The sequence below is a fragment of the Carex rostrata genome, chromosome 34 (genome assembly GCF_964058835.1).
Source record: "Carex rostrata chromosome 34, lpCarRost1.2, whole genome shotgun sequence".
NCBI lineage: Eukaryota > Viridiplantae > Streptophyta > Magnoliopsida > Poales > Cyperaceae > Carex > Carex rostrata.
In genome coordinates this window covers 2346531-2407478 of record NC_135951.1, presented here as the reverse complement: position 1 = coordinate 2407478, position 60948 = coordinate 2346531, and the positions used below count along the sequence as shown (strand labels likewise).

Genomic DNA, 60948 nt, shown 5'->3' with positions numbered 1-60948 from the left:
CGAATTCAATATCTCTAATTTTCATGATAGCAAATTCTCAGTAAAAGTAATTCCCTTAGCAAAATCTCTACTTATTGCAACTTCCTTCAATTATCCTAGTTCATTTCTGTATACGTACATGAATGAATAGTAGTGCCAGGCTAGTCGGCCAATGCATGTGACTCTCAAGTAACAGTGATTCTTTTGTGAATATGACAAGAACATAAGAGCCAAAAGGAAAGCACCAAAACATATAGACATAGTGACCCCGGCCACTCCACTCAAAGTAATCACTCTCGTGAAAAAGAAAAAAAAATAATAATACAAGTTAAATAAGCATTGTAAACATGCCAAATCTAAGAGCTTACCTTACCCCTCAGATCTCAACACACTCCTGCTGTTTACTCACTTCTCATTTTCACGACTACAGAGCTTTCGACAAGGTAATAACTATTGACCCCACTCCACCTAAAATATTCATATCAACTTTTGTTAAATAAAAAATAAAAGAAAAATAAATTGTGAAATAAACATTGACTACTGTACAAAGTCTTCTCCATACCACTTCCAAGAACTTACCTTATCTCCACAGATCTCAACATTCTTCTGTTCTTTACTTTTCACAAATTTCTCATATACACAACTCAGATCTAAGGTTCTTTCTTCCTAGCCTCTCCACCGAAATCTACTGAGCAAAATGGCAGGGTATTTGATAACCTCTCTGCTCTCACTAATCACCAATTTGCTACCCTCAATTACAGCCTCTGCGCAGGCTCCTTCTTCCTCTTCATCAAATTCTAATAACTCTGAAAGAGGGCGTGCTCGAGTGGCTGAGGAGGATCTAGAGAGGCTGATGCGAATTCTGGAGCAAATCAAGCACACATTGTATGATGCTCATGAGAGGGAGATTAGAGACCACTCCGTCAAGTATTGGCTCAAGGAGTTGAAAAAGGTCTCTTATGATGCCGAGGATGTGCTCAGCGAGTACCAGTATGAGGTCACCCGTGTCCAGCTAGAAGCAAGAAAGGCTTCTGCAGCTTCAGGTTCTCACAAGAGAGAAAAAATGGAGGTTAGTACCTCTTGCATATATATATTAAAAATTAACTTACTTGTGCAAGTGTTATTTTTCTTCTTGTTTGGAACTAAAACTTAATAGAGGATGCTTGAATTTTTTATTGTTTTTTAGATAGAAATTTATCCACCGGAGTGGTCAATTGTTATATTATCAGCTTTTCCAATCTAACATTAATACATTTCAAATCTATTTATCATTTTTCAGTTATCAAATTATTAAATTTGGCATACTTAAATAATACATTTCTTTTTGGACAGTACATTGTTCCAATTCTTGATGGCATGGTTGATCAGTTTAACAAAATAAGAAGTCAATTTTATGAAATTGCGAAGGATGGTGATGCTCTCCAATTAACGGAGAGTGATGGGGTTAGACGTCAGAACAATAAAATTTTACGACTCCCAACAAGTCACATTGTTGATGAGGCGAGTGTTTTTGGCAGAGATGCTGAAAAAAAGGAGGTAATCGATTTCTTACTATGTGAAAAAGAAAAGCCCTTTTCGGTCATTTCAATTATTGGAAAAGGTGGTCTCGGAAAAACCACCATTGCCCAACTGGTCTACAAAGATGAGAGGGTAACCCGGTACTTTGATTTAAATGGGTGGGTAGGTGACACTGAAGAATTTGATGTCAGGATACTCATCAAAAGAACCATTGAATCATTCTCCAACACCAATTGTGGTTTAAGTGAGTTGAGCCAATTACAAGAAAAGCTTGCAAAAACTGTGAAGGGAAAAACAATACTACTTGTTTTAGATGACGTGTGGAACGAGAATCATAATCTTTGGAAGTTGTTCCGAGTTCCTTTTAAAGTAGCAAGGGTGGTCAGAATTCTCGTGACAACAAGAAATAAAAAGGTAGCAAAGGTCATGCAAACAACAACCTTTTTTAACCCAAGTAAATTATCTGAATATTCATGCTGGCATTTATTTCAGCATTACGCATTTAGTGGTACAAGTTACACCATGCCAATACACTTGGTGGATATGGGAAGGGAGATTACAAGGAAGTGTGGTGGGTTGCCATTGGCTGTAAAGTCAATTGCAAGCCTCCTTAGGCATGAAACTGATGAAGAGTTTTGGAGGGAGATTCTGGAAAATGGTCTTTGGGAAATAAAAGAATCAAAAGAAGATATTTTCCCAGCACTTCAGATTAGCTATGCTCATCTACCTGCTCATCTTAAGCTGTGTTTTTTGTTTTGCTCAATGTACCCAAAAGATTACTTACTAGAAAAGATGCATTTGATAGCGTTATGGATCTCTCATGGCTACATCCCGGCAAAGGACATAAGAAGAAGCAGAGAAATTGGTGTTAAATACTATGAAGAGTTAAAAGACAGGTTATTACTTGATGATTTTTCATATGGATCTTCACAATACTGTAAGTTGCGCCACATAACCCATGACCTTGCTCGATTGAATTCTGAGAATGAACATTATTCAGTGGAGATTAAACAACCTCTTAATGATACAGATATTATTCAGAAAGAAACGTACCATTTATTTGTAAGAGGTTTTGTGGGACATGTAAATCAAATTCTTCGACAACATAGGATGGGTTTAAGAACTCTTTCCATGGATCTGATCGGGTGTAACAGAGGATTGGAGAACCGATATTGTATTAACGATACTGAGGCAATGGGTCTAAATTCGAAGCTGCCAGAATTTTATAAAGAATGGCGAGCAGACATAGCCATATGCAACCTCAGTAAATTTGAAGCACTTAGGGTATTGGAATTGAAAGGGGATTTCACAGAGATTCCTGACTTCATTCCCCAGTTGAAACATCTTGTTTATCTTCGTATTACTTCTTTTTATCTGAAAATGTTGCCAGTATCCATTGGTCTCCTTTACAACCTCCAGACTTTAATTCTCAACTGCTTTTCCCTTCAAGATCTACCTGAAAGTATTGGTGACCTTGCTAACTTACAGTTTCTAAATATCCAATCAAGCAAAGTTAAGAAGCTATCCAAATCACTTTGTTTACTTAGTAACTTACTGAGATTAGATATTAGAAGTGACCAATTAGAGGAAGTTCCTTTAGATCTCAGAAATCTTACTAACCTTCGTGAATTAACAATTCTTTCTAATCGGATTCAAGCATTGCCTAGTGCAATATGCCATCTCCACCGTTTAGAGGAGCTTAAATTGTTGCCCATCCGTGGTTCAGTCAAAAACAATTACAAGCTTAATTATGTCCCTCATGATCATGTTAATTTTTCGGCAATAAAAACAATGGCAGCATGGTTGAGAGTTAGAAGTATAGATTGGTTAAAGGATATGAATAACCTTGAAGGGAAACTCTCTATTGAAGGATTAGAGAAGATGAGGAATTTAGTAGATGCGTATGCCAACCTGGGAAATAAATGCAAACTTGAAACATTGGATTTATGCTGGGATTCTGTACTGGGAAATAAATGCAAACTTGAAACATTGGATTTATGCTGGGATTCTGGAAATTACGAATTTCCTTACGATGCAAAATCAGAGCTGATATTAAGCCTTAGAAAAGGTTATGATGGCCGGTCAGTTGGTGTAGATGAAGTAGATTTTTTCTTGTTAAAATGTCTCCAACCACATCCTAACCTAAAAAAACTTTTAGTAAGATGGTATCCTTCGGCCAGAATACCAGAATGGATGAGGCATCCATCTTCCTTGGATTCAATTCAAGAAGTATTGTTAGAATGTTGTGTCAATATTCAACTTCTTCCATTTGGCAAACTCCACACTCTCAAGCACCTCAAGATTCAGACATGTTCTAGTATCCGAGTTATACAGCTGGAGCAACTGTCGTCCCAGCTTGAAAAACTGCAGATTTTACAGTGTGGCCACCTGGAGTTGATTACCGGACTAGGGAATCTGGTTAAGTTGGCTACACTGAAAATTAGTTCATGTAAAAACTTGAAATCACTAACGATGGATGGACTGCAGTTGGTAGGATCTACTGAGCCCATTGGTGATTCCTCTCATGAAATGCCACAAATATGCCGTCAAAGCATTTCAGCACTTACGAGGTTGGAAATCGAAGACTGTGATTTGCTTCATGTTCTGCCAGATGGGTTGATTCCATCTGGCCCTTGTTATGTGCGTGTTCGTGGTTGCAGATGTCATGACATTTAAATTGGACATGTGCAATAATCAAATCAGGTTCGTAATTTTATAATTATTTGATTATTAAAATTTTAGTCCACTGAATTTCTTACATATATGTAACCATAAACATTGGTTGGATTTGTCGACGACTTAAATTGCTCCTAATTTGACAAATGAACATTTCATTTCCTATATTACTTGTTTGTTGCTGCTAAATCAGCTATTATCCAATTATTTTGCAGCTTTCTGTGATGATGTCTTCCTTTTGCCCACAAGGAACATCTAGGAGTCCCCTTGTAGACCCTTGATAGAAATGGATTTACTAATCAAATTAGAATAATATTCAGGCCCCCCAAGCCCCCAACTAGTTCAACCGATAATTTTCCAATGTGGGATCGCGAAATAATGGAAAGCCATGCTGATACCTTTCCAATTTAAATCGGGGATAATGGTGAGCCGACCTTGCGATCTCCCTCTCCCCTCACATACTCAAAGTACTAACCCTGCATCTCTGTCTACCTCTCTCGACGCGAAGGTTTTTCTACTCCGACCATCTTCATCCCTACGTCGACTACTGACTCCTCTCCATGGCACACCTCAACCAGCAACCACCCTCTATCCCTCTCTCTTGCTCTGACTCAAAAGAAAACCATCGGACAGTAATCTTAAATTCTAATCACACAGCTGATCAAGGTTCCTCCTGGAGAAACTGAATTTCGCCACTGATAAAGGTATCTCTGTCTGATCCTTTTAATCTTAAATTCTAACCACGCCGCTTTATCTCTCTACTAGGGTCATTTTGTCACTCTTAAGTGTTCTCTTTTATCTCTCACAGATAGTGCAAAGGATTTCCTGACAAACTTCACAGATGACGATGGAGAACCTAACATATCTCAATCTCCTCGTGAGCTCTCAATATTCTCATCTCCCTTTTTTTTACAATATAACCCCTATGTTTTTAAAATTTGCACTTATCCCTATAACATATACTGTGATGTTATTTTTCACTGTATACAGCAAGATGTGGGAAATCACAAGATTTTTGTGCAGTTCAGATCGAGTTGGACGACCTTTGCAGAATTGCAGTGTATAGTTCTATTATCTTTCATCCCCCACTTCATCATGTTTTAGAATTAGATGTCATAGCAACTTTTCATTCATAACCAATCAAATTTAGAAATTTCTCATGAAATAAATTATGTAGTTTTACAGTGCAAGGATTGGGGGGGGGGGGGGGGGGGGGGGGGGTTCAGGGAAAGAGTGATAGGAAACACAGAGGTACGTGTGAGTATTTGCAGAGGTAGTTGATGAAATAATGCCTGAGCCTACAGAGGCTGTTGCGGCTGACGAAGACCGAGACATCCTCGTGACTCAGCGTGTTGACGAGACGTTAGATAGTGCTGACCCCAATGCCAATCCAACTATGACTAATAAGTCACATTAATGTCAACTAATATAGTCTTATCACTTCTCGGTGATCAATTATATTACTGAGCCTTTCACATTTTCTTGGAAGTTTGTTCTTCCTGATTGGCTAATATCAAACATATATTAATGGCATAGTGAGGTGTATTATGGCGGTGACAAAGAATACCCCTATGGCAATTAGACAAGTGAAGGCATCAAATATTGGGAAGCTTGTGAAAATATCTGGAATCATTACATGCTGCTCTGACGTGAAGACTGCGGCTTTGAAATCTATCAGGTTTACATCCCTTAATTTAATACATCATGTCATTTATATTCCACATATAACCAATTAGTATGATTCGTGTATACAAATTTATGTAGAGTATGTGCAAACAGTATGTTTTTTCTTAGTATACTGTTAGGCCATGATCAGCACCGGTGAAGTGGTATGGTACCACTGTTAGTTCCTTTTCAAGATTCTGATTATTGATACAATAATCTGTTGTACTTATTAGTGCCTTGAGATGTAATGGGATAAATGATTCAATTGGTAAATTACTGATGTAAAAAATTAAAGATACAGGAAGTGGCAGCTAGGGTTTTCATGCCCCTGGTTGAGTGCCCCTCAAGCTGTTCAAAGTTAACAAGGTGAAAGGAAATCTCATTCTGCAACAGCGCACCTCTAAATTTCATAAATTCCAAGAGGTACTTTCTTCTGAAAATTCTCTCTAATTTCTCTAATTTATTATTCTTCAGGAAAACTATTGTAGTTCAACTGTGTTGTTTTTGTTTTTCATGCCAAATTACAGGAGCTAGCTGAGACTCTGACAAAGGGTCACATACCTCGTGCACTTACTGTTCATTTTCAAAGGGAACTCAATCGGAAGGTTGGTATAGTTCTGTATTTTTTATATTTTAATACTGATACAAAGGAAGATAAATTGCTACTGATACATGTTTATTCTCCTTAAAAATATTTCTACTGGTAAGAACTTTCGTATACTAAAAAATATTTCTACTGGTGAGAACTTTCTTCTCAGATAACAAGTCCTTGGTTGAATGGGTAATAGGTACTCAGCCGCGGGTACAAGCAAATTGGGAAGCCTACGAGGAATCTTTTAGTGTGTGGACGGATTTCGAAAAGAACCGAAACTCACCTGTCAGAATGTAGCTAGAGACAAAATCATGTGGCTGACAACCTTGTGAGGACAGGGAGAATTAGAGGAATTAATTACATAGGATTTACATTACTTACTTTCAAAAGTCTTTGTAATGTTTAATCTTATAGGAGGGAAAAGGAGGTACCTGATCTACGATACTGGTAATCCTGAATCTTTGTAAGGGTAGAAAACTAAGGACATGTAATATTACCCACGGGCTTTGAAATGCAAAAAATAAAAATAAAAAAAATAGAGAGTGATCACGAATCTCTTTTTTTTTCTCTTTTCTTTTTTTTTGCAGTCTTTCGAATCACCTCTCAAACCGCTCTAATGGGGTACAGTCTCATGGCCTTACATTTAATTAACCATATATTAAGAAACAAGTTAAATACCCACGCGTTTCCATGGGGATTGAAAGTATGATTTTTTTTTTTTTTTTTAATGGTCAGTGGTAAAGAACAGCGGACAAAAATTTTCAATAAAACTTATAATTACAAAGTTCCTAGTTAGCGTCTCAAAATAATATATACAAAAGGATCAAAAGCTAAAATCCTCCCTATAGTACGTCTCAACCACAATGCAACCTCCATCGTTGCCTCCACAATGAGGCGTTACACTGATTTTCGCTCACCTGAAAAAATTGTCTGTTTCTTTCCTTCCAAAGGGCCCATACCCCTGCCGCCCAAGCTGTAATACATTTCTTATTTTGTCGCAAGAATAGATTAGTATGACCCACAATCCATGTGACAACCCGGCATATATGTGCATCCTCTTGTTATGAGAATTTCTTGGGCTATATGATTTTGTTGTCGAATAGCAGCCACATGAAAACTTTGACCTATATGAGGATTTTGATTTTCCAAAGCTTTGTACCCATGGGAGATATGATACCTTGGTGATTCATCATCCTATAAGCCGTGAAGCTACCTGATGCACTCCATTCTAACCCTCCAATTCTTCATATCGAGGAATTATAGAAGTGAACCAGCTTTGCCAGATCCTTAATAAAAAATGAGGCACCCACATTATCCCATATAGGTCTCTCATTGCTGAAGCCCAGAAGCCTTCCGTGGATTTTTCAATCGTCCATATCCATTTGGTTAACAATGCATCATTTTGTAAACGTAAGTCAATAATCCCCGGTCCTCCATTAAGCTAATTGGAGGCACATACTATGTCCCAATTTACCAGACAATTTATCCCTTTGCACGTGTCATTCCCTTTCCAAACAAAGTTTCGTTGCATTTTGTCTAAGTGCTTAATGACTCCAACCGGAATTTTCAGCGCTTCCATGTAATCCAGGGGCATTGCTAAGAGAATTGCTTTGATTAGAGTGATCCTACTCCCATAAGACAGGAAATTTGACGTCCACTCTTCCATTCTATTCTGTACCACTTCGAGCATTGGTTGGAACATAATCTTTCTCGGTTTTTTTAACAGTAAGAGGCAAACCGAGATATTTAATCGGGAGCTGTGACACCAGTGCTCCTATAATATTTCGCACTGCCTCCTGCAAATCCAGAGGAATAGAAATCGATACAAACGTACTCTATGATTACTTGTTTCTTTTCCAAAGGTTTGTCATGATCACTTGTTTCTATTATGTTTTCAGATTAAGTTCTTATATATGTTATTCATATGTTTCTATTATGCTTTCAGATTAATTATTGAAATTCGGAGTTGTGACCTTTTAACCCAACTTTTAATTTTCAAAATTTGTCTCTAGACTGTCTTAAATAAGTTGGATAAATTTAATTTATGATTCTATAAATCGACAGTTAATTTGCAACTGTCTTAAATCTAACAAATAAAGAGCATTTTTCTCAAATTAACAGGATATAAATCAAAAAAATTGCTTAAAGTAACTTCTGTTACTTAAAGAACAAAGAATGGTCTCTCCAACGGGCTCTCAAACATTGTATCTTTTTTTATATTGAACTAAAATTGTACATCATAAAATATGAATAATTTCTTTTATGACTATATAAAATTAATAATTAATTTAAAAAAATCTTAATCAAATTAATCTATCAAAATTCTCAGTTATCTTCGCTTTCTGCAGTGACTCATGGAATGCAGATATAAATGAAACCAAGTATTCAGAGTGTTGAAAGAATGTGAGTTTCACTTCAGCAAGAAGAGTATGTATGGAGAACTATGCTATATTAATGCTTATAAACTGAAAATAACAAATAGAAAATTTCGGATATCTTACTTTAAAAAACAGTGAGATAATATTTATTTTCAAACTGCGAGAGTATGAAACCGTCCATTGATAATCACTCTATTACTGAATCATATTCGTAAATACGTGAAATTCAGATGACTGTTTTGCACTCCAAAATCCAAATACAATTATATCAAATTCAAGGAACATTACTTTATGCACTTAAGCTTTAACCTGAGTTCGACTACAGAAAAAGTACGGGCTAGAGATACAAGTGCAAGCAGTTGTGATTTGAGATCTGAGTTACGGTTTTTTGTGAATTTCTCTCCTGCTAGTACAAAGTGCGTAAATATATTTTTATCGTTAAGAAATTCATTGCTTATATACTACTTCACTAAAATAAAAAGAGCAAGTTCAAAATCAAGATGACCAATGTGTCCTAACATTCTACATCAATCAAATGTCAAGAGATGTTCTACTAAAATGAAGTATTCAGTTATTTCGATTAGAGAATACCTATACCATATTATTATTTTGTTCTTTTGTTTTTTGTTTTTTATTTTAAATGGCAGCAGCTGCCAATGAATATATTAAAGGAAAATGTAAAGGGCGGCATTACAAAGGCTCTTGGCCTAAAAATAAAACATCTACCTTTCTAACCCAAATCAGTAGCTAGGCCTACAAACACTGGACCAAACAAAAAAAGTAAAAAATAAATAAAAAAAAAAACAAACTGTACCAGCATATCAAAACTACATCCTGTACCAGTAAACCCATTACGGTACCATTTACCAGTACTATTCTTCCTACCATTCTTATGTACCAGCAAGCCTGATCTGGACTCCTCTAAACACCAAAGAAAAAAAAACTCACTACTCAGAAATACATCTATCATGAACCAGAATCTATACCATATTAGATATGATACATGCATGTACCATACTGACATGCCAGTAAACCAAACCAGGCATCAACAGTACCTAGGGGTCAAATTCAAAAGAGATGTGATTGAAAGTTGAAACCAAGTGTTTGATTACACCAATGATAAGTATTGGAAATCACATTGCTTCAGAAAATAATCATAATGCAAATATTTGTTACTTTATTACATCTAGCTCGGCCAACAAGTGGAATTCATTGACTATATTGCGGGAGCGTAATGCAAATTGCTCAACTTTTACACAATTTAATCTGATACACCGATGTGCAAGGTAAGGTAGAAGTAGACTCCTTGTCTTATTAGCAAGGGGCAAATGTAATATTTTCACTCTTTTCAAAAGGGTACATGGAAAATGTTTCCTATTTTAACCCACACTGACCATTAGACTACAATTACAGGTTCATTAATAAAGAGTTTAGACACCTACAAGAAATAAAAAGAAAGACAGCAGATACCTTTGATGATTCTTGGTTTCTCCCTTCTTACTGAGATGAGCAATAATATAGTTGTCTAAAAATTAACAGAAGATTAAATACAAAACAAGATTAGTTTTCCTAATTGTGGCACCATTCAATCATGTCTCGAATTGTATTGAATTACATACAGAATATGTGAAATATATGCATGACAAACAGTTGAAGAAACACCTAGCAATTTCAACTTATTTACCAAAATTTAGTGTTTTAGGTAAATCCAAAAGAAATAACCTTTGCAGCCTCAGATTGAGAACTCTCTATAACACCTAGCAAGCTCTAACAGCAAAGGAATGCCACCATCTGTATGACTATTAGTTATAATATCATAGTTTATTTTAAGGCCAGAAATTTATTTAAATTCAACTAAAACTTACATGAGTGCTTACATTTAAGAAAATTTTCAATAAATAAGAATAATTTAAGTTGATGATACCACTGCCATCTGACCAAAGCCAACTGCAGCTAAATCAGGCCGTAAAAAAAAAAAAAAAAAAAAAAAAAAAAAAAAACTCATTTGGCATTAGTATTCTGTAAATAAAACTTTTCTTATCAATACACCTGTTGGCATTTCGCCGCCAACCATCAAAAATTAAAATAACAAAAGATTCATCTTATTTGAAGTCATTTGATATTAGTAACCAAAATGTCCCCACATAATCTATCTATATGATCACCAAATTTCCCAACATGCAATATTTCATACTAATAATCCCAGTAAGCAATATTTCAAGATGTGATTTACGGTGAATACACTGTATTCCAAGCAATGTAAAAAGAAATAAAAGAAAAAAAATAAAAAGTAGCCGCTGTGCTCCAAAGTGAGTGCGATATATAGTTCTGATATAACATTTCATATATGTTTATAAAACAAAAATGTCCCCACATTTTAAATTTGGATGTTGTAATCTATTAATATATATTAGTAACCAAAATGTCCCCACATTTCTAAAATTTAATGTTCTAAGCTACTAATATATAAAAAAAGAGCAGTGCTGATTAAAAATTCACCCATTCTTTCTTCTTTCATTTATTATGAAGTGTTGACTTCCCAATAGATCATAAAACCATGTATACAATAATCTCGCACTATGGTATATGTTTTTTTCATTATGCTCAATTATGTGTTTTCGAGTAAAGCCAAACAAGAAAGGTCAGACATACTTTTAATCAGAGCTGCTCAAACTTAGGAATGTGATACGGGAAATGTATCCTACAAAATCCTACCAGTCCACCGAGCAATGGATATATAAATGGCATCTTACCTCACCTGGCACATTTTCACTGTTCCTGGTGAAGAACTGATTCAATCAAGGTGTTTGATTTGAAGAATTACAACTTTAATATCAGATCTTTGACAAGAATGTTCAAGAGATAAAAATTAGGTTTATTCCCGTTTCTTTCTTTCAGTAATGCATTTGATATACTTACTTTTCGCAGAGGTAAATTCATCCATACCTCCAACTTAATCACAACACAAATCTGTACCACTACTATTCCGGGACTGGTACGAACCTGGTACCACTTGCCAAAAGTCCTAAGTATCAATTTTGTATTCTATTGACTCTCATCAACAGAAATTTATATTTCCACAATAGGCCTGAATTGATAACAGCTAAATACGAAAAACACAAATTTATATCTCCCCAATAGGCCTGAATCGATAACACAAATTTATATCAAACCAACAATAACAGCTAAATACGAAAAACTCAGTAACTAAAAGAGATAGTAATAACCAAGATGAGATCAAATATTGCAGTATCTAAATCGAAGGTATTGGTTTTAGGGTTTTTCAGCGAACATCCCAGAGCAAGGAAAGCAAATCGCACAAAATCGTAAAGGAAAAAATAGGGTTAAATTATCTCCTGTTCCGCCGACCGCCGCCGTCGTGAATTCGAGTTTTATAGATAGAAAGTCGGGCAAATTCGTAAGAGAATGGAGATTACCTGTGGATTTGGAATCCACGATGGAGAGGAGATCGAAGGTGCATTTCGAATCCACGATGGAAGGAGTTGCGTCGGGAAGGAGAACAAGTTGGGTACCCCTAATTTCACCCGCGTAGGTACGAGAACGTTGGGTCCGACACCCACGGACTCAAAATAGTCAAATTGAGTTGTCTGATGCACTTTGAGATTCGTGTGAATATTGACATGCCCGGATTGAGTTCGATGGATTTTGTGTGTCTCATATACTTTGAGATTTGTGTGAATATTGATGCGTACGGAACTCAAAGTGGATCTGACGGACACGGAATGATCAAACCCAAATTGTTTCGCATACGTATAGCTTCAAATTGTTAATAGTATACTTGGGGAATGTTGCCAAGGTTTGGATTGAGGCTCAAATTGGGGAAACACTTTTTGGTTGGGTAAGCTAGGTTCCCTCTCCCTCCCAGTCTCCCACCCACCAGAAAGAAATCTCTTTAGCACAAGGAGTCACTTGTACCGGACAAAATGGCAGGGAATTTGACCTCTCTGCTTTCTCTGGGCACCAAATTGATCCTCTCAATTACAGCCTCTGCACAGGCTGCTGCTTCTTCATCAAAATCTAATAACTCAAAAAAGAGGCGTGCTTGTACTGTTGACGAAGATCTGGAGAGGCTGATGCGAACTTTTAATTGGATCAAGGACTTGCTGTACGATGCTGAGGAGAGGGAGATCAGAGACCGCTCCATCAAGCTCTGGCTCGAGGACCTCAAGAAGGTCACTTATGATGCTGAGGATACGCTCAACAAGCACCGATGCGAGGTCACACACAACCAAGTAAAGGCAAGAAAAGCTTCTGAGGCTTCCGGTTCTCACAAGAAAAAGCAGATGGAGGTTAGTGCCTTAGTGCATATACAAATTAAAAAGGATCTTACCTGTCCTATTTTTTTTGTCGTTGTGTGGCACTATGTGTGGTACTTGTCTCTTCTTGATTTGGGGTGACAAAATGGTTGAAAATCGATGATTTTGTATAGCGACATCAGTACCCCTCATGTTTCTCTCTGATTTTCCTCTTCTGGAGCAGGTGATCGAATTCGGTCAGATCCAGTCTCACTGCTTCTCCCTTCTCCTTCCTTTCGGTTAATGATTGTGTTCTGTAGCACACTCTAAAAGTAAATGGAGGATGCTTGAATTTTCATTATTATTGTTTTAGCTAGATTAGTATCTACTGAGTGGTCACTTGTTTCATTACCAGATTTCAAAATCTAACATCTGAGTGGTCACTTGTCGGCTATCGATCATTGCTGCTAGTTAGGGATTAGGGGGGCTTTCTGGTCACATGTCAGCTATCCAATAGGGAAAGCGACTGTAAATATTTAGAGAGGACCATTCTGCAAATAAACTTTGCTCGATTTTCTTATCAGTATATTTTGTAACATCTGAGTGGTCACTTGATCCCTTAATTATCATTTTCAGTTAACAAATTATGAAATTTGGCATACTAATGTAACACATTTTTTTTTGTACAGTACATTGTTCCAAATCCAGATGGCATTATAGATCGACTTAACAAAATAAGAAATCAATTTGATGAAATAGAAAAAGAACGTGAGGCTCTGCAATTAAGGGAGAGTGATGGGGTGGACCATCTGAACAACAAAATTTTACAACCCCAAGTGCATCAATGGGTGGACGAGGCAACCATTTTTGGCAGAGATACTGAAGTAAAGGAGATCATCGATTTCTTGCTATTTCAAAAAGAAAAATCATTTTCGGTCATTTCAATTGTTGGCAAAGGTGGGCTTGGAAAAACAACCATTGCCCAACTTGTCTACAAAGATCAAAGGGTTTCCATGTGCTTTGATTTATGTGGGTGGGTATGTGCCTCTGAAGAATTTGATGTCAATAGACTCATCAAAGCAACTATTGAATCAATCTCTGAATCGAATAATGGTGTGAGTGAGTTGAGCCGATTACAAGAAGAGTTTGCAAAAGTTGTGAATGGAAAAAAAATATTGCTTGTCTTGGATGATGTGTGGAATGAGAATCAAAGTTTTTGGGAGTTATTTCGAGTTTCTTTTAAAGAAGCAAAGATGGTTAGAATTCTTGTGACAACAAGAAATAAAAAGGTTGCAGATGTCATGCAAACAAAGGCCTATTGTAGGCTGACTGACTTGTCTGAAGATTCGTGTTGGCAGTTGTTTCAGCATTATGCATTTATTGGTACAAGTCGCATTGTGCCAACACACTTGGAAGTTATGGGAAGGGAGATTACGAGAAAGTGTGGTGGGTTGCCATCGATTGTGAAGTCGATTGCAAGTCTCCTTAGGCATGAAACACATGAAGAAAGTTGGAGAGATATTCTAGAAAGTGACATTTGGGGATCAAAATCGTTAACAGGTACGTATAGTTTTCATTTAACAGGTTTGTTTTGCTGAGGGTTCATTTTTCATCATCCATTGTTTCCTTGGTTTTTTAGTTTTTCAGTGTTACTGTGGCAGATTGTTCCGTATTAGTGCATTTGCAATTTTATTTTTTGCCTAATCAAATTTGAAAATTTTGTAAGTATTTTATGATGATTGAAGTTATTTTATGATGATTGAAGTTCTCAAATTATATTTTGAATTTTGAACATATAACACACATAATACACAATACCTTGGTCAACTGGTATTAAACGTGTTTTCCAATCAGATTAATTTGAAAGGTTAACAAAAAGGTCAACAAAAGGTTAACAAAAAAGAATTCAATGTCCCTAATTTAATATATCATTTACTCCTTATGAAATTAATATAGCGAATGAGAATGACAAATTTAAATCACCAAATATTAATTATGATTTATGAGCACGTGTTATGCCCATGAATAATCATGATTTCTCATGTTCATTTTATTGAACATCACAACACACAACACACAACACAATCATCTAAACCATTATACTTACATCATAATTATAAACGCAAATGGCAAGCATTTCAGATTGAATTTAATATTCTAGTAATATTATTTGGAATTAAAACTTGAGTTATATATTAGCGGTGAAAAAATATATTATGTACTAAAGATGATATGCAATTGTTTGTAACTTTGTACTATAAAAAAATATCATTTAGCTCGTACTAAAAGCAATTTTTTTTATGGTGGATTCATGGCTGGTTAATTGATTCAATTTCCTTTGTCTACCAACAATAAAATATTTTAGAAACAAATAAATAATAATCATTTCTCATTTTCAGAACCAAGATCCATGGAACCTTCCTCTCGCTCTCAACAGATATCTACAGTTTCGGGCAAAAAGGCAGGGTATTTGATAATCTCTCTGCTCTCTCTTGGCACTGAATTGCTCTCCTCAATTAGAGCCTCTGGGCAGGCTCCTTCTGCTGAGGAGGATCTCGAGATGCTGATGCAAACACTGAGGTTGATCAAGGCCACGCTGTACGATGCTGAAGAGAGGGAGAACATAGACCACTATGTCAAGCATTGGCTCAAGGAGCTCAAGGAGGTAGCTTATGATGCTGAGGATGTGCTCAGCGAGTATCGGTATGAGGTCACACGTCTCCAAGTAGAGGCAAGAAAGGCTTCTCAGCAGATGAAGGTTAGTGCCTTTTGCATATAGAAATTAACAGGATCTTACTTGTGCTATTTTGTGTGTGTGCCGTTGTGTGGCTCTAAAACCAAATGGAGGATAGTTGATTTTTATTTTGATTTTTTTTTTTCAGAAATAAAAATACATTTTTTTCTTTAATGGGAAGGTATCCAGCCGTGCGATTCCAACTTGGGCAGCTTGCCGATTCCACCAGTTTTCAACCCAGCCACACAAACCACACAAAGGGAGTAAATAATGAAAAAATTTGGCTGAAAATGGAGTTTGGGGAAGAAAAGAAGAAAATCTGGGTTTATATATAACCCTAATTTGCAAAAGAAAAAATGGTGGAACCGCACCATTGGTGGATGGGTTGAAAACTGATGGAACCGCACCAATGGTGTTGTCCCAGCAAGCTGCTCAAGTTGGAATGCGGTTCCATCTGTTTTTCAAAATGAGCTGGATCACTTCCCTTTCCAAAAGAAATTCATTTTTTATTTCTAAAAAATCCTTGAATTTCCTTTTTCTTTTTCTTTTTCTTTTTCTTTTTCTTTTCCTTTTAGCTGAAATGGCATCCACTGGAGTGGTCATTTGTTTTATTATAAGCTTTACAAGTCTAACATCAGAGTGGTTATTTCACACCTTAATTATCATTTTTAGATAACAAATAATGAAACTTGGCATACTTATGTAATACAGTTACTTTTTTGGACAGTCGGTTCTTCCAATTCCTGATGGCTTGGTATATCGGCTTCACAAAATAAGAAGTCAATTTGATGAAATAGAAAAGGATCGTAAGGTTCTTAAATTAAGGGAGTGTGATGGGGTGAGGCGTCCGAGAAAAAAAACTTTTCGAGAAACAAATCACATGGTGGATGAGGCAATTATTTTTGGCAGAGATGCTGAAATAACTGAGGTTATCAATTTCTTACTATCTGAAAAAGAAAAAGAGAAGTCATTTTCGGTTATTTCAATTGTTGGCAAAGGTGGACTCGGAAAAACCACTATTGCCCAACTTGTGTACAAAGATGAAACGGTTTCCTGGCAGTTTGATTTAATTGGGTGGGTATGCGTCTCTGAAAATTTTGATGTGAGGAGACTGATCAAACAAACCATTGAATCAATCTCCAATAAAATGAATACTGGTGTGAATGAGTTGAGCCAATTACAAGAAAAACTTGCGAAAACTGTGAAGGGAAAAAAAATACTGCTTGTCTTAGATGACGTGTGGAACGAGGATCAAAAACATTGGGAGTTGTTTCGAGTTCATTTAGAAGAAGCAAAGATGGTCAGAATTCTCGTGACAACACGAAATAGAAAGGTTGCAGAGATCATGCAAACAACAGACTATTGTAGGCCAAATAAGTTGTCAGAAGATTCGTGCTGGCAATTGTTTCAACATTATGCATTTATTGGTGCAACTCACATTGTACCAACCCACTTGAAAGATATAGGAAGGAAGATTATGAGAAAGTGTGATGGGTTGCCATTGGCTGTGAAGTTGATTGCAAGCCTCCTTAGCCATGAAACAGATAAAGAGGGTTGGTTGGAGGTTCTAGAATGTGATCTTTGGGAATTAAATCCATCAAATGATATATTTCCAGCACTTGAGATCAGCTACACTCACCTACCTGCTCACCTTAAGCCGTGTTTTTTGTTTTGTTCAATGTACCCAAAAGATTACTTGTTAGAAAAGATGAATTTGATAGAGTTATGGATCTCTCATGGCTATATCGAGTCCATGGACAGAAGAAGAATCAAAGAAGTTGGTATTGATTATTATGAGGAGTTAAAAGACAGGTCATTTCTTGATGATTTTTCAGGTCGATCTTCAGAATGTTGTAAGTTGCATGATATAATCCATGATCTTGCTCGACTTAATTCTGAGAATGAACATTATTCAGTGGAGGCCAATCAGCCTCTTAATACTCAACAGAGAGATGTTCCACGAGCATCATACCATTTGTATGCAAGAGGTTTTGTGGGCTATGTAAATGAACTTCTCTATCAAAATATGAAGGGTTTAAGAACTCTTTCTATGGATGTGAGCGGTTGTAGCAGAGATTTGGAGCACCAATATTGTATTGACAATACAAAGGCTGTGGACCAAAATTCGAAGTTGTCGGAATATTACAAAGAATGTTCAGGGGACCTATCCATATGTAACCTCACTAAATTTGAAGCACTCAGGATATTGGAATTGAAAGGGGGCATCAAAAAGATTCCTGACTTCATTCCCGAGTTGAAACATCTTGTTTATCTGGGTATTAGTTCTTTTGATCTTAAAATGTTGCCATTGTCCATTGGCCTCCTTTTTAACCTGCAAACTTTAATTCTTGATTGTTTTTCCCTGGAATATCTACCTGAAAGTATTGGTGATCTTGCTAAATTACAGTTTCTAAATATCCAATCTAGCAAAGCTAAGAAGCTACCTAAATCACTCTGTTTACTTGGTAACTTACTGAGATTAGTTATTAGAACTGATCAATTGGAGGAACTTCCTTTAGATCTCAGAAATCTTACTAACCTTCATGAATTAACAATCCTTTCTAATCGGATTCAAGCATTACCAAATACAATTGGCCAACTCAGCAGTTTAGAAGAGCTTAAATTGTTGCCTCTCCGTGGTTCAGTCAAAAACAATTACAAGCTCAATTATGACCCTCAGGGTTATGTTAATTTTCCGGCAATAAAAACAATGGCAGCATGGTTGAGAGTTAGAAGTATAGCTTGGTTAAAGGATATGAATGACCTTGAAGGAAAACTCTCTATTGAAGGATTAGAGAAGATGAGATTAGCAGATGCGCAGCGTGCTAACCTGAAAAACAAGTGCAACCTTGAAACTTTAGATTTATGCTGGGATTCTCGCAATTACAAATTTCCTTATGATGCAAAATCAGAGCTAATATTAAGCGTCAGGAAAAGCTATGATGGCAGGTCAGTTGGTCTAGATGATGTAGATTTTTCCTTGTTAGAATGTCTCCAACCACATCCTAACCTCAAAAAACTTTTACTAAGATGGTATCCTTCAGCCAGAATACCAGAATGGATGAGGGATCCATCTTCCTTCCATTCAATTCAAGAAGTATTGTTAGAATCTTGTGAAGATATTCAAGATCTTCCATTTGGCAATTTCCACACTCTCAAACACCTCAAGGTTCAGAAATGTTCTAGTATCGAAGTTGTGAATCTGAACCAGATGTCCTTCCGGCTTGAAAAATTGCAGTTTTTACAGTGTGACTACCTAGAGTTGATTACCGGATTAGGGGATCTGAATATGTTGGCTGCATTGAAAATTTATTCATGTAAATCCTTGAAATTACTAATGATGGATGGACTGCAGTTGGTGGAGCCTGCTGAGCCCTTTGTTGATTCCTCTCATGAAATGTCACATATCGACCGGCAGAGCATTTTCTCACTTAAAAGGTTGGAAATCGAAGATTGTGATTTGCTTTATGAGCTGCCGGATGGGTTGATTCCATCTGGTTGTGATGTGTGTGTTCGTGGTTGTGGCTGCCCTGACATTGATACAAATGAGGTTCGTAAATGTATTATTATTTGAATATTTTAGACAACTGAACTTCTTTATACTTTTATGTAATCATATATAAGACTTATTTTTTCCCTTTTTTTAACTTTCTAATAATGCCTTTTTCTCTTTTCTAGGTATAAAATGAAGGATTAAACAGCATTTCAATAATCTACATTCGCGATTGTTAACAGGTGGCAATATAACATCTTTCCTTGGGAAAAGGTGGCAATATATTTGTGCTGTGTATTGTATTTGGCAATATTAATTAAGACGAACCTTTTGAAGGAACAAAACCTATGAACATGATGCTTTTCAATGGGGAACAAATCTTAATTTGGATCCGTCTTTGTTATCGCACTCCAAAATTTGAGCATCTTATCTAGAAGTCTTTTTTTTTTTTTTTTTAAGCTCTTTGAGTGGTGTCTATTCCATTGCATTTTGGCTGTACTATTTCTACATTTTTGCAGAACAATCCCTGCCACCATAGATATTACACAATTTAGAGCAAGGTTTCATACCCTACAGTGCCAACATATATAGACCAATCACAACAATCAAATTTGAAAAGAAAGGGAAAAATCTTATCCTACATATGGGAAGGAGTCTCCTCAAATATCTTTCAGACTACCAATTAGTGCTAATCAAATGAGATTGTCTGTTTTGGCTAATTAAGGAAACCTGCAACTGCAACGCCTGTCTAATGCAGGGCAAAGTTTCAAATTTTTCTTTCTTATTCTATGAATTTTTCCTTCTTTTCCAAGATGTGCCCGATATTAGTGGTTATATATTCAGCTCTTAGGTGTTGCTGAGAATATGAATATATATATATATATATATATATATATATATATAGAGTACGGCTAACGCGCTTCCTCTATATATGAGTACGGCTAATCGCTGATCCAACGGTGGCTTACCAAACAGTAAAAATCAGAAGCTACCGTTGGATCAGCGATTTTCAAAATGGCTTAATAAATAGTAAAAAATTTTAGAAAAATGTAAAATTTGGTCTCCAAGTAGATATTAATATGGAGAAGAAGATGAACGGTTCAGATCGACTTTTTGGATTTTGAAATTTCAAATTTCCACCGGAAGCATTTCGGCCCATATGCTAGAGGAAGCGCGTTAGCCGTACTATATATATATATATATAGGGTCTGTCTAAATTGTTGCTGGCAGCATTTCGGCAGAGGTGCTGCCGGGGCTATATTTAGCCGTGTGATGTCCAAACAACAAATTCAAACCGTTAGATGTTTAATCTATATTATAATCTACTTGGAGACCAAATTTTACATTTTTTGGAATTTTTTTACTATATATTAAGCTGGTTTGAAAACCGCTGATTTCAGTAAATTTCTGCAGCATTGAAATCAGCGGTTTTCAAACCAGCTTAATATATAGTAAAAAAATTCAAAAAAATGTAAAATTTTGTCTCCAAGTAGATTATAATATAGATTAAACATCTAACGGTTTAGATTTGTCGTTTGAACATCAAAAAATAGAAAAAACAGTGGCAGCACCGCCGGCAGAAATGCTGCCGGCAGCAAATTAGCCACAGCCTATATATATATATATATATATATATATATATATTTTTTTTTTCTTTTTTAAATGCACAGTGGCTGTGGAGCACATAAAAAATATTTTACTTCCAAGAAAATCAAAAGGAATTGAAAGCGCAAATCTTATGTTCTTAACTATCAAACTCAAGATCAAGCAAAAAGAACAACCCAAAATATTACCATGTTCTCCTGTCATTAACAATAAGTAACATCTATTGAGGAAAATGGTAGTATAAAAAAAATAACAGTAGCATTGAAGAAACTTCCTTAGAAGAATAAACAGTATCAAAAATTGTACCACAAACCTGCGACTAAAGTTGGAACATGTACTTCTGTGAAGATACTAACCCGTTAAATCAGACAAACACCCACCAATTTAAAAAATTAAACTATACTCTTTTACGAACAACCACATGTTATTTCTTATGTTGAAAAAAATAACCTCGGAGATATTTTATTTATCTTCTCTTCCTATTATACGTGGATAATTTTACTTTGCATATAGACAATACATATATACACACACAAACACGCAACACAGAAAAAACTATTAAGACGTCCATAAGCATCAGATTTGTCAACAGATAGACTCAACGCAACGAGGTTAATGTTTAACATACAATATATATTTTCATTAGCATCACAATATACAGGGGCGGACCCAATATTTTTGTCGGTGGGTGCAAAAAAATATCAAATCAGGTTTAAAAAACTTATCGGATTTAAATCCATTAACTAATTGGGTACTTGATAAAAAAAATAATGTTTTGACTTATATTTTTCAATGCTCTGACTTATAATTTTTTATGCTTTAACTTATAATTCAAATTATCAATCATAATTCAAGAAATTTATTTTTTATTTTAACACTAAATTTAATCCGAATTACAAATCAAACATCCAGAGGGAAACAAAAAAAATTCCAGGGAGGGGCAAAGTCGATCGGTACCGATAAATCACCACTAAAAGTTGAACCCCCTGGTTCTATACTGGATCCGCCCCTGACAATATATCGACAGAACTGAACAACAAAGACAAGATTATTGTGATCTTGACTTGCTTCATATATAGTTGAAATTCTTAGAGGAATTTAGTCAAGCAAGTGCTGTGCACATGATATGTGCCAACAATCTTCTATACAAGGTAGAGTAATTAGAAAGAAAACATGATACACAATAAATCTGTTATAAGAAAAGTAAACATGTCTATAAGTTTTTTATTTTGAAATTTTGTTGGCATGATTTGAGAAATTGTTATCATAATAATTGTCAAGAAAATCTCACTTTTTTTAATATATATCCTTCATAAAACGTTGGACAATATTTAGAGCATGCATTTGAATTTTCAGAACTGAAATGGTCTTATATATACATACATATATAGTGTTCTATTAATTAATTTCTCATGTCCAATGTGGCCATGGGAGCTAGTTTTTTCTCTAATACAGAGTAAAACAATAATTGTTTTATTTATTTATATTAACATACCAAAAAAAAAATATACAAATTAAGAAACAAAATTGATCATGCTTGCTGCTCTATATCATGCCTTGTCATTTGATTTTTAATTCATGTGCACTCATTCCCATTGAAGGTCGGCCGGCGGTAAGAAATACTCCGGCGTGAGGCCCCACAAATTAAAATCAGCTTCTTCAATTACCCATGTCTCATCTACCTTTAACTTGTGGTTTACCGAGCCATTGCCGTACCGTAGCATCGTACCAGTCGTGTGTCCAGTATGTGCAATATTTATTCCATTTATATTCCTGAAAAAAAAATATATACTGCTAGTTAATCACCATTACCTCAGATTCACATATCATCAATGAAGTCATTTTTTCAGTGTGTGGTCACAGTCTGTGTGTGTACCTGGAATCAATAAATTTGATCCGGTCTGAAAAATATTTATCCAAAACATTTTTATTATTTTCAGTAACAGATCAAAGAATATTTTAATTTTTTTTACAGCAGCAAAAAAAAATTCTGCATGAAAAATATTATTTGTAACAGTCTTTCTAATAAATTCAATTCTATAGTACTCCTTCTATTTTCTAAGAAATATAAAAATATTTATAATATTTCAATAGAAAAAAATTAAAAAATTAGAACTTCTATTAAATTAAAAAAATCATATTTGCAAAACCGTTGAAGAATCTATTGGGTTCGCTCTGAATTATTGCTGGATTATCCAGCGGTAAGGTTAGCTCTGGAATTTTGTTGAAAACTATGTTATTTTTCTAATTTATTTATTTTATAGTTTGTTAATAAAAAATTCGGTATTTTGAATTGTCGATTGGGAAAATGTGAGAAAAATTATTTTAAAATGAAGGAATATAGGTGAAATATTAATTTTAATACTTAATTTACATCGGAAATAAAAGATGGATAGCAATTATTTTAGGTCCTAGCTGACAGTGATACTGATAATTATAAAAAAAAAAAAATAATAATAATATGATAAAAATAAATAAATAAATAATGTTAGGTCCTCATTTCCACGTGGTTTCTTCCAGTGAGGCAGTGACCCTACTCTCCGTGGTTGGGTCCGATCCCTGTCTCTTCGGCTCATTTTAGAAACCAATCACCTACGCTCTTTCAGAGGGAAACTGGACTTGTCCTTTCTTTACGACATGGAGAGAAATTGAGAAATTCTTACACTTCCAAGACATGCACGCTTTATTGACTGACTTCGCTCTTGCGCGTTCAAGCAAAAGGGAAAGTACAAAGTGTTCCCATTCTTTTTCAATACTCTATTATCTTCTTTTCTCCTGTGAAAATATTCTACTATCTCCTGCCAAAAATGGTGGCGCTCCAGTAACCAAAACTCTTATCCGACAGCTCAGAAAAGACACTTCTTTGCCCGGTATTTATCCTCTCCCTTTTTACTGGTAACCAATACCTTCGCTTTTGTTTCTTATAGTTATGCGATTTCTTGAGTTTTAGGCTTCTTGTCAAAACCATAGTAGGAATTATTGGTATCGGGATTGGTCCCAGCCGATACCGATACGGGATAGGAGGATCGGATCTAGATCAGCTCAGGATCAGTTTTTTTTTTTTTTTTTTCTTTATTATTTGCTACGTGAGGATCAGCTCAAGATCGGATCGGGGCCGGCCGATTTTTCCTACTATGGTCAAAACTGTTATTACTAGGTCCCAAGATTTTCGTCAGAGAGGGACAAAAAAATATCAAATCGGGTTTTAAATAGCTAATCCCCATTGACTAATTAAGTACTCAATAAAAACAATGTTTTGACTTATATTTTTCAATATATTGAATTATAATTTATGATCCTATAACTTATAATTAATATTACCAATTATAATTCAAGAAATTTATTTTAATTTTAATATTAAATTTAATTCGAATTACAAATCAAATATCCATAGAGGGACAAATTTTTTTTCAGAAAAGGACAAAGTCGATTGGTACCAATAAATAACCACTAAAACTCGAAATCCAGAAGGGGCGGCTACCCCCTCTGTGCTACAGTAGATCCACCACCTGCCTTTCAAGGTAAACTTATTTGTTAGCCGCGCTTTTTTTTTTTTTTTTTTTTCTATGAGTCCTGTTTTTTTTTCTACTTGGACTTCGGAGAAAAAAAAAAAAGTTGGCTGGTGTCGTGAAATTGAAATTCAGTAAATTTAATCTTTTCATGCACATTTATATTTATATTTGTGTGTATATGTGGGGTAGTGGACTTTTATATCTAGCGAAATAAAAACTGTAATACTTGAAACATTTTGGAATTGAAAATTACAAGGTGAAACTTTTTTAGTACGAGAACTTTGAAAAGTAGTCGTTACAAATTAATTTATTATCATAGTTCAAAAAATCGGAATCGGAATCGGAATCGGATTTTTGACCGCCTAGTTAGAATCGGATGAATCGGCCGGAATCGGAAAATCAGATCGGTAAATCGGGTTTTTTTGGCAGAAGTCTTGTTTTGTAGCCAAAAAGTAGGAAAAAATTGATAAAAATAATTTATAAAAAAACTATGTTAATTAAGTGTTATATTCCAAAATTTTAAAACATGATTTAATTATTAAGTTAATCATTTCGTCTAATTAAAATTTTTATTAGATTAATGAACGATCAGATTTATCTGAGTAACATAAAATGAATCTAAAATTTAGAAATATAAATGAATCAAATTCGTACATTAAAAATTGGAGGTTAAAAACATAAGATAAAATATAGCACCATAAATAAAGTGTAAATATTCGGTAAATCTAAAATTCGTTGCAATCGTGAAACTAAGAAAGGAAATAAATCAAATCATGTAAATAAATAAATAATTGAATTCTAACTAAGAGTAATTGATTTGATAATTATATGTGTATATATATATACTACTTTAAATTTAATTAGTCGGGTCTAAAAATCAAATTATAAAGACGTAATAATACTCGTAAGACATTATAAATTGTTACGAATCTTCGATTCAAAATTTGGACGAAAACAGATTTTTAATAAATTAAATGAATACATATTAAGTTCTAGATTTCTTGGACCATTGGATTTAATCCCAACACGAATCTTAAATTCATCCTACACTTTGATTTTTGAATTGATGAAAGAAAGGGATTTAAACCATTTGAATAAAAATTTCGGGTCCGGCACCGAATTCTCATCTTCTGAGATATCTCATATTTTGCGTGACTTGTTGAAATAAGTTCAAATAAGTTTGGGTCCAACACTGTTCAAATAAGTTCTGCACAAATCTCAAAGCTCAAATAATACTGGCCCCCATGTGCTATCCCTCTCTTTCTTCCTTCTCGTCCTGCGCGTCACTGTTCATCCTCAGTCCTCACACGATCTTCCTTCTCCTCTGCCCGATTTCGAGTTAAATGGCTGCCTTCTCCTTCTGCGCACCTTCGAGCTGCCTTCTCCTCCGCCTTGAATCAAGCTCAAATGGCGGGATTTTCTCTGAATCGGCACAGAGGTTAGTCAAATTGAAAATATTTTTGCTTTAAATCGTTTGAATCGGTGTAAATCGGTGTAAATCGGACGGAAAATCGGAAAATCGGCCGATTCCGTCACTGTTCATCCGATTTTTTTGGAATAAATCGCACAAACTTGAGAATCGGACAAAAATCGGCTCGGTCCCGTCCGATTCCGAGTTGAATCGGCCGATTTGACTCGGAATCGGCCGATTTTTCGAACTATGTTTATTATAAACTGTTAAAATTGCCACTAAGATATTTACAAATTTGATAATGGATGCAATTGGTACAAAATACGACTTTAAATGAAGATTATTGGTCTTGTATGTTTTTCTTATTTTAGTTTTTTGTCCATTAGAAACAACTAATGCTTCACTTACCCAACATATATTGCACGGATCAACCAGCAGCCAGTTGAGGCATTTATATTTCCCTTTTCCTTTTGTAAATCCTTTCTCACAAACACACCAACATTTTCTGTTTTTCACTGGTTTCAGCTACCAACTAGAATACAGAAGAGAGATGACTGAGAACATTGTACAGCTTGTGCTGAGCAAGCTCGCTGATGCTGAAGTTAAAGAGAATTTCCACCGATACGGCATTTATAACAAAGTGGAGGCAGTAAGGCTTGAACTCAGCAGGATTCAGGCTCTTATTAAGGATGCGGACAAGAAACATATAAAAGATGAAAGGCAGAAAAATTGGCTGAATGAGGTGAGAAATGTTGCCAACTTAATAAAAGATGCCATTGACACCTTTCTCTCGGAGGTCCCTCCAAAACCGCAAAATCCCGCTAGCATGACGGAGCCCAGGATAAGGAAAAAACTACCGGCTGTACACAAACTTGTCGATGAATTAACTATGATTGAGGAAAGACTAATTGAGATCGAGATTAGCAGAGTCAGGTATATTGGCTTATTCATGGCTTATGTTGATTTTGATTTAGTGTATTTTGTTTTGTGTACTTAATTGAAGAGATAATGAGGAAACAAAATAAGGGTGACAGGATTTTTCGTACTAAATTAATTTTCCAATGCCTTCATTCTAATTATTTGACAAATTAATCAATTTATTAAGTTTATTATGTCTGACTAAACAATTAATTTCAACAAGGTATGGAATTGAATTTAATACTCTGGGCGAGGAAACTGAAGAGAATGAACTGCCTATTACGCTACCCATGCTACCAGATACTGATACCGATGTTGTCGGGTTCAAGGAGGAGAGCCAGGAGGATGGAAACAAGGGCCACCAATTCCGAATGGGCGATCCTGATCTAGAGAAGCGCCAGGAGGATGAAACCAAGGGCCACTCTACCCTGGTACTATTACTTCTTATTTGTTTTAATACCCTGTAGAAAATGAAGCATCATAGATAGATTCTACTTTACTGGTTCAGTATTATCATTTATTTTATTTTTTTTCTTAAAAGTTAATAAAAAAAAAGGACAATTTGCCCAATTTTTATTGCTAGAAGAGTTTACATCCTACAACTATTACGATCTTCGAGAGTGGAGTCCCATTAAGAGACTTTGAAAGCTATGGCAACCTTAGAGTAGAACTAGGGTGTTCTTAAGCCCCTTTGTGAGCTTAACTTAAAAACCTATCGAATTGGTCTAAAACAACACATCTAAACCATTGAAACCGATCTACTTCACGAGTGATGCATTTATATGACAAATTTATAATTGTTCAAACTAGTTTATTTTAAAGTTAAGCGGTCAAAAATGATTGACTTACAAATTATTATTTTTTGACCGCTTGACTTCATAATAAATTAGTTCATAATTTCAAAAAAATTTACATGTAAATGCATCACTCATGAACTAGATCGGTTTCAATGATTTGGATGTGTCGTTTGAAGTCAATCCAATAAATTTTTAAATTAAGCTCATAAAAGAGCTAGGTGAGCTTAAGAATACCTTAGTTCTATTCAAAGACCTTTATATTAATGAGTCCCACAATGTGAGAAGCTCTAATTCTCTCCCCTCTTTTCCACAGTGGCAAGCGTCTTTTCCTTTTCCTCGCAGCCGAACTTAAAATTAATCTATTTTTAACCGGATGCCGAACCCAGCCGGTCAAACCGGTTTTGACTAGTTCAAGAACAGAAACATTTTTGAAAGAACTAAACCGGACAGTGACCATATCCGGTTTTTTTTCCGGTCTGAGCACCGTTCGTGTCGAATTCTCATAACTCTGGTTATCAGATAACGAAAAAAATGTGGATACAAATAAATGTCAACATCAACCCCGCAATAATTATGTATTTGCTTCTAAATTGTTTCACATATGTTATTTATATAATATTTTATTTTATTTTTAACAAAAGTGACAATCCGTACCACCTGTTCCATTAATTGAAACATAAATTCACACTCCTAGTTCATTATTATATCAAAAAAAAATCATGAACCAACATAATGTTTATGGTGGGATAATCTACTAGCTAGCTGCTGCAGTCTAGCTCGAAATTAAAGCACAAAAATCTTGAACAAAATAATATTTTTATTTTCTTCAAAGATATATACGTGGGTTTAAACATAAATAATTTTTTTTAATAAGAATAGGAGTCGTGCTTCTATTATATATATTTCTATAATAAAAATATAACTTAAAAGAAAAATGTAAAGAATTTTTTTTTTCTAATCTATACGTATAATTTATATGTCGACTATCGAAGCCATTCTGTCGATTAGCTTACTGCTTGATGACAATTTAATATTTTGTTAATTCAACATGTTTGAAAAAGCCAACAAAAGTGATACTCTTTTTTTTTTTTTTTTTTTTTTTTTTTGACAAGTGTGGGTGGTGGGCGCAAACTACAAAGCTACTTTTCAGAATTTATTTTGTAGTATGACTTTAAAGATGACTTGATTCCCAAATTCTTTTATCTACCATCTTATAAAAAAATAATCTATTTAACCCAATTTACAGAAAAATTACATATTTACTGAGATTGCAGTTTGCGACTACAGTCCCAGCAGGGTGGTAATCTGCACTATTCGCGGTGCATTTAATATCACAATGAGTGCATTAATTTGGCACTTCAATTTCAAACTACGATTTTGATAAATAGGCATTTTTTTCAAAAAATAGGGTTAAATATTTTTTTTCAAACACGATCTTCTCTCTATTTATTTTGATAAATAAAAATATATCTCAAAATTAATCAGAATAATTGAAAGAAATGGCTAATTATCGGATATATTTTCTAACCCCAAAAAGGAAATATAATTGTTAGTTTGAATAATAATCAGATATCCGAAGACTGACATATAAATGTTTCACTCTTTTCAATATCACTAATGGGACTAATTGGTTAGAGCACCGAACAGACCGGGAGCTGCCTTTTTCTTTTTTTTCTCTTTAGCTTTTTACCTTTGTTTTGTCCTCTTCTCCATTCAGATCACTCCAGACACCTCTATTTTAATCTTAATTCTTTTTTATTCCTACATTTCCCTCACATTTCGAAATTTTTTATTTTTCTTAATTTTCTTAATTATAATTTGTATCTTAAAGTTCATGAGTCAATCATCCAAATTATTTGTTTCATATTTGTATTTGTGTATTATTTGCTTCATATCCGTATCTGTATAAGGTGGATATGATTTTACAATTTGAAAATTTATCTGCTCCATATCCAAACCGGTTGAAAGATGGATACAAATTTGGTATTAGCATTATCTCCTCCGAATTCGCTCCATTATTTGTGTTGATCGGTGTTTGGGATTATTATTCTTTAATTGAAGGCACCTGCTCTTTTCGACCAATGTATAAATAAGTGGATATTGTCATGCATAGTATAGATTAACATCATCAATTTCAGTAATTATAGGGATTTCATCAAAATCCTTGATAGATTTACAAATGCATGTAATCCGTTTCTATTTTTTTTTGCATGGGTAGCAACGCTCCCCAATACTTTACATGGCTATAAGTACATTATAATTTAGAATGTTTTTTTTTTCCAATAGGGAAGCAGCTAACAGTCCCTCAAAAATTCTCAGATATTTTCAGCTAATTATGTAAACATCCATACTAAATCCTATAACCTAATTCAACAAATCCTGTCAACATAAAACTTTCAATTCTGTGTGGTCCCCAATAACATCCACTTTAACTTTCATTTTAACCACCACTTTAATCAGTTTAACTACTTTGACTAGGACCAGTTTTAAACCTTTGACCAGGACCACATCTAGATGATCTCTAACCGCTTTTCCAAACTAAAAACTAACCATGACTACATTAAAACTTTGTAAACAAAAATATGTAAAAAATATTCGAGTTTTTTTTCAAATATTTCTTTTTTATTTTTGTTCAAAACTTTATTTTCGAAATTTTTATTCGGAATTTTTTTTCAAAATTTTTTTTCAAAACTTTTTTCAAAATTCTTTTTTGAAATTTTTCTTCAAATTTTTTTTGTTTCCTTTTAGATACTACTTTTAATTATTTTGAATTATGTAAATCTTACTACAGTAAATAGTTTCGTTTAATCCTATAAACCGATAAAAAAAAAATTCAATTTTTAATTTTTTTAATATTTTATTTTTTAAAAATGTAAAAAAGAATTTGAATTTTTCTTTCAAAATTTTTTTTCAAATCTCCTTCTAGATATTACTGCTAATTTTTCTAATTCTGTAAACCTTATTACATAACTCTGTAAATAGTTTCGTTTAATCCTGTAAACTGATAAAAGTAAAAATAAAATTTTAATTTTTTCAAAATTTTAATTTATTTTTTAAAATTTGCATCTAAATGATACTTTCAATTGTTTTGAATTCTTTAAACCTGATGATATAAATCTGTAGACAATTTCGTTGAATACTGTAAACCGGTAAAAAAAATTTGCATCTAGATGCTACTTCCAATTATTTTGAATTTTATTAAGCTTATCACATAATACTAAAACCTGTAAACTCCAATACTAAATCCTGTAAACTAATTCAATTAATCCTGTCAACATAAAACTTTCATTTATGTGTGATCCCCAAAAACTTCTACTTTAACCACCACTTTAATCACTTTAACTACTTTGACTGGGACCACTTTTAGGCCTTTGATCAGGACCACATCTAGAAGACCTCTAACCGCTTTTCCAAACTAAAAACTAACCATGACTACATTAAAACTTTGTAAACAAAAATATGTAAAAAATATTCGAGTTTTTTTTCAAATATTTCTTTTTTATTTTTGTTCAAAACTTTATTTTCGAAATTTTTATTCGGAATTTTTTTTCAAAATTTTTTTTCAAAACTTTTTTCAAAATTCTTTTTTGAAATTTTTCTTCAAATTTTTTTTGTTTCCTTTTAGATACTACTTTTAATTATTTTGAATTATGTAAATCTTACTACAGTAAATAGTTTCGTTTAATCCTATAAACCGATAAAAAAAAAATTCAATTTTTAATTTTTTTAATATTTTATTTTTTAAAAATGTAAAAAAGAATTTGAATTTTTCTTTCAAAATTTTTTTTCAAATCTCCTTCTAGATATTACTGCTAATTTTTCTAATTCTGTAAACCTTATTACATAACTCTGTAAATAGTTTCGTTTAATCCTGTAAACTGATAAAAGTAAAAATAAAATTTTAATTTTTTCAAAATTTTAATTTATTTTTTAAAATTTGCATCTAAATGATACTTTCAATTGTTTTGAATTCTTTAAACCTGATGATATAAATCTGTAGACAATTTCGTTGAATACTGTAAACCGGTAAAAAAAATTTGCATCTAGATGCTACTTCCAATTATTTTGAATTTTATTAAGCTTATCACATAATACTAAAACCTGTAAACTCCAATACTAAATCCTGTAAACTAATTCAATTAATCCTGTCAACATAAAACTTTCATTTATGTGTGATCCCCAAAAACTTCTACTTTAACCACCACTTTAATCACTTTAACTACTTTGACTGGGACCACTTTTAGGCCTTTGATCAGGACCACATCTAGAAGACCTCTAACACCTTTTCAAAACTAAAAACTAACCATGACTACATTAAAACTTTGTAAACAAAAATATGTAAAAAATATTCGAGTTTTTTTTCAAATATTTCTTTTTTATTTTTGTTCAAAACTTTATTTTCGAAATTTTTATTCGGAATTTTTTTTCAAAATTTTTTTTCAAAACTTTTTTCAAAATTCTTTTTTGAAATTTTTCTTCAAATTTTTTTTGTTTCCTTTTAGATACTACTTTTAATTATTTTGAATTATGTAAATCTTACTACAGTAAATAGTTTCGTTTAATCCTATAAACCGATAAAAAAAAAATTCAATTTTTAATTTTTTTAATATTTTATTTTTTAAAAATGTAAAAAAGAATTTGAATTTTTCTTTCAAAATTTTTTTTCAAATCTCCTTCTAGATATTACTGCTAATTTTTCTAATTCTGTAAACCTTATTACATAACTCTGTAAATAGTTTCGTTTAATCCTGTAAACTGATAAAAGTAAAAATAAAATTTTAATTTTTTCAAAATTTTAATTTATTTTTTAAAATTTGCATCTAAATGATACTTTCAATTGTTTTGAATTCTTTAAACCTGATGATATAAATCTGTAGACAATTTCGTTGAATACTGTAAACCGGTAAAAAAAATTTGCATCTAGATGCTACTTCCAATTATTTTGAATTTTATTAAGCTTATCACATAATACTAAAACCTGTAAACTCCAATACTAAATCCTGTAAACTAATTCAATTAATCCTGTCAACATAAAACTTTCATTTATGTGTGATCCCCAAAAACTTCTACTTTAACCACCACTTTAATCACTTTAACTACTTTGACTGGGACCACTTTTAGGCCTTTGATCAGGACCACATCTAGAAGACCTCTAACACCTTTTCAAAACTAAAAACTAACCATGACTACATTAAAACTTTGTAAACAAAAATATGTAAAAAATATTCGAGTTTTTTTTCAAATATTTCTTTTTTATTTTTGTTCAAAACTTTATTTTCGAAATTTTTATTCGGAATTTTTTTTCAAAATTTTTTTTCAAAACTTTTTTCAAAATTCTTTTTTGAAATTTTTCTTCAAATTTTTTTTGTTTCCTTTTAGATACTACTTTTAATTATTTTGAATTATGTAAATCTTACTACAGTAAATAGTTTCGTTTAATCCTATAAACCGATAAAAAAAAAATTCAATTTTTAATTTTTTTAATATTTTATTTTTTAAAAATGTAAAAAAGAATTTGAATTTTTCTTTCAAAATTTTTTTTCAAATCTCCTTCTAGATATTACTGCTAATTTTTCTAATTCTGTAAACCTTATTACATAACTCTGTAAATAGTTTCGTTTAATCCTGTAAACTGATAAAAGTAAAAATAAAATTTTAATTTTTTCAAAATTTTAATTTATTTTTTAAAATTTGCATCTAAATGATACTTTCAATTGTTTTGAATTCTTTAAACTTGATGATATAAATCTGTAGACAATTTCGTTGAATACTGTAAACCGGTAAAAAAAATTTGCATCTAGATGCTACTTCCAATTATTTTGAATTTTATTAAGCTTATCACATAATACTAAAACCTGTAAACTCCAATACTAAATCCTGTAAACTAATTCAATTAATCCTGTCAACATAAAACTTTCATTTATGTGTGATCCCCAAAAACTTCTACTTTAACCACCACTTTAATCACTTTAACTACTTTGACTGGGACCACTTTTAGGCCTTTGATCAGGACCACATCTAGAAGACCTCTAACACCTTTTCAAAACTAAAAACTAACCATGACTACATTAAAACTTTGTAAACAAAAATATGTAAAAAATATTCGAGTTTTTTTTTTCAAATTTTTTTTTCAAATTTTTTTTCAAATTTTTTTTTTCAAATTTTGTTTTCAAAACTTTATTTTCGAAATTTTTATTTTCCAAAATTTATTTTCGAAATTTTTATTCGGAATTTTTTTTCAAAATTTTTTTTCAAAACTTTTTTCAAAATTCTTGTTTGAAATTTTTCTTCAAAATTTTTTTGTCTCCTTCTAGATACTACTTTTAATTATTTTGAATTATGTAAACCTTATTACATAACTCTGTAAATAGTTTCGTTTAATCCTATAAACCGGTAAAAAAAAAAATTCAATTTTTAAATTTTTAAAATTTTTATTTTATTTTTCAAATTTTATTTTTTAAAAATGTAAAAAAGAATTCGAATTTTTTTTTTCAAATTTTTTTTTTCAAATTTTTTTTTCCAAATTTTTTTTCAAATCTCCTTCTAGATATTACTACTGCTAATTTTTTTAATTGTGTAAATCTTATCACATAACTCTGTAAACAGTTTCGTTTGATCCTGTATTCTAAGTAGGAGCATTGGTGGTACTATACCAGTCGATAAGTTGCAGTATTGGTGGTACCATACTGGTAACCGTAGTTGCAGCATTGGAGTGTACAAGCCAATTAACATGCCAGTACACACAGATAGCAGGGTTGTATTAAGATAAAAAAGAGAGATTGAAATCATTGATATCCATACTTTCTATCAAGCAACTTACGTGCACACCCAAAAATCCCAAAAATTACACAATTTGTCTGAAATACACAGATCCAAAGGAAAATCCCAAATCTTACTCCAATTACAATTAGCATTCACTCACCTAAATATTCACATACAGTCAAAGGAAATGAACAAGTAAATGCAAAAATCCTCTCATTAATCAATGAAAATGAAACAAAATAACTCACTGCTCCTTTTCCTTCTTGTCGAATCATTACGAATTCGTTCTGATTGTTGTTATCTCGACCATACCTGCATCAGATTTGGACTCATGGGATGCCTACTTGCAAATTTACCTAAAATAACCTGAATTTTCGTCAGTTAATTATTCAACCATCAATTTTGTAATTGACAATCCGTTTAACTCAAATTATGTCCTTTGACTCTCAATTATACAGATTACCTAATTGAAAAACATGATCCTTGAGAGCTTGTATTTCTATCTCCATCTCAGGCCTCATCTCCTCACCTTTTATACTGCATCTCCTGCCTCATCCTTGAGAGCTTGTATTTCCACCTCGTGCCTCATGTCATCTTGTGTCTCATCCTGGCCAATGCCTCACGATACTAGTCTAATTCTTCATCCATACGATCAAGGTCACATGAATAAGAGAAATTAAACACTGGTTGATTAGCGCCAAAGAATTACAGATCGTGCAGTAGAGAAGGGGCTGCGCGAAGAGAGGAGAGGAGATCTGATCTTGGAGATCGACTCCCGTAAAAGATAGAATCATCGATGAAAATCAGAGATCGTCAAAATTGGAATAGGAGATCGTCAGGTTTGGAAAGAACGGAGGAGAGATTGAAAACAACGGCAACTCAGAAACTTTGTTTATATAAGGAAAGTGGGAGGACCGTTAACATCAGTTGAAACTGCGTCGGCGGACAGTTGAAAACGCGTGAAAATAGAAGGCGGGGATTTTCCGGGGACTGATGATCGGGGGACAATACCTTTTCTCTTTTTTTTTTTTAATTTTATAAACGATGCAGCTATGCATAATTCGCTAGAAACAGTTCAACTTTTATTAGTAAATTAAATGATATACAGACAGGACCAAAGTTAATCATCAGTGACAATTAACTGATTAACAGCTTTTCTTGGAACACCTAAAAATAATCTCCAAAATAAAATTCTCTGATAAATCCTATCAAATTTATTGCTATAGGATTCTCTGACAACTACCCCCGAAGGAAACAAAGAAGAAAAATTGTTGTACATTCTCATAGGTCTCATAGGTTTTCTAGCAACTGCTGCTGGGATAGCAGCAATCCCGGTACCAGAAAACAGCCGAAAAAAGACATTAGGGAAAATCTGCTCAGGTCTATTCGATATCCTTTTGCTGATATTTTTGGGTGCAATGATAATTTTGGGAATATATGTACAGATTAGTAAGGCGACAGGGATGAAACACATTAGTATCAGTTATGTTGTATTTTTTTTTATTCTTGTTGTGTGCTCCATTTTGAAGATGGTAATGGTTGCTGTAGGAGATTTTTAGGACATGTGAAGTAGTCTCAGGATTGATTTGATTTGATTATTTGTTGAATAAATTGTACAAGATGGTACTGGCACTTTGTGCCACATTCAGAAAGTGAACAGAACATCTCTCCATGTGTCAGCTGAATATAGATTCTGTTATTTTTTGGCAAGTGTACCTGCCTTTGTATTGATTCCTTTGCTGTTATGTATTGTAATTAAATTTGTAATAATGTTTGTTATGTGGCTTGCGACTGTGAGCAGCCTATTGTTGATTGAATATTAAAGGTAAGATTGTGTTTTAAAGCATCGCATGATGTTTGATAAACATGGTTGCGCTCTTTCGCTTCCAAAGGAAATCAGGTGATGAGCTTTGGATGTAGGGTTACACAGCCGCCTCACCTCAATCCGCTCTCCCTCTCTCTCCATTCAACTCTGCCATTTATTGTAGTCTTTAGTCTTGATACAACATCTTTTTTCTCTCTCGGTTCTACCTTCTCGAGCGGAGAGAAGAACGAGAGAGAGGGCAGAAACCAGAGCTGAGCAAAGCTGATCGGAGTCAGAAATGCGGTATCGTCGGAGTTCGGGGGGGAGAGTTCATATCTCTATAGGAACACGACGGTAGGTAGATTCGATCGTCATCGGAGCGCGGTGGCGGTCGAAGAAGCAGATCCGGTTGTGGAGCAAGATAGCATTAAGGTGATCAACATCATGATTGGAGCATGATGGTCGGTAGATTTGGTCATTGTCGGAGCGCGACGGCAGTCGAAGAAGTGGATCCGGTCGTAGAGCGAGATGGCAATTAAAGTATTACGGTGATCAACATCTTGATTGGAGTGCGACGATAAGTAGATCCAGTCACTATCAGAGTGCGGCGGCGGTCGAAGAATCAGATTCGGTCGTGGAGCGAGATGAAGATTAGAATACTAGATTAGATTTTATAAAATAAAATAGTAAATTTATGAATTACAGTTATTTGACCTATTGTAAATACATTTTTTATCAATGAAATTGTTAGTTGGTATTTAAAACCACTAACTTTAAAAAAAAAAAATTGTGTTTAAAGCAGGCAGTAGTCAATGATGTAGAATTGGGTGGGTCTGAGATAGGCTCCAGTACCGAGCTCCTTTAACACTCGTACGGTTTGTGCTGGTACTTGGTTGCATATTGATGAAGGAGCTGGTACTTGGTTGTAAATATGGTACAAGGGATGAATAGGGACGGTTCTTTATGGGTTCTCTTTTGTAAAACAAGATTTTATGAGAGTTTTGTTGTCAATCAGGGTCTCATGCAAATATGGGATATATGTTGGGTTTTGCTGTAAATATGGTACAAAGGAATGAAAGGATGCATAGGGACGGTTTGTTATGGGTTGTGATGTAAAAGAAGATTTTATATATGATTGTTTGTCAATCAAGATCTTATGCAAATATGGGATATATGTTGGGTTTCATTGTAAATATGGTACAAAGGATGCATCTATGTTACATGGATACGGGTACGGATATCGTATCGGATACGATATGGATATAGTGATACGGCAATTTTAAAAAATCATGAATACGATACGCCTATTAAATATATTATTTTTTATTATTTTAATTATATTATTAATTTAACACTTATATTATATAAATTAAATTTCAACAATCTAGTTAATTGGAGATGATACAATAACTAAGTTATATATTAAATATCATAGATACACAACTCTAATAACAAGTTTAATTTGGTACAGTGGTAAAGCCGAATTTCTTTACGCTAAGGTTCTGTGAGTGTCAACGACGTATCGGAGTAATAAAGATATGCCACGTAAGCTGATACGTTAGCTGGCGTATTGGACACCGATATGGGTACGAAGCCCAATTTGAAGTATCGGAGTAACACAGGGATGCATAGGGACTTTGTAATGTAAGAATTAGGGGTAGGTTTTTTAGTACAAAGGGTCACTTGTACAATTGGGTTTGGGTGTATCAATTTTTCTGGTAGAAATGGACTCAGGTACACAGTAACCGTCAGTAGTAGTGCCATTTTTGTACGCGTACATGATTGAATAGTAGTGTCAGGCTACAGTACCAATGCATGTGACTCTTAAAGTAGCAGTGATTCTTTTGTGAACCCCACAATAGCATATATACATGCAATCTTTCCAAAAGTAAAGCACCAAAACATATAGACATGGTGACCCCACTTCACCGAAAGTAATCCACTCGTCAAAAAGCAAAAAGTAGAAGTTAAATAAGTATTGACTAAGAGCTTACCTTCCGTTAAATCTAAACACTAACGTTATATTAAAAATGAAAAAGAAAAGAAATCGTGAAATAAACATTGACTATGTAATATGATATAATTTTTATTTAAGGAAATGAGAATAATTTTTTCTTTTTAATACCACCAAACTAACACAGTAATAACATTTTATAATATTTTCAATGAGCTTTTTTTCCATTGAAAACAAAAACCTGACTTTTGTTCCAATTAAGAGATCTGAGGACTGAGCATATTTAGCTATGTTTAATGAAAGTTTTAATTAATTTGTGTTGTACAATTTTTGTAAAAGTGCACAACATGCACAATATGATTCAAATTTGATTGGATTAATGGATTGATTAATTAACCACGGGCATTTTGAAATCCGAGAAAAGAAACAAAATATAATGGATTGGCTATTTTGTTCTTGGACTATTGATTTATTAGTGTGGGCTTCTCTGGGCTGAGATATAAAAGAAAACAGAGGTGTAACTAAGTGGATATAAAGGCACCTGCTGGGCCATTGATAAAGGTCCCAACTACATAGAACGTATAGAATGAAGCGTAAAAGGGAAACAGACACTATTCCAGTGCACCTCATGATTCATTTTGACTGAGATCGACTGAGTATAATTAATAGACACTATTCAATGAAAAAAGACTAAATGAAAACAAAAAAAATAAGTGAAAAAACAGATGATCGACCAGATAAGATGCAAAAAATTTGTTCTGCGATAAACAAGGAACCAAAGATTTGTGGAAACTTTACTCAAGTAATTGGTTGTATAGATGAACGAATTAGTAGAAAGAAATGTATAAATTAATTTGATTAGTTAGGTTGGGTCGGGTGCACCAATGGGTCCGGCCCAGCTGACCTGCATTGGCTTGGTATCATTTTCTTTACAATCAGATGCCAAACTTCGAGATAAACAAATTTACTTCTTAAAGAAAAAACATAGGCCTGTCCCTTGCCACCCTATCTGTCTTCCGTCAACTATTCCAACAAATTAAAACCATAATCGTTGTCAAAAAACAAAAGATGCTGACTTGTTTCTGCATTACCCAAAATTGGAAAATGTACCGTAGCTAACGACAAGCATGCTGAAAAGTTGCATTGACTGGAGGTAAACTGAAAGGATATCCTAGTTGAAAGCTTAAGAGTAGGGTATTGTGGCCGTATTGTACTGTGTTTTGGCGTACCGTGTATTGTTACACCAGAACGAGGCTGTGCCGTGCCAACACATCGAAATTTATAGATGTACCGTGCTGCACAGTAACCGAGATGAACACAACACATTTAACAGCACAACACGGTTTGGTACAACGTGCTTCTATATGTCGTGCCGATTCTAATGTCAAAATATCTGAAAAATATCTAAAAATCAGAAATATTAAATTACATTTTTGTTGTTGTAAATTTAAGTATTTTTAAAATATTTTATAATATTTTTGTTTTGGTATAATTTAAGAAAATATTAATAAGGATTAAAAAAATTGAAGTATTTTTAAATAATCTTGTCTAGACGTTCCGTGCCGGGACGTACCCGTGTCTAGACTTGCCATGTTTAAACATGGTGATTTTAGAAAATTAGGACACAACACAGAGAATAATATGGCACGTCTAACAAGGCGTGCCACGTTGTGCCGTGTCCTTAGCCATGCATGCCGACATGTGTACCCAACATGCCGTGTTTTTCATTCTGAAAGCAGTCAATGCCGTGTTCATCAATTCTCCGATTATATTAGCATAATGACCTGTTAATCAATTCTCCGATTTTCATTCTGAAACCAGTCATCTCAAAAAACAATCTCCTGCAGAGAGCAAGAAATTAACACAAAACCTATAGTTTAGATCTTATTCGATAGTGGTCCATCGACCATGATCTCCTATCCAGGTATGGAAAGAATATATATATATGTTATATGAGACAAGTGGAGCGGAAGTTGAGTCAGCCAAATCAGAGGGGTGAGAGAGAAGGGAACAAAAGACGGCAATGTTTGGAGTTTGGCGCACAGTGAAAACAATTAAGTGGTAGTATAGTCATAAATTTTATTATTTTAATATTTTTGGATATATCTGATATATATAATAATTATACTGAGTAAATATGTGAGTTTTCCTAATTTTGAAAGGTAAATATGATATTTTTGAACTTTTTATATGATATTTTGAAAGGTAAATTTGTGAGTGGATGTATAGTCATAACTTCTTCAATTTAACTAAATTAGTTATTTCCCATCAAAACTTCAAAATTAGTTATCAATATACCCATTTTTTTTAATTTTCACTAAAATATCAATTAATAATGATTAATAGATAAATTGACTATTTTGTCCCTTTCAAAATTCTGTATGTTAAATCCTGGACCCTTCATCTTCTGGCGTGACTCCTGTGTAATTATTTTGGATTTGTCATATTAATTATGTTATTGTCTAATATTTATTTTGGCAGCTGTCGGAGAAAAGATTTGAAGGAGTTTTTGAGATCAAGTGTGGAGGGGTTTCCAAAATCACCCCTTTGTAATTTATAGTTTTCAATCAACAATAGTGCTAGTTAGAAAACCCCATCAAAGCACAAATCACACTCCAACAATTCCAATGAGGAGACATAATCACTGGTTCACAAATAATTGATGTAGGCAACTTGTTGAGTTTGTCAAGGTAATTTTGCAATGAAGCCATCTTAAAGAATATAATTTGATATAAAATTATGTGTTTCTCGTTTTCCCTTTCTCTCTGATTTCATATGGTGTCAAGTATATACTTCTTTGTTATTTCCACTGTTCTCATATGCACATTTAATTTCATAATAGAATATCTCCTATATATTTGCATTCTTAAACAAAAGTAATTATGTATCCTTTTAGCATAACAGAAAAATATTCATTTTTTTTAAATAAAAAAGAACTTTCATATGACATTTGAAATAATATGGGGAAGCAGAGGTGCATAGACATTAACAAATTTAGATGTAGATGTGATATTTCCCCATTTACTCTGCAGGGATATGCATAACAAATTTAGGTTGTAGAGGAGGCACCAAATTGCCCCATTTATTTGCGCATAACTTCCTTATATATATATATATTATTTTTGAATTTTTACTAACACTTTTGTAAAATTCTTCTCTTTTGTAGGGTTGTTTCTTTAAAAGCTGCAATAAGGCCCAGTCAGCATGCATTTGAAATTCAATTATTGCAACTTAATTATTTGACAGGTGAAGGTGGTTTCTTAGAAACAGCAAGGCTAGGGGTGTCAATGACACCCGTTTACCCGTTTACCCTACCCATATCGTATTCGATAAGACGGGTATGGGTAAGGTTTTTTTTTCGTTAGTCTATTGGGTATGGGTATGGATAAAGATTTTTTTTCGTTAGATAAACGGGTATGGGTACGGGTAAAGGTTATTTCGTACCCGTTGGGTAATGGGTAATTATATGAAATATATTATATATAAATATATCAATATTATATCCAATTTATTTTTATTTTTTCTTTTCATATTGTTGTATGCCTGTATCAACGCTAGAGACATATATATCAACGAATTCATTTTCTTGTTTTCTTCCTTATTCATCGTTCTTGCCTTTTTCTCAATTCTTCAAATAAAAATATTCCATGTTTCAAAGAAAATATTTCCTCACCTTATTTTCTGGCAATAATGTATTGTTTGGTATAAATAAGTAATCCATTAATGTCAGCTCAGGTGTTAGCGTCTGAATTTTGCATTACATGTCAGCTTTCTCAAGGTTATACTATGAATATATATATTTAATAATTGAATGAGATGGAATGAAATGTTAGAAGAAATAATGTAACAAATGACAAAATTGACCATATGCTGTCCAAACCATTATATTGGTATTTTCGTTATTCGCCCACTACCGTTTCGTTATCCGTTAATCATAACGGGTATGGGTAGGGTAGGGTAAGAAAAATTCTTAACGGGTATGGGTAGGGTATGGGTAAGGTCAATTCTTAGTGGGTATGGGTATGAAAATGGTTCCACCCTCCCCGTATCGTACCCATTGACACCCCTAAGCAAGGCCGCAAGGTACGTATTATGTGGCTATAGGCATAGGGACCCCACCCCAACTAAAGTATTAAATTCATCCATTCTCATCATTAATGAGAGAGGAGAAGAGAAGAGAAGATCCGATCCGTTTTAAGATGCGTGCACTCTGCTTTAAAATCCGTATGCAGCTGTTTCAATTTTCAAATGCACATATCTTGAAGCGGATCGGACGGTCTTGAAGCTCATTCTCCTCGTCAATTGACTACTGTGTGTACTGTAAGTCTTTTGCACGCCTTAAATTGATCCAAAAGCTTCCTTGCGACAAGGTAATATTTTTTTTTAATGCTCGACAAGGTCATAATTAGTGACCCCACTCCATTCACTCTCGTTAAATAGAAAATAAAAACAAAACAAAACGTCAAATAAACATTGACTACTTGTACAAAGTCTTCTCCCTCTTTCCTCATTTTCACAAATAAGATCTGATAAGGTTCTTTCCTCCCTCTTCACATAAATTAATCTACCGAACAAAATGGCAGGGAATTTGATAGCCACCAAATTGCTCCGCTCAATTGCAGCCTCTGCGCATGCTCCATCTTCCTCTTCTTCAAATTGTAATAACTCACAAAAAGAATGTGCTCGTGCTGCTGAGGAGGATTTGGAGAGGCTGACGAGAACTCCGAAGTAGATCAAAGCCACGCTGTACAATGCTGAGGAGAGAGAGATCAGAGACCTCTCCATCAATTTGTAGCTCAAGGAGCCGAAGAATGTCGCTTATGATGCCGAGGATGTACTCAGCGAGTATCGGTACAAGGTTACACAAGAAATGCTTATGAGGCATCCAGTTTTCACAAGGGAAAGCAGATGGAATCATCCTCGGAATCATAAGCGACTTCTTCAGCTCCTTGAGCCAGAGCTTGATGGAATGCTCTCTGATCTCCCTCTCCTCGGCATCGTACAGTGTGGCCTTAATCCGCTCTAGAGTTTGCATCAGCCTCTCAAGATCCTCCTCAACGGCACAAGCACACCCCTGTGGGAGTTATTAAGAGTGTGTGCAGAGACCTCAGATCTAAGTTGTGGAAATGAAAAATGAGTAAAGAGCAGTAGAGCCCCCAGATCTGATGACGGGTAAGCTAAAAGCAAAAAATTTATATTCCAAGTGGTTTCTGATTTCTGAATTAAATCACTATTAATATTCATCGCTTAATATATTTATAAAACGCTTCCTTTTCGGGACTTGTCTAGTGGGTGGTTGGTTAAATTGACCCGTGACACAAAAAAACGCTGCATTTTTTTGTATTATTTGATTACTAAAATAATTTATTTTTGGTAGATAAGGAAAATTGTAATTGATTGAATCCACCGTACAAAAAAGTGGCTTTTAGTACACGAAGCTAACCAATTTTTTTTTTCCCGAGTGCAAACAATTAATATAATTTCAGAAATAATTGTATCACGAACTCGTTTACAAGTATGAAGCATACTTTGGGTTAACCCAGACAATATACAAATTTAATTTCATATATAGGTAATTGATAAAGAAAAAATACTTGTACATAACATTTTAAAAATAAATGCTCGCAAGTAACATGACAATTGATAAAGAGCCTGGACAAAATTGCCTCCCGCAATCACAAATATTTGCCTTCATTTTTTTTGTTTCTTCGATTTGTATACTACTAATTAATTAATACAAAAAATCTTACTAAAAGGATTCATAATAAAATGTAATCCGGTGCCACTATCTCCAATTGTAGCACATGATATTTTTTTTTCCACTGCTAATAATATTACTGAAATATTAAATTCGATCTGAAAGTGTATTTTGATGTGTCCACATATTGGTCAATAAAATGACATCCATGAGAAATAATGACTATTGATGGACATAATGTATATTTAATTAATTTATATTAAGTTATTTAAATTTGTCATTCTCATTTTCTGAGTAAATTTGTCATTCTCTTTTTTTTTTTGTGATTACGTCTAAGATACAACAATTTAAATATTTATATATGTTTGGTGTATAACGTAAGTAAAAAGTGGGGATATTGATATTTTTTTTTTTTTAGGATATAGTTAATAAAGATTAAAAAACTTCAAATACATTCATTAAATCTTCTAGTTCTCAATTGTTTCTGCGTTAATCTTTTTCAAACAAAAATAGTTACTCTCATAGAAAAAAAATACTTCACTGCATACGCAATATTCTGTCTATACCCCGCAAACCGGATCCTTTTCTCTTCCCATCGGTCTTATACCATCAGACCTGTCGTCATTAAATTCCTTCCTTACATAGCTGGAATCCCGTTCCAAACTCTTGCTGCAAAGGTGCACTGAAAACAGTTGTGGTTTGCTGTTTCTTCCGAGCACATGCACTGTGCACAGTACACAGTGTGTATCACACATCATCCCCCTACTCTGTAGGCGATCTTGAGTTCCTATCCTATCATTCAGGAGCAAATAGATAAATTTTCTCACCGAAGGAGGAATACTGTAATTCCATATCTCTGTGAACTGCCATGCAATCCTTCCCCCGGATACGAGTTGGTTGTAGATGGAGCTTGATGTGTTTTCAGGAATACTCAGTTAATATATTGTAAAGTCTGGATTTATAATTAATCTATTGGCTTGTGAAATGCTAATTATGTGCCCTCTTCAACTGAAAGAGAGACTTTCGGTACAATCGTTACGACATCAAGGCAAATATCTAATGGCAACAAATTATAGCTACTGGAGATTATTGCAGTAGAAGTACTTCCCATAACAATATCTGCAATTATTGCACCTTCCTACAATCATCCTAGTTCATTTCTGTACAGATACATGAAGCAATAGTAGTGGTAGGCTACAGTACCAAATAAACAAATTAATAGATTTCGGTTTGAACCGAACAAACCGAAATAAAACTTTGGTTCGGTTCGGTTCGGTTGCAATGTTAATTTGGTTCGGTTCAGTTCTATTTTTAAAACCGAATTATAACTTTGGTTTGCCTAGTTTGGTTCAGTTTCAACCAAACCGAACTGATGAACACCCTAGGACCAATGCATGTGACTCTTACAATTTCTCCAAAAGGAAAGCACCAAAACATATAGACATAGTGACCCCACTCCACTGAAAAAGAAAAAGTAGAAGTTAAATAAGCATTAACTACTGTATTGTCAAGTCTTTCATAGATATCGATTTTACCTGCAAAAGGAACTATTTTTGCGATATTTTTTTTATTTTCAATTAATAAAATAATCATATTTTTAATTATGGAGTCCAAGATGTTGATATGAATTTTTCAACATGATCTCCATATTAAAATGTGCTTGGAGACCAAATTTTACAATTTTTTAAAATTACTATTTTTCATAAAATCGTAGATCATTAAAAATGAATGATTTTCAAAAATTCAAAGCAAATAGTAAAAATTTTAAAAATGTAAAATTTAATATCCAAGCACATTTATTATGAAGGACTGTTTGAACTTTGGATCGACTGTTTGCACTTCGAAATCATAAAATATGAGTATGAAGCACAATCACCGAACACTCTCTCTCTGTATATATATATATATTTGACATAATTAAAAAAAGAATAAGTCTACAATCCAATTGTAAACCAGATTTTCTTTCCATTAATATTTGAGATTTGGTTTTTCTTCTACAAGGAAAATTTTGAAAATATACAATAATCAAACTATAGATACAAGATAGAAGAAGATATTGCTTTGATTTGATAAATTGAAGGTTGTAGAACGATGTAGAGAAAATAGTGAGTATTACGAAAAAGCTTGTTTCTCTTCTAGGGAGAACGAGATTTACAATTTAGAAGAAGATAGGAGGAAACTAAAATCGAGCCCAACGGCCCAACCCAACCCATTTCATTCTCGATTTTGAATTATCATTGGAGGAAATTACGATTGATTGATTCATCATTTATGACCCAGAAAAATTATTATTCAACTACATTGCCAGCCAGCGCACTACACACACTCATAGAGAGTTGGGTAATTGCGCTTCATGAAGTATTAGACATATTTTACTCACTTTCATATTTTTTTAAATTTTATAGTTCAAACCAGTGTTGTAAATAACGGTATGCGGTCATCAGACGAACAGAGCACTGCCAAGCGATTAATCCGGAATAACCGGAAATAATAGGCCATAATTGAAAATAATCGGGCGATTAGTGGGAAAATTCATGACGGTTTAGTCACCGCCAATGATTAATCGGTCTAAACAGACGTTTTTTACAACACTGGTTCAAACAGTCGATTCAAACTGTTCAACATGATCTTCATATTGAAATGTGCTCAGACATCAAATATTTCAATTCTTGGGAATTCTATACTATATTTATAGATAGGTAGAAAAAATAGTTGTTTTTTGATGGATTCTATACCATAAAAAAGTGATTTTAAAAATTCTAAATAGATAGTAATAAATTTCCAAAAAATAAAAATTTTTGTCTCCTCTCTCTCTCTTACTTGGACTACCATGCTTTGGGAAGTAAAATGTTTGTTTTACTTCCCACTCGTATCGTAACTTATAGGTCAGAAGCTCAGAAGCTCTTGTCTAAGAGAGAGAATTGGTTAGTGTGAGAAATGAAATTATCTCTCTGAAGTCAGGCTACAGTACCAATGCAAGGAAGAGAGGTGCTCCGGGGACACTAATTTTCTTTGATTTTGTATTATATTTTTACTCATTTTTTCATCAATTTTTGTCCTCATAAGAATGACTAAGTAAGCTGACAGTCAATTTTTGTTCTTGGCTTAACCAATGGGCCTTTTTAATAAAATAGTTATTTCTGCTATGCATTAATTGCCGTGCAGGGATAATCTCTTATAAAATAAATAATTAGTGCTACTGTGATAAAATATTGGTCCTATGAATTTCATGATCCAAACGAATAAAATTAAATTCAAAGTACCTCGTTTTCCAGCCAAACTTATCCTTCATAATTTGAGATGAATCCTTTTTATTTTCAAGTATATTTGCTAAAATCCAGCTTCAAGAACTTGACATGTTGTGGATTGTGCAGATTTCCATATAGAAGGTATTGTAATTATGTTTGTGTTGTAACATGAACTTATGAAGTCGATAAACTAAATCAGGTAAGACAACAAATAAGAGATATTTTCATGTGGTACCATGTAGGTCCCAGTACATCAATTCCTTCTTAATTTTAGCTTCGTAAAAAAGGAATAAGCCTTGGAGTGGGGACACAATGTCAGCGACACAACACTTTTAAATCATACATTTAAGTGATTGAGCCCACTGAGAGCAGCCCAATAGGTCTCCATCAGGGACCTTCATATTATAGCCCAGAGAAGCCCATATTAATTTGAACCCTCTTTTTTACAAGAGCCTAGCTGGTCAATTTGTAAACTACGAAATTAGAAGATTTTTGAGGACAAGGAAACACCACTCAAGATTATTGAAGAGTGCACGCTGCAAGAATTTCAAATACCCCTCGGCTATTAATCCATTAACTTAATATCTCCTTTTGATGAAAAGCTGATATACCTATTTTAATATATTATGAGAAGAAAGTAAATTACACTTCTACAAATATTCTTGTATGTTAATCAAATAGAAATATTGCTGATAATTAGGGAATTTTACTAATTATTCTAGGTTCTTTTTGTATTATTTCAATGAGATATCATAGTTCAGGACAGTTAATTAGCAGATAGGGGGTCAAATTGGGAGAAAATTTTGGACCAAATCAGAAGTTAATGATTTGTAATTTTTTTTAAATTTGATCAACAATTGTTAATTGATAATGACACTCTACAAATTTAGGATTGATACTTATTCATTAGTAACTAATACTAAAAAACTTAATAATATTTTAAAATTTGATATGTAATTTTGGTTGCTTGTTTTTCCATCATAAATTGAGAAACAAGGGAAGAGACCCGAAAGAGTTAGCTTTGGCATTGAATTAGTCAATTTCATTTTATTAAAACAAAGGATTACGAATATATAAAATATTACACAGATTTATTAATATCAATTTTGTGATTTATATTTTATATTTTTATATTATTAATTATTCTGCGGTTGCACATCTGTTATTCGTTCCATATATACCTTTATATATCTGTATTCTGTAGTGATCCACAAATACCAATAAAATACAAATAATATTGTAGTCCAACGATATGCTTTTTATACCATATCTGTTAGTGTCATCTTAGCAAATTTCTACGCAATGTCAAGTACATTCTTTTGTTATTTTCTCTCTTGACCTCTGGTCCAAGTGAAGTTTCACTAAAATTGTCCTTTTTGCCATACGTACATCTACAAGTTTATTTGGTTGTTTTGTAGATGAACAGCGAGATTTTAGATTGTTGGATTAGTTGACTCAAGTCGTTGCTCTCTCTTTTTGGGATAGAGATGGGCTAGCAAGGGCATTTTATTCTCAAAAAGTAATATGAGAATCTTAGCCACTGAGCATGATCATTTTTTCCCTTAATTATTTATTATTAATAAATTAGCAGATGGTGTTCAATTTAGAAATAAATTTGGATCCAGCCAAAAGTTCATATAATAAAAATTTAATGATTTTTTTTACTTAAATTTGTTTTTACATCATAATTATTTTTACTTAAATTTTTTCTTAGCATTTGTTTTTGACATTTTTGGAATTTATTTTATCATGATTTGTTTATGATGTAGCTGGTACCCTCCAAGGATTCATTTCTATATATAGACTTTTCAAGGAAATTATTGCAATTAATTTAAAATAGATATGGATACGATTTAGCTTTTATCTGTCCGTATCCAATATGTTTACACCTCTTAACTAGTGTATTGCAAAAGCACGGCGTGCCGAATATACGTACGGGCCAACACAGCTAATAACACGGCATGTCTTGTTAGACATAGGTGCATATTTTGGGTAGACTTATCTTGGTAGGTTCAAATTAGAGACTATAATGAACTTGGATAATGTGATCATGAAGTTATATATCTTTGTAGAGAAACATTTGCTGCTGTGATAATAAAAAATTAAGTTATATGAATAATTCATTTATATAATATAATACAATATTATAATCAAAACATACATGTTTTTAGTAATGCCAAAAAAAATAAAAAATTTGCTCCGGTCCAGAATCTTTAGTTAGTCCCAAAATGGTGTATTAAAGTCCAAGGCAGGGCTTTGTAAGAAAAACACTGGTTTTGATAAGAAAAGCGGATTTGGGTTAGGTAACCCGCTTCATTTTAGGTCCGTGTATCCGTTCTGTTTATCTCTAATAGAATTCAGATTTATTTTTTCTATTTAATAAATATCCGAATTCGGAACCAAAAAATTATCTGCTGTGTTTATCTATTTTTGGATTCTTATACGGAGCGGATTCGGGCAGAGTTTACCGAATTCATTTTCAGGCCTAATAAACGTAATAATAAAAGTAGCTCCTCGAATTATTGAAAAAAATAAATAATAGATAGATGACCGTGCAGTGCAATCCACAAACAATTAAGTTGGTTGATGATGCCTACAACTTTAGTAAATGGAGCACCAACAAAAATCATTATATTCCAACTTTTCCTGTCCAATTTGGTTGATGACGCCTACATCCATTTAAAATAAAGTTTGTTAATGATAATAAACATACCCATTTTATGTTCAGTCAGAATACTTACAATTATTTTATAATTTATTTAAAAAAATCATATATCTTTTGTTCATTCTTATTACATAGGTACAAACGATATTTGAGGTTTATGGGGGTTTAATCTTAACAATACAAATAATTAAAATGACTTGGACAAATCGTGTGGGCGCGGATACATTTTGACTATCCTAATCCAATGCCTGCTCCACTAATAGTAAAGTGTCGGCTTTCCGATCACTTGCGCCACCAACCCATATCGATTGGGAACTTCGTAGTGATTGAGTACAATGCGAATGAAGAATTTTTTCATAAAAGGAATTATATAAAGCAGTAAAGATACAATAATTTTGTACAATTTTCTTCTGTGGTGTTATACAGTTTTTTTTGTCTAGGTTTCAGGCGAAGGTGTTAGCAATTGAATTAAATCACATAAATAGGTATCCTCTAGGGTTTAGATGATGGTAGCAGCTAACAGTCCTCGAACTCCAGTCCCCCAAAAATCCCCGGATATTTTCAACTAATTATGTAAACATCAATACAAAATCCTGTAAACTAATTCAACAAATTCTGTCAACATAAAAACGCGTGAAAGCTGTTAAAAACGCGTGACAGCTTTTAAAAACGCGTGAAATCTATTAAAAACGTGTGACAGCTGTTGGGGACCACTTTTTGTGAACATACACATAGTATCCTGTGAACATACACATATTATCCTGTAAACATACACATATTATCTTATAAACATACACATATTATCCTGTAAACATACATATTGTACTTGAAATTATGGCAGTTGTGGCAGTTGAAAGCGCGTCAGAACTAAGCTAAAAAGGGAAGGCTTTTATACATGGGGATTTTCGGGGGACTGTAGCCCGGGGGACGTTACCTTTTCTCTTAGATGATATCCTTCTAAATTAATTCAAAATATATTTATGATACTCATGTCTAACCCGCATACGGCACTGTCACTGCCGTATATGGTCTAGACCACCGCGCAGACAGAGCCATACGCATCTTAAGATATCGGTACTATTATTCCCTACGGTTGCCCGGGTCTCAGTCATATGCATGTATTTGAAAGGTTCTCCTATCTTTCGATCGGCTTGTGTGGAACAATTCAGATTGTCATATGATATGTAATATAATTTACTCACACTAACCTAACCAATTATAATCCCCTACTACTCGCTAAGTAGTAACCCTAAACCCTACTTATTGCTAAGTAAATTTCTAATTACAATTCGTCATGCAACATATACTTGTATCCTACCAAGGGAGTCCAATAGGTTTGAACCTTAGCTTTTGAACCGCTGCTAAGCCTCGTTAGCCGTAGTGTTTGAGTACTTACATGTTTGTCTCTCACACTAGGACGCAACGACTCAATGCATATAGGTATGTGGAAGACATTGGCATATAGTAGTAAGAACTATGTTTGCAAGGATACGTCTCAATAATAATTCAAATAATAACAAAATCTCAAGATAGGCATAAAGGAAAAATAAATATAAAACGGAATAATAAAGAATTCAATTACATCTAACTCAAGAGAGGAGAAGTTTAGCTACTTAGAGCCATGACAAAATAAAAGAAATAAAATAAGAAAAGCATAACCACAACCCTTGAAGATTGAAGGAACCTTGCTTCCTTAGATGACGCATTCTTCTTTCGCCTTCTTACTGTTAACCACGCTGTTCCGTGCGCGTCTGTGTGCTGAGACGGAGGGAGAGTGGTAAAAATTCGGTGCGCGAGGGGATTTATGCTTCTATGGATACGTCGCGTATCCAGTCCGTGCACGGATAGGTGCATCTCTCCCAGTATGCATACCGATCAGTTCGCATACCCAGTCTGTGCACCGAATCGGTTTGCATACTCAATCGACGCACTTGATTTGATCTGTGCGTGGACCCAGTCTGCAAGGGTGATACAAATAAAATTGTCCATAATCGGGTGGTAATGATTTAATTCAGATTTATTAGGGTGGTAACTCAAAGAAAAAAAACGGACAAATAAATCCCGATTCAGAAAACAGAGAACCCGTTGAGATAAAGGCAAATGTGTCATTACCCATTAAACTTGACTATGAACAGTCCAAAACCATACAAAAGGAAAAGGAAGCAACTGCAGGAATACTATTTAATACTTGGTACAAATCATAACTACAGGAATATATACTTTTTGGTACATTTTGGTACCAACCTATACTACCCAGATTGGCTGGGGGGACCCACGTACAGTTGACCAGTACCCTTTTTCGTTTTAAATATAGGATGTGTAAACTGGTTGTCCTTTACAGCTGGCAAAGATGGTCCAATTAATACAAATGTATTATTTTTAATCATGCAGTTGAACTTTCGTAAGTATCAAAATTTATAAAATGAACATCATATTAAACTTATTGCCTTGTTTGATTTTAAAAAAATGTTATAGCTGTAGAATAGATACATTGTCAGAAAGCCTCGGATTCGTTTGCTTGACAAATAAGAATTACCTGTCTCAACTGAAATAAAAAAAATAATATGATAACAAAACACAGTATAATATGATAACAAAATTTCCCGAAACATTAAAAATCACCTTAAAAGAAAGGTACGAATATATCCACTTATATAGAGCTATTCAAGGACTTAAAAATTACCTCAAAATTTTGACTGTGGAATCAGAATCAGGTGAATCAGTCAGAATCAGCTGAGTCAGATTAGAAACTTGGACTTTTTTACGAGAAGCTTCTTTTATACTAAAAAATTATAAAAAAATTGAAAAAAATAATAATTTGTCAATAGTTTCTATTTAGAAAAGTGATTACAATCAAATAATCAACTAATATAATATAACAAAAAGCATTACAACTAAAAACACACTCTTTGAATATTCACATTACATTCAATAATTTAATCATGGGTCACTTTCAAACTACAAAAAAAAAAATATTTATTCTGTACAACTTCATAGTTCACTTTATTTTACTTAAGTCCAGTTAGAAAAAAATACAACAAAATTCTCAATCTGTGATTGAATGGACTAGATATAGTGCAAATTACAAAATATATGTAAATGTAGTTATGTTTCTAGCAACAAAAGTTAGTATGTTGTGGTGGTAGTTATGTTTCACACTGAGGGAATTTTATTTGGAGATTGTAATATGCGCATTTCGGCCGTTTTGGTGGAATCAAATCATTTTGGCTGAAATTTGAATGGAATCAGTCTGTTCCGGTCGAAATTGGACTAGAATCGGTCCCTTACAGCCAAAATTGGACGAAACAATCACGAATAGTTCAACTCGGCCTGAAATCAGATCGGTACGGTCTGATTCCAACCCGGATCGGCCGTTTCCTTCTATGGACACAGCCTAAATGACAAACTTAACAAGTCCTTTTGACTGAGATTAATACAGTAATAAGCACTATCCTAAGAAAAAGAAGACAATATAAAGCAGATGATTATGCATTGCCAAAAATTAAGATCTTTGGTTGTCAAACTAAGAAAGATCCAGACTTACTTGACTCAAGTCGTTGCTCTCTCTTTTTGGGATAGAGATGGGCTAGCAAGGGCATTTTATTCTCAAAAAGTAATATGAGAATCTTAGCCACTGAGCATAATCATTTTTTCCCTTAATTATTTATTATTAATAAATTAGCAGATGGTGTTCAATTTAGAAATAAATTTGGATCCAGCCAAAAGTTCATATAATAAAAATTTAATGTTTTTTTTTACTTAAATTTGTTTTTACATCATAATTATTTTTACTTAAATTTTTTCTTAGCATTTGTTTTTAACATTTTTGGAATTTATTTTATCATGATTTGTTTATGATGTAGCTGGTACCCTCCAAGGATTCATTTCTATATATAGACTTTTCAAGGAAATTATTGCAATTAATTTAAAATAGATATGGATACGATTTAGCTTTTGTCTGTCCGTATCCACTATGTTTACACCTCTTAACCAGTGTATTGCAAAAGCACGGCGTGCCGAATATACGTACGGGCCAGCAGAGCTGAGAACACGGCATGTCTTGTTAGACATAGGTGCATATTTTGGGTAGACTTATCTTTGTAGGTTCAAATTAGAGACTATAATGAACTTGGGTAATGTGATCATGAAGTTATCTTTGTAGAGAAACATTTGCTGCTGTGATAATAAAAAATTAAGTTATATGAATAATTCATTTATATAATATAATACATATATTATAATCAAAACAAACATGTTTTTAGTAATGCCAAAAAAATAAAAAATTTGCTCCGGTCCAGAATCTTTAGTTAGTCCCACAATGGGGTATTAAAGTCCAAGGCAGGGCTTTGTAAGAAAAACCCTGGTTTTGATAAGAAAAGCAGATTTGGGTTAGGTAACCCGCTTCATTTTAGGTCCGTGTATCTGTTCTGTTTATCTCTAATAGAATTCAGATTTATTTTCTCTATTTAATAAATATCCGAATTCGGAACCAAAAAATTATCTGCTGCGTTTATCCATTTTTGAATTCTTATACGGAGCGGATTCGGACAGAGTTTACCGAATTCATTTTCAGGCCTAATAAACGTAATAATAAAAGTAGCCCCTCGAATTATTGAAAGAAAAAAATAATAATAATAATAATAATAGATAGATGAGCGTGCAGTGCAATCCACAAACAATTAAGTTGGTTGATGATGCCTACAACTTTAGTAAATGGAGCACCAACAAAAATCATTATCTTCCAACTTTTCCTGTCCAATTTGGTTGATGACGCCTACATCCATTTAAAATAAAGTTTGTTAATGATAATAAACATACCCATTTTATGTTCAGTCAGAATACTTACAATTATTTTATAATTTATTTAAAAAAAACATATATCTTTTGTTCATTCTTATTACATAGGTACAAACGATATTTGAGGTTTATGGGGGTTTAATCTTAACAATACAAATAATTAAAATGACTTGGACAAATCGTGTGGGCGCGGATACATTTTGACTATCCTAATCCAATGCCTGCTCCACTAATAGTAAAGTGTCGGCTTTCCGATCACTTGCGCCACCAACCCATATCGATTGGGAACTTCGTAGTGATTGAGTACAATGCGAATGAAGAATTTTTTCATAAAAGAAATTATATAAAGCAGTAAAGATACAATAATTTTATACAATTTTCTTCTGTGGTGTTATACAGTTTTTTTTGTCTAGGTTTCAGGCAAAGGTGTTAGCAATTGAATTAAATCACATAAATAGGTATCATCTAGGGTTTAGATGATATCCTTCTAAATTAATTCGAAATATATTTATGATACTCATGTCTAACCAGCATACGGCATTGTCACTGCCGTATATGGTCTTAGTAGTGGAAAAAATGGAATCAGGATCGGTTATATACGCATATTAGTATCGGAATACAACCGATCCTGATCAGAGCGATACAGATGCCAAACAAATCTGGATCGGTTCTTCAACCGATTCTAATATGGACTATTTGGATCGCTTTTAAATAGAACTGATCCAGATTACTGCTCATCTGAATCGGTTCCTAGATACGAACCGATCCAAATAGTCAATAATCTGGATCGGTTTTAAATAGAACCGATCCAGATAGTTATTTTCAGAATTTAAATAGAACAGTTTCATCTATGCTTTGGATTCTATCACGGACCCTGAGTAAATGAAGCTGCTTACCAGGTAATAGATGTTGTTAATTTAACCTTTTTGTTGTGGAACTTTTAGGATGGAGATAACAGTATATAACCTGTTACTAACGAGAGATACAATAGTGCGTCAGTGCAAACAGTACAGCACGCACACACCAACTGATTGGATATTAGATAATGGTCTTGCTTTGTTTACTTGCATAAAGTGTTCTTGCTTTCATTCGATCACACTTCTGGATTTTGTAATGTGAGGTGGCTAAGAGAAGAGTTGATCTGAATATGAATCAGATACTTTATCTCATTTTAGTTTGATTTATTTTTTTAGAAATGGTGGTATACTTTGTTCATAATCTAAATTCTTACGTCTACATTATGGTAAAATCACAAGACACATCTTACATGACAATGTATAAATATTTACAATATTAAATATTAATATGTTCAGACATTATTTAGTACCATATGGAAAAAAAAAAAAAAAAAAGACTATTGCATGATAGGATACAAATACTTGACACATGAATTATTTACACTTGCTTGATGATGTATAAATACTTGCAATGTTTAATATTAATACTTTCGGACGTCATCTAATGTCATATGAATTTTTTTTTGATAGAATATGGTAGGTACAAATACTTGAAACATGAGCTCTTTACACTCATATGACAAGGTATAAATATTTGCAATATTTAATATTAATACTTTTAGATGTCATCAAGTGTCATATGAAAAATAATCTAATTTACTAAAATCTGTTAGATACAAACACTTGACACATGAACTATTACCTTACACAATAATGTATAAATACATGCAATATTTGATATTAATATTTTCAAACATCATTCAGAGTCATATAAAAAAAAAATTGATAGAATATGTTAGGTACAAATATTTGATACAAGAATTATTTTACACTAGCATGACGAGCTATAAATACTTTGAATACTTGATATTCATACTTTGAGACATCATTCAGTGACACATAATTATTTTTGGTAGAATACATTAACTATTCACACTTGCATGACGATATAAAAAAATATTTGCAATATTTGATATTATTATTTTCAGATGCTATCTAGTATCATATTGAAAAAAAAAATTGATAGAATCTATTAGGTACAAACACTTGAAACATGAATTATTTACACTTGCATGACGATGTGTAAAACTTTTCATATTTGATATTATTAGTTTGAAACATTATCATATGAATTTTTTTTTTGATATAATATATTAGATACAAATATTTGACTCATGAACTATCTACATTTCCATAACAGGGGATAATACTTGCTCAAAGATATATAAATACTTGCATGACAAAGAATTCAAAAGTACTTCATCAAGAATCTCATTTCAAAGAGAAAATTGCGTAGAAGACGCTCGTAATTTGAGATTCGCAAAATCCTCATAGATTCTCACAAATATGGGAGATAATGAAAGGAGAAAAAAAACACCACCTCTAAAAATGTAAATAAGATGGATGTGTGATGGAAGAGAGAACAAAAAAATTGATACGTCCATTTTTTTCTAAATATTTTGTACGTTAGGTATAAATACTTGATATGTTGTATATTAATACTTGCGCGCGCATGTATCAATACTTGCATGCACGCGCTATTCTAAATTTGTTGATGATATTTCCAAAAAGTACGTAGTCTTGACAAGGTAGTTAGAGTGTAGTCCCAGGTTGTTAGAGTTCAGAGGATAATTGAGAGATTTATCTTGGAGGACAATTAGGCGCTCCCTAAACAAAAAAGATCTGTCTCCCACAAATATTAATCATTTTTTTTGACATAGAATTGATGTTTCCTTTGCAACTCCTACGAACTGAATAATTGGAGAAATGAGGAATCAATTAATCCTCAAGAAATACTTGCGTGTCAATTTCTGGTGAAATTGATGATTTGTGCAACTCATTTTATTAGTAAAAATAACTTTTAGAAAATTCTTCTTAAAAAAATGAACAAACTAAATCTACAAACATATTTCATCAGTAATTTATTGTCTAATGGAAGTTTCATCCCAAACTATTAGCCTCATCATATTCATTAGAATAGAGAACACCTTATAGACCAGTGTTATCTCAAACAGTATATAATATTTTTCAAAATAAAAAAAAAATCATACAATTGTTCCACAACCGCTGCATCCCTACCAAAAACTGAAACAAGCTAGATTGATTTGTTTATTCTTATTATAATCATATTAAAAAAAATGAGAAATTGTGTTCTCTTTTCTTCAACTTCCTGCCTTCCCTCTAGTAGTGCCCACTGGGTTGGGCAGAACCCGGTGCAGGGTAATATGGAATAGCAATATGTCCTATAAAAAATTAAAATGGGGATATATATAGTTAGATTTCCTTAAAATAAAATCAAATAAATAAGAAAGAATTTTACAAGGAGACTGGTCTCCTTGAAATTTCTTACTGTCCTCTTATTTTACTAGTTATCTTTTGTGCTTTTTACAGTCAAAATTGGAGATTTCCCAAATGATAGAAATTTGGACAAGAAACCAATTATGTAATTACTCGAATTATATACAATTTGTTTTAAAATTTTGATGCAAATTATGAAGTACAGGTGAAAAATATTATGTTATTATATTTCAGTTATCTATCAGAAAAAGGGAAATTTCTGGTGTATCCATACAAACTTAGGGAAGTTACGTTGAGGTGCGCCTAATGCAATTATAAATTAAAATGAAGATATACAATGTTAGTCGTCCATAAAATAAAAGCAAATAATTAAATAAGAGGATATAGTAAGAATTTTGCAAGGAGACTGGTTAACCTAGTTATCGTTTATGCTTTACGCCCAGTCAAATTCAAAAAATTTAGGGCAAAAAACCATGTTATGACACGAATTATATTCAATTTGTTTTAAAATTTTGATGCAAATTCTGGAGTACTAATTTAAATACTATGTTATCATCAGTTAGCTATAAAAAAAATATTTGAAAAATTGATATAGTAATAACAAGCAGTTTTATTCACCAAAAAATATATAAAATTAAAAAGAAGGAAAGGAACTATATATGATAAATGAACCTGCGGTAGATATTCTGCCAGCTTGCACTACTTGAGCTTGGGTGATAAGCATTAAGCCAACGGTGAGGAGCAGCACTATTGAGGAAAGAATTATATTTTGGAACGGCATCATGTAAAAAAAAAAATTGTCTTCTATGGAAATGCGTGCTACAAAAAGAAAAGGGTCTCTTCTTCTTATAAAGAGGCAGCTTGTGTTGTATTTTACATATAAGCCCTTTTAAAGAACTGTATTACCTGTGCAAAAGGCCCCTTCAGGAATTTTGTTCCGGAAGATTTTATTATGACTATAGCATGTAGTTTTATTCTATTATGATGTTTGCAATGAATTACACGTACAGACATAAACTTAAGTTTCAAAACCCTAAATAATTTCAAAAGTATTTTGTCATATATATGCAGTCCACGGATTTATAATCAAATATATGACTTCGAAAAGGAAGTCACTTTGTCATATATATGCGTGCACAACTCGGTTTGGAAAATTTGTACAGATCCCACTTCTATTAATTAGTTTGGACAAAAGAAAATTATATGCAGGTCCAAATTCCTGTACAACGCAAAAATTATATTGCATACAAAAAATTTAAATAGCAGTAACTGTAACATGGGGAAGAACCCGGAGAAAGACAGAAATTAACAAAATATTATTTTAGCTTATCCCTTACTTATGATAATCTTTTTTTGTTTTCTTTTTTTTTTTTTTTTTTATACAAAGCCCGTATGAATATATTTCACTAAGCACATAAGAGTACGTAGTACATCAAAGTAGTTACATCCCAGTGTTTACATCATGTACTACATAACACTAAGCTGAGACATAATATTAAGCAACAAGTGTCTTTCAAAGCATTTAGCTAAAAACAAACTAAAATGAATGCACTGAATCAAATCGGACCGAAAAACTTAATCAACCGGAACGGAACAGTCATCACTCAGAAGTCCCAAAGAAAAATATCTAGTGTGGGAGACAGAAAAGGAGCTCAGAAATAGGAGATCATAAAAAAAAGAGGAGGAGATCGAGAAAAGATGGAGAAGACGATGAGAAATATAGCACATAGCAAACATCATCCCAAACAACAAAGACAAAGAACATCATCAAACATATATAGTAAAAAACTATATGTATAAGAGCCACCATAATGAACACACAAGGCGGTGGGTGAATTGAAAAGTGGTGGGCAAATCCACCAAATAAAAACACCGAAGGTGGCGGCCAAATCCACTAAACAGAAGCGCTAGCTTGAAGGAATACTGGATCAAAGAGCGGTAGTCAGATCCAATAGGGGAAACACCGAAATTTGTCCATTTTGTTGGTGTAAGTAATCTTCTATGTTGTTTGACTAATTTGCAAAAATATAAACATTGAATTTTATAGTTTCTTTCTTTGAGATGTGTCCACGATTAATTTTTATGTCTGATGATCAAACGAAGTCAAAGATACATATCATGACAAGTTGACGTAATCTATGCAAGCTGAGGAATGATTTGATACATGATCTTTTGATAGATGATTCACACGATTATTCTATGGAATGTCGGATATCAGTTGGATGTTGAATAATGATGATTATTAAGATCATGGAGATCATCAAGATCATATTTTTTACTATTTTGTTTTATCATTATTAATTTATATTCAAAAGGATGGTAAAGTAGATCTGAGGTTGTGACCGCCTGAGTCTAGCCATTGCAAGGATGTAATTTAAATTCAAAATTCAAATAAACCAAAAAGGTCAATAGTGGAAATTACTAGATACAAGCAAAATAGACTAATTCATAAATTATGTAGATCTTGCGATCTGCATTTAGCCATTGGCTATCTTTTGAACCCCATTAATCACGTACACGCGGTTTAGAAACCATTAGTAATGTGATCATCACACATGTTTAAATAATTGGAGATGAGTTGAACTTCAAATTATCAGTTGATCAATAATATATTTTTTTGATATAGCATATATGTTTGTTTTATGTTTTATAAACATAACTATTATACAGCGGCATAGACACGTGACGAGCAATGAGATAAATAGAGCATACTAAAATTTAAAAAAATGTCATTTCAATTATAGATATCTATCCATGTAGTTTAAATTTTTCATGCAAGATGAAAAGAGTTTATCAACTTTAGAGTAAAGTTACAAATTAAGAAATTTAACTTATGAAAAAGGACAGCAAAATTAATAACTAACTAAAATAATAAAAGGACTTAGTCTTATTTGCAAACGTAATCAATTGTGATAAAAACTTTACCATTATATCATTGGAACAGATCACAAAGCATATTTCAATCAATTTTTGTTGCAATATTAATGGTAGAAAGATGGACATGAGAACTAGTCTCTAGTGTAGTGGCAAAGGTAATACTCTCCAGCAAGTTCGAAACTCGGAAGGGACATTCTTTTGTAGATATTAAATAGTTAGCTGACTTAAACTCCAAGCTTTACTCAAAAAAGTAGGAACTTGGACATCTTAAATTTTCTTTTTGTTTCATTATATCTAGTCCGTTTTGAAATTAATCATAATGAGATTTTTCGTGCCTACACACTATCGTCATTTG

The 60948-nt window shown here is 33.2% G+C and overlaps 3 protein-coding genes and 2 long non-coding RNA genes across 5 annotated transcripts; 3 read left to right on the top strand and 2 right to left on the bottom strand.

Annotated features, from left to right (window-relative positions):
• Positions 1-260: 260 nt before the first annotated feature.
• Positions 261-6893, top strand: LOC144549061 (putative disease resistance RPP13-like protein 1). The gene is made up of 9 exons (XM_078297818.1): positions 261-1048; positions 1312-4200; positions 4389-4877; positions 4982-5050; positions 5164-5233; positions 5710-5851; positions 6134-6261; positions 6366-6443; positions 6627-6893. The coding sequence occupies exons 1-2, from the start codon at positions 677-679 to the stop codon at positions 4171-4173; spliced, it is 3234 nt and encodes a 1077-aa protein (XP_078153944.1). The 5' UTR covers positions 261-676; the 3' UTR covers positions 4174-4200; positions 4389-4877; positions 4982-5050; positions 5164-5233; positions 5710-5851; positions 6134-6261; positions 6366-6443; positions 6627-6893.
• Positions 6894-9422: 2529 nt separating this feature from the next.
• On the bottom strand, positions 9423-12369 carry LOC144549076 (uncharacterized). The gene is made up of 3 exons (XR_013509563.1): positions 10531-12369; positions 10279-10333; positions 9423-9863 (listed from the first exon to the last, which is right to left on the bottom strand). It is a non-coding gene; the product is annotated as an uncharacterized LOC144549076 (long non-coding RNA).
• A 241-nt stretch (positions 12370-12610) lies between these two features.
• On the top strand, positions 12611-19743 carry LOC144548906 (putative disease resistance RPP13-like protein 1). Its single transcript, XM_078297627.1, has 5 exons — positions 12611-13118; positions 13754-14624; positions 15464-15822; positions 16526-19348; positions 19477-19743. Exons 1-5 carry the CDS (start codon positions 12753-12755, stop codon positions 19480-19482), a joined length of 4425 nt encoding a protein of 1474 aa, XP_078153753.1. The 5' UTR covers positions 12611-12752; the 3' UTR covers positions 19483-19743.
• A 5861-nt stretch (positions 19744-25604) lies between these two features.
• Positions 25605-35884, top strand: LOC144549051 (uncharacterized). The gene is made up of 4 exons (XM_078297813.1): positions 25605-25846; positions 26345-26752; positions 26961-27168; positions 35523-35884. The coding sequence occupies exons 1-4, from the start codon at positions 25752-25754 to the stop codon at positions 35853-35855; spliced, it is 1044 nt and encodes a 347-aa protein (XP_078153939.1). The 5' UTR covers positions 25605-25751; the 3' UTR covers positions 35856-35884.
• Positions 35885-57357: 21473 nt separating this feature from the next.
• On the bottom strand, positions 57358-58554 carry LOC144549179 (uncharacterized). Its single transcript, XR_013509610.1, has 2 exons — positions 58389-58554; positions 57358-57661 (listed from the first exon to the last, which is right to left on the bottom strand). It is a non-coding gene; the product is annotated as an uncharacterized LOC144549179 (long non-coding RNA).
• Between the last annotated feature and the right edge of the window lie 2394 nt (positions 58555-60948).

Excerpts from the sequence above, each read along its gene's own strand:
- LOC144549051 (XM_078297813.1), top strand. The coding sequence starts at position 25,752 with ATGGCTGCCTTCTCCTTCTGCGCACCTTCGAGCTGCCTTCTCCTCCGC. Across the intron at positions 26,753-26,960 it reads ATCGAGATTAGCAGAGTCAG|GTATGGAATTGAATTTAATA; the intron begins GTATATTGGCTT and ends AATTTCAACAAG. Across the intron at positions 27,169-35,522 it reads CCAAGGGCCACTCTACCCTG|GATTCTCTGACAACTACCCC; the intron begins GTACTATTACTT and ends TTATTGCTATAG.
- LOC144549061 (XM_078297818.1), top strand. The coding sequence starts at position 677 with ATGGCAGGGTATTTGATAACCTCTCTGCTCTCACTAATCACCAATTTG. Across the intron at positions 1,049-1,311 it reads ACAAGAGAGAAAAAATGGAG|TACATTGTTCCAATTCTTGA; the intron begins GTTAGTACCTCT and ends CTTTTTGGACAG.
- LOC144548906 (XM_078297627.1), top strand. The coding sequence starts at position 12,753 with ATGGCAGGGAATTTGACCTCTCTGCTTTCTCTGGGCACCAAATTGATC. Across the intron at positions 13,119-13,753 it reads ACAAGAAAAAGCAGATGGAG|TACATTGTTCCAAATCCAGA; the intron begins GTTAGTGCCTTA and ends TTTTTTGTACAG. Across the intron at positions 14,625-15,463 it reads GGGATCAAAATCGTTAACAG|AACCAAGATCCATGGAACCT; the intron begins GTACGTATAGTT and ends TCTCATTTTCAG.